This window comes from Rhinolophus hipposideros (assembly GCF_964194185.1).
Source record: "Rhinolophus hipposideros genome assembly, chromosome: X".
Taxonomy (NCBI): Eukaryota; Metazoa; Chordata; class Mammalia; order Chiroptera; family Rhinolophidae; genus Rhinolophus; species Rhinolophus hipposideros.
Genome location: NC_138046.1, coordinates 55,297,500 through 55,364,546, shown reverse-complemented (window position 1 = coordinate 55,364,546; position 67,047 = coordinate 55,297,500). Strand labels below are relative to the sequence as shown.

General features: G+C 44.6%; 1 protein-coding gene and 1 pseudogene across 11 annotated transcripts; both read left to right on the top strand.

Moving 5' to 3' along the window:
- The first annotated feature begins 23,839 nt into the window (after positions 1-23,839).
- LOC308495405 (G-protein coupled receptor-associated sorting protein 2-like) lies at positions 23,840-26,576 on the top strand (annotated as a pseudogene). Its single transcript has one exon. The product of its transcript is annotated as a G-protein coupled receptor-associated sorting protein 2-like (transcript).
- A 3,336-nt stretch (positions 26,577-29,912) lies between these two features.
- Positions 29,913-41,351, top strand: LOC308495409 (G protein-coupled receptor associated sorting protein 3-like). 10 transcript variants are annotated; one of them, XM_081043556.1, is made up of 6 exons: positions 29,913-30,285; positions 31,909-32,077; positions 37,143-37,244; positions 37,643-37,723; positions 38,328-38,406; positions 38,726-41,351. In XM_081043556.1, exon 6 carries the CDS (start codon positions 39,002-39,004, stop codon positions 40,643-40,645), a length of 1,644 nt encoding a protein of 547 aa, XP_080899682.1. In that variant the 5' UTR covers positions 29,913-30,285; positions 31,909-32,077; positions 37,143-37,244; positions 37,643-37,723; positions 38,328-38,406; positions 38,726-39,001; the 3' UTR covers positions 40,646-41,351. The 10 variants fall into 10 exon arrangements, with proteins under 10 accessions (XP_080899682.1, XP_080899683.1, XP_080899678.1 ...); XM_081043557.1 differs by having other exon boundaries at positions 29,915-30,285; positions 31,909-31,977; XM_081043552.1 differs by having other exon boundaries at positions 29,915-30,285; positions 31,909-31,977; positions 37,627-37,723.
- The last annotated feature ends 25,696 nt before the right edge of the window (positions 41,352-67,047 follow it).

The following is a 67,047-nucleotide window of genomic DNA, read 5'->3' as shown; positions in this document are numbered from 1 at the left end:
GTGGTAAGGCAGGCGGGACCTGTGGTTGTTCTGTGTGGGGGATGTGAGGATAAGGCAGACTCCAGTACGGCCCTCAGGCTTTTACTTCAGCCACATGCAGGAACAGTGGTGCTATTTCCTGAAATCAGTACTCTTCAGATCATCTGTCCCAATGGAAACACCTATTCTGCTGACATAGCCCGTGTTGGTACACCACCTTTAAAAACAGTCATTTCATGAGTCCTCATACCGAGGTGTCTTCGTCCCAGGTGGAGGATTTCACTTCACCCACTACCACCACCACCACCATCCTCACCCTCATCACCAAGAGGGGTTGTTGAGTGAGCTCCCACGGGGGAGTGTGACACAAACCGTGTCCACGCCCTGGTCGCCCATCATCTACATAAGAGGTTGATGGGTATATGCAGTGTTAACTCAAACTTTTTTCATTATTTTCCACTTTATGGAGGTCCTTTAGACTATTTCCCCCTCATCTTACCCTTCCTGCCTGGAACGCAAAATTTTAATACCACAGATGAAGTGTAACCTGTTTCTGTACTGTGGTCCTTTGAGTGCGACCAATAATTCCAATGTCTACCTTCGCTTTACCCTCAAAAACTATGTTCCGTTCCAGTTGCAAGGGGGGAGGTGTCATGACATCACCCCTGTTGTGGGATGTTGTGATGAGGGCAAAAGCTGGAGTCCCATTTCTACCCTTACTTGATGTGTGATCACAACTGGAGGCCTTGCTTTGCCTCTTGGTAGCCCGCCCTTACAATCTGTAAGAGGGGACCCACAGAATTATAGGGAGAGGTAAATGGGAAATCCTCTACAGCGGAGAATGCACGTGTTAGGACTTCAGCACGTTAGTCCTGGCCCGCTTTTCTCCTCTGCCAAAGACTGATGACTGTTACCTAAACCAAAGAGCTTCACTGCCATAGAGACCAGCTAGCAATATAGTAGTCACCTACTCAAACTTACATTATGAATGAAGCTTTGCAGCAATTTCTGTGTTGCAGGGTGGCTTTGCTGACTGAGTGATCTGGGGAAACGATCACAAATCTTCCAATATTAGAAAAGCATTTTCCCGTTGTGCCCCAAGTTAAGCCAGAGTGCAAATAAAGACGAGGCAGGTGTCACAGGCCTTTTACCCTGACACCAGACCCATTACCCCCTACAGGAACATGCACCTGGATTTCACCTGCACCACCAGCTTTTTCAAAGAAAGGAGTTGGCGCCTGAGTGCCCATGTGGCCACAAGACTAGAAAGCTGTGAAGCTATAAGTTCTGAAGTCCGAGAAAGTCATCAGTTATCAAGTAGATGGTTGGGTGACCTTTGGGATGGGCAAGAGGTGGAATCACATTCCTCTTCCTTAATGGATGACTGCAGAAAAACACATTTTCCATCAGAGACTCTGACTTTCTCATCTGTCAAATGGGAATAATGATGCTGTCTTCAGTGTGTCGTTGTGAATGAGTAATGCAAAATTTATCATTGCTTGCTTGTTTCTTCTATAAATATGTAAGTGATATCACTGTAAGTGCCTTTTGCAATTTTTTCCCCCTGCAAATAGTGTTTCTGAGATTTCTCTTACTAGGTGACTGTGGGGCTGTGTTGATGTGACTAGTCACACTGCTGTGACAATCCTTGCAACTGTTTTCTGGAGCGCAGGTGTTCCAGATGCTCTGCAGGCCAGAAATAAAAGTGGGGCAGCTGTAGGGGATTTTGCTTTCCTCTCTGATAGAAGTTACCTTATGCCTTTGAAAAGAGTTTGTAACAATTAGTTCCCTTCAGCAGTGCATGGCATTATCATGCCTCCCCTGCAATTTCCATTTAAACAGGATGTACTATAAAAAGAAAGGCACTAAACAGATTTTGTTTTCAAAGTCTACAATTATTCCAGGACATATACTGAGGCATAAAATGGAACCGTTAGCAGGCATTAATGAAATATTTAGAAACGCACATGTGAAATATGCCATTTATGGGGAAATAAGAGAGGGACAAGCAAAGGTTTCCTAATCTAACAACCAGGGAAATCTGTCTCACAGCTGGATGCCCACGACTCAGTGGGCCATACAAGAGCCACTTTAAGTGTTGATAGAGCAGTGCTCTGGTCCTGACTCCTGAAGGGACCTGTATGCCTCCCTTGCTCTCTGCATTCTGCGTCCTCAGAGGCCCTCCCCTGCCCAACAGGCACAAGCAGCCCTGTCTTTTCCTTGAGATTAAGTTTTCACAAAAGACGGAAGAAAACATAGGCTTCAGACGGGTTGTGCTTCCAGCCCTGCCGCAAACCTCCCTTGAGGGCAGAGCAAGGGGCACAAGCCTGGCGCCCTGCTGCAAGGTGAGTAAACCCAGGGAGAGCGGAGATGAACCACCTCAGCAGTATGTGTCCTGATCCCCTTGCTAATGCTCTTCCACCAACAACTACAGGTGCCCGGGCTGCCAGGTTCCATCCCTGGCTCTGGCGGTGGCGTGGGGAGCAAGCAACCTCTTTGCCATCTGTGTGCTCAGGATCACATGCTTTGCAGTCACACACGTCCATGAAGAGAGGATAGCGATCCCTCACCACCAGGGCTGTCTTGCGAATTAAATCCTGCCAGTGACACGAGGAGCCTGGAGTTGGGCCCCTCTAAACATTCTCCCTCATAAGCTGTAGTTGTCTCTCCTCCCTGGAACAAGGAACTCATGGGGCAATGTGACGTACCCCCTCAGCCAGCGCCCTTGAGCCTGGATGCCTGCCAGAATTACCGTAATGGTCTTTTTCTAAACCCTCACGTGAAACTCTCTTGGTGGAAACAGGACTTCTGTATCAAAGGCCATTCACGTTTCTAAGGTTTAATAATGTGGGCCCCAGAAAAAAGATCTGGCCATTTGGCACCAACAGTGTATGCGAGTGTCCATTTCCACTTCATTCCACCAAGCAGATTTGTCTTGATTGCCAGCTTTTCTGTGTTAACACCAGTCTCCATCTTTATTTCTCATCTGATCTGCTCATTTTCCCCGACACACTACATTGGAAGAGTCGTCTGAGGTGGTCCTTAAGCTCACAGATTCGTAAGCTCCTTACTTAGGGTTGCCAGATTTAGCGAGTAAGAATAAAGCGTGCCATCTGAGTTTGAATTTCAGATAAACAAAATTATACTGCATCCAACATACATACACTAAAAAATTATTCATTGTTTACCTGGAATTCAAGTGTAATTGGGTGTCCTGTGTTTTATTTGTCAACCCTACCCATGGCAGGCTACATAGAATAGAACCAAGGTGCTTTGGTCAACAGCCCCAGCTGAGCCCCCATCAGACGCCAGCACCAAGCGACTATGTGAGTGAGCTCTCCTGGATGTCCCAGCCAAGTGGAGCCTCCAGATGACTGTAGCTCCAAGTGACAAATTCCGCATGAAGCAGAAAAACACCCAGCTGAGACCAGTCAACCAACAGGTTCCTGAAAGATAATAAGTGGCTATAGTTTGAGGATGTTGTTAAGTAGAAAGGATATCCAAATTTCGGTTTGGGTGTACTCTCCCTCTTTTTCTGTGGTCTTTTATCATTGGATAAAACAATGGTTCTCTTATCCTTCTAGCCTGGGTACGTCTTTGTTCTAAGTTTGGCTATTATGTATGGGTATCAACTTCTGATCATTTCATCGATTTCTTTGTGAAAGTATTACCAAAGGAATTTTCATGATATATTGTAGTCACACAACAGCCTAGCCAACTGTGCCCCCGAGTCTTTCCTTAAGGAAAGAAGAGTCTGTAAGACTGTGCCTTTCTGGAACTCTGTTCCATCCTTGTGTTTACACCTTCTGTCTCTCTGTCTGGTCCCCAAAAGATGGTTTGCAGCCAAAGACGGGTAAGGTATCTCACGGGGGATACAACCTAAGCCAGGCGGAACCGAGTGGGGACCCCCAATGAGCTGCCTTAGAAAAATATGGGAAGGCGCCCTGCCTCCCCTTCCCCCTGCCTGGGAAAGTCTGTTGCCGGCTCTGGCTTTTCCCTCACACCTGTTTGTGAGAGAAGTCATGAGGACAACAAAGATCAGTTCTCTCCACTTATCTCAACGGAGTGTTACAATATGAGAGACTTGACCCTGAGAAGGTACATACCTTAGGTAAGACATCATGGGACCTTGTGCTTCGGCTGTTTATAGACAAAGGGTGATTGGAATAAACATTTTTTTCTGCTATGATTTATGAGTCTCACAGACCTTGTAAGAAACAATGCTACTTTCTTGTATTTGTATACCTAGCAATAAAAACCTTCAGTCGGCCTTATTCTGGGCTCCAGTCCTCTGAGACTGAGAGACCCCTGGCCTTCTGAGAGATTTAACTACATTAAGTCTCTGTTTGTTTCTTTCTTAAAAACTTAACCCAAACCGCCCCTTCTCGCACCCTCACTGCCCTTGTTGCACAGGACGCGACAATATATGATTTTCACTTTAGTCTTGGGACTTGGAAACTCATCGCAATTCCGCTGATCATGACACGAGCCTCCACTGCAGTCACACATGTTAAGGAATCGAGAGGCCAGTACTACACATGGTTCTGTGAGCCACTTGGAAAGCCGTGTCCTCAGAACGTGGCTTGGTGACTATGCAATCCGAACAGGGAGTAGTTATTCACTTTGAGAGTGTCCCTCAAAGGCGGTGCCCTGAAATATTTTCTGTTGCTCAGGGACGGCCTTGCAAGGAAGACACCTTCCTTGGGCACATGTAGACGGGACTCCTTCACGAGACAGCAGATAGATGGGCATTGCAGTCCTTAGCCTTTGTCACTGTCGTACTCCAGTACTGCTGGGTGAACAAGTCTGTCCTATTCTGGGTTAACTAAGAAGAAGCACCTTGCCTGCCGACCTAAGCCACTTCCTCTGATGTCACAGCTACAAGGAATGGAACAGATGAATTGCATTCCTTATTCTTTTGTCATATTTCTTAGTTGGTTCAGAGCTCAGATGTGGAGAAGGGGTGTATTTGGGGGCCCCTAATGACTCAAGTATTTTGGAGCAAGACCTTAGGAGTAATAGAGGAGCTGGCAAGACACAGAAATGGGGAGAAAGGCTGTAAGCCCATTGTAAGTCCCACCCCTGGCGGTGCAGAGCAGAACATATGCTCCCTGAGCACAGACTGCTACCAAGAGTTTTGAAAGGAGAGGGTCTGGGCTATGCAACCCCTGTTTCTCCTTGCAACCTCACTAATGAGGGAAGTTATTCTAGCAGAAGAGAAACAGTGAGTGTGTAGAGGGGCTGGAAGAGTTTTGGTGATGAATGTCCCTCCACGTGGAAGAAATATCAGGAATGATGGATAAGAATTCCCCAGGGTAAACCACTGTATGTTTGAATCAGTAAGGTTTCTGCCTAGAAAATGACTATAACAGTTTAGGCCCGCCCCCCTCAAATAACTGTGAGAGTTCTCAAATGACACTTTTTGTATATGTACCTACACCATTCAGTCACATGGTTATAGACAGTACTCAGCTCTCTGCCACAGATGGTTGTCTGCTTAGCATTTGTGTGATTTTACATGTTCACCCTCCCAGGCTAGCCCATTTCCAACAAACCTAGGAAACTCTCCTGGGTCTGTGTGTGCTCATAACAGTCCCCTCCCGTCTCTTTAAAGCAAACAGAATTCTTGACAATTTGGACATGATTGGTTGGAAGACCTAGTCAGAGTTCCCACAGTCGCCCGGTTCCTAGTCTAGTGTATTGTATCACTATACTTCCTCATCGGGCAACCGGAAGAACGAAAGTGTTTTGCTTTTAGCAGAGCTCAAGGGGAGTGTGGACTTTGCGGAGGTGGTTCCAGTGTGCAGGATAAACATGCACATTACAGTTGCCATGGAACCCGAACACTAATCTGCGACCTTGAGACTTTTCAGTAGAAAGAGACTTAGACTGGAAGGAGAGCAGGTCTTGCCCACAAGCTTTTGGGACTGAGCTGAGGGTGTGGGTCCCCGTGGTGGGTATGGACTGCCTTGGGGAGAGGGGAGACAAAGGGATCCAGATCCAAGTTGCCTCTTCCTTGCTTTGGGGTTCGGTGCCCTGGAGGTCTGGTAGGTAAAGCCAGTGTGGTCCTGTGCAGCCCTAATGGGTGTGGTATTCTGCTCTAGGGGTGTTCTGGAGGTAGTCTCCTTCTGAAGGCAGGGACATAGCAGGTAAGATGAGCAAGGACTCTCTCTGAGCCCCAGCTTCCCCCTTTGTCAAGTGGGGACAAGAATGCTTAAGCCTGAGAATCGCTGTGGACACTTGCTGAGGACCCATGCGTAAACTCATGGCCTTGAGGTTCTAACGGGATCATAATGCTTGCCTGAATACATGCCTCTTCTTCCTTTTCAACTTTGTTGTTAGGGGACAGCTGAGGAAAGGAGAAGCAAAGGCCCTGATGAGCAGCCAATTGTAACATCTGGTTGTTAGGGTCACTAAGCATTTGTATCAGGGTCCTTGTCACTAACCCAGTGCCTAGCCTGTGGTGCCTGGCACATAGTGACACCAGAAATGCATAGTCATTGCTGGCATGTCTCTCCCTGCGCAGCAATTCATGCCGGTGGCTGAACTCCTATCAGGCGTCTGAAGGAGGCAGGTTTTGAACAGTGTCCTGATGGCAGCTGAGGCTTCTACTACAGGTTCAGGGCAGCCATCCTCAAGAGACCCTAACACATTGCATTCCTGGTGAGATCTCACACCTGGCTCAAGTGAGTTCATAGATGTGAACAAAAGCATGTAGAGCAATCGCTCCTGTGAGGGTCACAAACCAGCTTCAAAATAGAGAAACTACTTTGCTGTCTTCTGGGAGGCGAAGTAGAGATCTAGCAAGTGGAATGTCATTCCATTGGAGGCTACAGGCTTTGTAATAGCTCTGAGGCTCATGTTAGAGAAGGATTTTATTTTTATTTTTTTATTTTTGGAAAGTGGGGTGGGTCAGAAAAGCAATGAATTGTCCAGCTGGAGAGGGAAGTTGGTCTTTAACATGCTGTTGCAGTAAATATACCTGTGGTTTAAGCATTCTGATTCCCATTTGACAGAGAGGGAAGCTGGAGCTCAGAGAGACTCCTTGCCGATCTTAATGCCTGAGTCCCTGCTTTAGAAGGAGAATAGCTCCGGGATACCCCTGGAGCAGGACACCATAGTTACTGGGTTGGGCGGGACCACAACGGCTTACCTACAAGATCAGGTATTGAAACCCAAAGCGGAAAAGAGGCAACTTGGATCTGGATCCCTTTGTCTCTCCACAACCCAGGGTGGGACAGCACCCACTGCTGCGACCCACACCCTCAGCTGAGTCCCAAATATCTGCAGGGGGGACCCAGATCTTGTCAGCAGGCCACAGCTGTCTCTGTTAAAATGTCATCACGGGGCCGGCCCGGTGGCTCAGGCTGTTGGAGCTCTATGCTCCTAACTCTGAAGGCTGCCGGTTCGATTCCCACATGGGCCAGTGGGCTCTCAACCACAAGGTTGCCGGTTCAACTCCTCGAGTCCCACAAGGGATGATGGGCTCTGCCCCCTGCAACTAAGATTGAACAAGGCACCTTGAGCTGAGCTGCCCCCAGATGGCTCAGTTGGTGTGAGGGCGGGCTCTCAGCCACAAGGTTGCCAGTTCGATTCCTCGAGTCCCTCAAGGGAAGGTGGGCTCTGCCCCCTGCAACTAAAATTGAACATGGCACCTTGAGCCGATCTGCCGCTGAGCTCCCGGATGGCTCAGTTGGTTGGAGCACGTCCTCTCAACCACAAGGTTGCCGGTTTGACTCCCACAAGGGATGGTGGGCTGTGCCCTCTGCAACTAGCAAAGGCAACTGGACCTGGAGCTGAGCTGCGCCCTCCACAACTAAGACTGAAAGGACAACAACTTGACTTGGAAAAAAGTCCTGGAAGTACACACTGTTCCCCAATAAAAGCCCTTCTTGGCAGGCATCTTATTTCTCAGGGTCCACAGACTTAACAGTCAGGAAAAATGTCAGAGTTCCCTATCACCACTATCATGTGATGTAAAAACTGTACATTAGACAATGCTTCCAGATAACATACTTAACCGTGGCGGAGTTTGGAACAACATTGTAATTTCAGGTGATTTGATTCCATCCTTGGTAATCCCTTGAGATGAACTGAAAAACAAGTAAGATAGAGCCTACCAAAGTGACCATAAAAGTTTCTTTCTAACATACACTAAACATATTTGCAAAATCCTTTTCAATGAAGCAAAAGTATGAGCTATGTGAAAGAAAAATGTGTGCTCCATTTCAAAGCCCATTATCCCCAAAACAGTCTTAACCGTTATCTGACTGTGTCTGTGGAAGGCATTTTACAACTCTGCATTTAATGTACTGTAATTGATCCTACTGCGATATAATCCTGTCTAGATCCAAGCCATTGAATTCCGTCCTGGGTGAAGGAAATCCTCTTCTCTTGATAAAAGAACTGTTTGTCTCCATTTGAAAAATCAGTTCAACATTCTTGATCTACAAGTGAGACAAAAGGAGGTTGTTGAGTTGCCAAGTGTAATTTCAGTGGAAGTGTGGGGGAACACAACCAAAGGGATGGTGTCGTTGGGGCTAATGTCTGTTAACGAACAAAGGGATGGATGGGTGCATGGATTGATGCAGGAAATGTCAAACATGGGCTGGCAATTCGCGGATTTTTATATCATTTGAATAGCAGCGCTCTCCATGCAGAAGACAGAACCTTTGGTGTTGGGTGGCTGAGAGGATGCAGCTTTTCAGGACTCTGCAAGTGATGACTTTGAGATGGGAGGCGTTTCCGGTTTTGAAAACAGGCCTGAGCTTCGTGATTGCCATAGAATCCTGATGTCAATACAGTGACTGTCGCGACCCACACTATGATGAGAGTTGTGGAGGGGGGGTGAGGAGGGCAGCGCAAGGTTAAAAAAGACAGTAGCCATGAATAGAGTTTAAGCGGGGCCAAGGGACCTGCAGTCTCAAAGACTGGACTCCTAATCGGGCCTACGCATTAGCTTTTATTTGTTAGGTGGGCAAGTAAAGGAGATAAAGCTTGTCAATCTCAAGATCTGTGAATCCTATACATCATAATAGGAAACTGATTCAAGCCAATCACCCTTGCCTGCAGGCAGCTGAACCCTAAGTCTCAGGATGTTTGTACTTCCCCAATGGACAAAACCTACATGCATATGAATAGATGGAGAGCACATCATTGAATCACTTAACTTGCAGGTTGTGGGAAGGAATGCAGCCACAGAGGCAGAGGCTCTCCTTAGCCGGGAGGGGGAGGAAGGTGGGGGGACTGTGCCCACCTCTATGAACCCCGTGGGTTTTCCTGTTGGTCCCCACTCCACTGTGCCTGGCTTGAGTTGCCCCCCCAAGGGGAATCTTCCTTGTCATTGGCTGATCAGCCATTTTACTGGGGCCAAACAGGGAGACATAAGGTGCAAGCACAAAGGTAAAGCAAAGTCCCTGAAAGGATCCGTCTCACAGACTCTCCTTTCTTTAGGGACAGGTACAGGGAGACAGACGGGTAGGCTGCTGTGTGGCAACAGTTGACGACTGTGACAACATTTTAATAGAAACGGACCTGGCCTGTTGACAAGATCTGTGTCCCTCCTGCAGGTGTTTGGGACTCAGCTGACAGTGTGGGTCTCAGCAGTGGGTGCTGAACCACCTGAGGCGTGGGGAGACAAAGGGATCCAGATCCAAATCACCTCTTTCCTGTTTGGGGTTCGAAGCCCCGGCTGTCTTGTAGGCAAAGCAGTGGTGGTCCTGTCTGGCCCCAGTGAGTGTGGTGTCCTGGAGCTTCTCTCCTTCTAAAGGCAGGGACATGGGAGGTAAGACAGGCAACGATTCTCTCTGAACCCCAGCTTGCCCCTCTGTCAAGTGGGGATAAGAATGCTTAAGCCATAGGATTGCTGTGGACACGCGCTGATGACTCATGAATATATGGCACAGCCCTGTAGTTCTCAGACATCATGATGCCTGTGTGAATTCATGCTTCTTCTTCTCCTTCTTCTTCTTCTTCTTCTTCTTCTTCTTCTTCTTCTTCTTCTTCTTCTTCTTCTTCTTCTTCTTCTTCTTCTTCTTCTTTCTTCTCCTCCTCCTCCTCCTCCTCCTCCTCCTCCTCCTCCTCCTCTTCCTCTTCCTCTTCCTCTTCCTCTTCCTCTTCCTCTTCCTCTTCCTCTTCCTCTTCTTCTTCTTCTTCTTCTTCTTCTTCTTCTTCTTCTTCTTCTTCTTCTTCTTCTTCAGTTTTCTTGTTAGGAGACAGCCAAGGAAAGAAGAAAAGGTCCTGGTGAGAAGCCGATTGTATCATCTGGTTGTTAACAACAGTAAATATTTGTGTCAGTGTCATTGTCACTAACCCAGTGCCTAACCTGTGGTGCTGGACACATAGTGACACCAGAAAAGCATAGTGATTGCTGGATCTGTCTCTCCCCGTGCAGCTTCTCATGCCGGTGGATGAGCTCATATCAGGTGTCTGAGGGAGGCAGGTTCTGAGCATCAGTTTCCTGAAGGCAGCTGAGGCTTCTACTACAAGTTCAAGGGCAGCCTTCCTCTGGAAACCCAATATGACACAACCCTGTTGAGATCTGACACTTGGCTCAAGTGACTTCATGGATTTGAACAAAAGCATGTAGTGGAATCGCTCCTGGGAGGGTCACAAACCAGCCTCAAAGTAGAGAAGTTACTTTGATCTCATCCTGGGGGAAGAGGCTTAGCAGCGGAATGTGATTCCATCAGAGGCTACACGCTTTGTAATAGCCCTGGGGCTCATCTTCTTTTTTGTGGTGGAGGGGGTACGAAAAAGCAATGAATTGTCAAGTTGGAGAAGGAAGTTGGTCTTTAACGTGCGTTTGCAAGAAATATACCCAAATCGTTCAAACCGTGTAAGTAATGATCAGCAATCCCCTTGTATCTCGCCTATGGTTTTGCAAATAGGCAGTTATTAGATCTTTCTAGCAATTTGACATTGTAATGTAGATTCCTCCCTGGTGACCTCATTTTCCCCCCGTTATATAATGAAATATTTTAGAGAGGCAGAAATTTTCCAAGTGTCAGTTTAAAATGTCAATTACTATAACTTAATATTAAAAAAAATATTTGTTACCCTCGAGTTTGCCCTATTATGATACTCAGCCACATTTTCCCAAATAACCAGCAACTCCTGTTAAATATCATTATGAATATTTTCCTAGGATATAGTGTTTTTATTTCTGTACTTCAGAAAGACATGGATATCAGCTCTCCTTGAATATTGGGATATATTTCTGGGGTGGCCGGTTTTCCCAGTGGTTAGAGCACAGTGCTCATAACACCCGGGTGGCTGGTTGGATTCCCACATGGGCCAGTGAGATGCACCCTCCATAACTAGACTGAAAACAATGACTTGACCTGGAGCTGATGGGTCCTGGAAAAACACACTGCTCCACATTTTCCCGAATATAAATAAGTAAGTAAATAAATAAATACATAAATAAATAATATTTGGACATATTTAATTGCAAATTATTATAGCTATTTTGGTTATATGTCGTGTGGAGCAATTTGATAAGGCATAGTGGGGATGTGTTAATAATACAAGAGCATAATCGTGGGAATTGTTCACCTGATTAATTTAACTGTATCACAGAATTGTCATTATACAAGTATATTTCCAATACTTTATTCAGGTATGGTTGTTATACAATACATTGTGCATATTTGAAATATGCGTTCTAATAAATTTATACATATATATATATATATATATATATATATATATATTTATAGCTAAGAAATGTGTACATGTTTTAAGAAAGGAAAAAAACTATTAATTTTGACACTCGATATATACTGACAACAAACGATGAATACAAGTCACATTTGACTTCTGCAATTACGAGAAGTACTCAAAGTGGTTATCATCAGCGTCCAGACTATTCTGATTGCAGTGAACTACTGCTTGAGCAACGTTGACCAAAGTGTCCACTTGCATACATTTTTTTCACAGGCCCGGTGTGTGTGTGTGTGTGTGTGTGTGTGTGTGTGTGTGATTCCAATACTACAATCAAGATAATGAACACATCCATCACCTCAAGAATCCTTCTTTGTGTCCCTTTGTAATACCCCCATGTACCTCTCCCGCCTACCCCTCCACGTCATCCTAACCCACTCCCAGGGACCCAGTGATCGTTTGTCATGGTAGCATAGTTTTCTCGACCCATAATTGTATGGGCATGGACACATACCATGTATGTTCTTTTATGCCTGTCTTCTTTATTTCAATCTAATTATTTCTAGATTGATCCATTTGTTGCATGTATGAATAGTTCCTTGTTTTTATTGTTGACTCATATTCCACTTTATGGATATACCACAATTTCTTCTATCCATTCATTTGGCAATGGACATGTGGATTGTTTCCAACTTGGGGCTCTTGTAAAATAAAGCTGCTGTGAACATTTGTGTATAAGATTTTGCTTAGACATGTGCTTTCTTTCTCTCAGGAGAATACTTAGGAGTGCAATGGCTGGGTCATATAGTATTTCTAATATTACTATCATAAGAAACTGATGAACTGTTTTCCAGATATGGCCACACCGTTTTTGTTTGCCACCAGCAGTGTTTGAGAGTTCCATCCTCCACATCCTTGCCAAGACTTGGTATGGTCAGTCTTTGCAATTTTGGCCATTCTCGGAGGGCTGTAGTGGTATTACATGCCCTAATGACTAATGATGTTAAGCATCTTTTCACGTGCTTATTTGAAATTTGTATGTTTTCTTTGGTGAACTCTCTGTTCAAATCTTTGTCCACTTATTTGTTGAAGTGTCTGTTTTCTTCTTACTGACCTACTGGAGACTTTTTATTCTGGATACAAGTCCTTGATCAGATATGATTTGCAGATATTTGCTCTCAGTCAGTGGCGTGTGTTTTCTTTCTTACAACAGAGTCTTTGGAAGAACAGACATTTTTAATGTTGAGGAAGTCTAGTTTATTAGCCTCTTCATTCATGGTTTTGATTTTGCTTTTAGTATCATATCTAAGCAATCTTCATCTAACCTGAGGTCATAAAAATTTTCTCCTGTGTTTTATATATTTCAGAAGTTTACAGTCTTAGCATTCATGTTTAGGTCTCTGATTCATTTTGAGTTGACTTTTGTACTATATGATAATACGATATGACTTTTATACGATATGACTTTTATACGATAGGATATGATAGATAGATCACAGTTTATGTCTGTGCTTATCGATGTTTGTTCCCTTGTCCCAGCACCATTGATAAAAAGACTGTCCTTTCTCCACTGAATTGCCTTTGTAGCCTTGTCAAAAGTCATTTCTCCATATACGTATAGGTCTATTTCTGGACTCTTTGTTTCTTTGATATGCATTTCTACCTTCATCCCAACACCACACTGTCTTATTTACTATAGATTTATAGTCAGTAGGTAGTGCTTATCTTGCAACTTTGTTCGTCTTTTTCAAAGTCGTGTCTCATAGCCTAGGCTCTCTGCATTTCCACATGACTCTTAGAATAAGTCTGTCAAATTCTTTTAAAAAGTGTATGCTAGCAGAAGGCAAGAAGACATATGAAGAAATGCTCAACCTCACTAACCATCAGAGAAATGCAAATAAAAACCACAATGAGATACCACCTCACCCCAGTCAAAATGGCTATCATCAATAAATCAACAAACAACAAATGCTGGCGCAGATGTGGAGAAAAGGGAACGCTAGTGCACTGTTGGTGGGATTGCAGATTAGTGCAGCCACTATGGAAAACAGTATGGAGGTATCTCAGGAATCTGAAAATGGAACTACCCTATGATCCACTAATTCCACTCCTAGGCATCTACCCGGAGAAATCCAAAACTCCAATTCAAAAATCTGTATGCACTCCTATGTTTATTGCAGCACTTTACACAATAGCCAAGATATGGAAACAACCGAAATGCCCATCGGTAGATGACTGGGTTAAGAGGCTTTGGTACATTTATACCATGGAGTATTACGCAGCCATAATGAAGAAAGAAATCTTATCATTTGCAACAACATGGATGGATCTAGAGAACATTATGTTAAGTGAAATAAGTCAGAAAGAGAAAGACAAGTACCATATGATCTCACTTATATGCGGAATCTAAAGAAAAGAATAAGTGAATGAACTAATCGGAAACAGTTTGGGGGACAAAAAGGAAAAAAACTAGAGTTGTTAGATGGGCGGGGGGAGGGGATAAGGGGAAAGGTGAAGGGATTAGGAAACAGCTGGTAACCACAAGATGGCCTCAGGGTTTTTGAAAATTAATTTGGGGAACGTATTCAATAATGTTGTAAAGATTTTGTTGGGTATCCGATGGACATGCGTCCTATTTGGGAGACCACCTCAGGGATACTGTGGATGCCTGATCATGGCATTGTACACCAGAAGGTAAACAATAATGAATGCCAACTATAATTTTATATATATATATAATGTGATGGCTCGGTGCGAGGTCAGAGGGATAGTGGATGGGGGGAGGGGAGTTCACAGTGTGAGGGATATAAATGATGAACGTCTAAGTATTACCTTGTCTTGTACACCTGAAACTAACATTGTTTTTTAAAAAGTGTATGCTAGGATTTTTACTGGGATTGCATTGAGTGTATAGATCAATATGGGGAGAACAAGCATCATCTTAACCATATCGAGTCTTCTGACAAATGAAAGTGAATGTCTCTCCGTTTATTTGGACCTTCTTTAATTTCTCTCTGCAATGTTTTGCAGTGTTCAGAGCACAGCCCTTGTACTTCTGTGGACATACGTGTGCTACATACATTATTACCTCTGTGTAGTTCATACATTTTGATGCATTGTCATTGTGACTAATTTTATTACAATATGCAGGTAGTATATTTTGACTGAAGTGTCAGAAACGAAGTGTTGCTGGGATATCTTTTTGGTCAAAAGCACAGGTTACTCTAGGATGGAAAAGATACTTGATGTTTAATATGTGTATTAGCCAGGGTTCTCCTGAGAAACAGAGCCTAAAGGATATATATTTGTGTATATATATTTGTATGTGTATATATTTGTATATGTATATATATTTGTATATATTTATTTTATTTATTTATTTATTTATTTATTTATTTATTATTTATTGGGGTGACATTGGTCAATAAAACTACACAGACTTCAAGTGTACAATTCTATAATACATCATCTATATATTGCATTGTGTGTTCACCACCCAGAGTCAGTTCTCTTTCCATCACTATACAAGGTCTGACAATTGAATTTGCGAACTCATCCTAGAAAATGTGCTACATACTTCATTGCTGAATATCACTACGGTCACCTTCGAAGTGCCCCTCTTGGGAAGCTATGGACCAAGCCAGCGCCTAGTCCACCGTTCAAAGCAATTTTGCATCTCTTTCTGAATTCGCCATCAGAGCTGTCATTATATTATCCCTGATGTCCTGAATGTCATCAAGATATCTTCCTTTCAATGTTTCCTTTATCTTTGGGTAAAGAAAGACGTCATTGGGAGCCAGATTGGGTGAGTAGGGAGGGTGTTCCAATACAGTTATTTGTTTACTGGCAAAAAACTCCCTCACAGACAGTGCCGTGTGAGCTGGTGCACTGTTGTGTTGCAGGAGCCATGAATTGTTGGAGAAAAGTTCAGGTCATTTTTGTATAACTTTTTTTTTAAGTTTAATTTTCTTTATTTTATATATTTTTTAAGGTATAGACCAATGATAAGAAACAGACTGAGCAAAATGAGCCCAAATCTGGGGGCTGTCTTTATCTTTAAAATCAAAGCCGTTTTCAGAGGAAAAAGGTCCAGAGTGAGCAGTTGAGAGAATAAATGGCTTCTATATCAATTAGGAAATTAATAGGCTTACCACGTCAGGATCACCCACAGTTTTACCCCCTGTGATTGGAACAGCTTGGGAGCCACTGGGAACTTCAGGCACAACAGTGATGACAGCCATTGGGGGGGAGGGAGCTGGCCCTTGCTCCCTTCAGAACAAGGGGTACTCTCTCCTGTAGTGCCCTTTAGTCTGTATAGAGAGCATGGCTGTTTTGGAGGATTAGGAATCCAGTGATCTGGGCTTGTATATCCAGAGTAGGCTCTTTTATCTGGCGCTTTCTCTCTGGGGCATTTGGGGTGTCCTGAGGTGGCTTCAGCCCTGGGTTGTCTGTAACTGTGGCCAAAAGTCTGGCCTGTCTCTGGTCTTATGCTCTGGTCTCACTGTTCCCTTATTCCTCGTTCTTCTGTCTTGATTGTTAAAGACATTTAAACAAATTCCTGGCCTTTTTTTAGGATCTGAGCCTCTTAATCAGGGATAACAGTGAGTCAGAACCATTAGAATTCCTCGCCAGTTAGGGAAAAACATTAGGCTAAGTTTCCTTATATTGGCCTATAGCTGATACTGAGGAAAGCACATGAACTTTAGCAGTTTTACAATATAAAAGTTTACTTAACTATTAGCAAAACTTAGTTTCTAGATTTAATTTTTGAGTAACCAAGGACCTGATTGAGAAACTATAAAACAGAGAAAATTATTCTGGTGACGTATATACTGACAACCAAAAGCAAGCAATTAGCACTTCCACTGGCAAACCCAGGAATATATTTGGCAACCTTTAAAAGCAAAGACTTTAGTAATAAAATATAAGATATATTTATTAACAGATCTTAATTTGTCTCTTAACATTTGTGTGACAAGAAGTTAGAAATACATGAATTTATGATGTACCTAATAATTAACATCTCAGTATTTTGTTATTTTGAAATACCTAGATATTTAAGCTATTTTGTTGACAGATTCTGTGACAGAGATATTATGACTTTAGTATTTTGGGACTCCAATCTAAAGGCTATTTCCCTTATAATGAATCTCACTGTGGGTGGTCGCTGTAGGACTTAGAGTAGAGGCTTAAGGGCACTGGCTTGAGAATTAGCCCTTTGGCTTTCAAAAGCGCCATTTTTTTCCCTTCATTTACCTCAGCCTCATGTATTCCTGTTTATAGGTGGATTAGGAGATGGGTGTTTGTTGAAGGGTCCTCCTCAAGAGAGGAGGATACCGCTGGAGTTCTCTTGGAGGAGTGCCTTTAGGAGGGGGTCTCCCTAGGGAGAGTCTCCTTAGAAGGAGTTCCCTTAAGAGGAGTCCCCTTAAAAAGGGACTCATTAGGGGAAGAGAGGCAAGAGATCACAGCCAAAAGAGCCGGTCAACTTTACATTTTTTACAGATATCTGGGTTGTCCCTCAGGGCAAAAAAAGCCTGAACATATGGAACTTCTAACCATTTGCCCTCCTGTCTGCACAACAGGTCTAGTTGCATGATAGCATTATAATTAATACTTCCCTCAGAAGTCCAAGTCTCCCCGTCTTCTAATGGGTATTTAGGCTAAACCTCTGAACAAAATAAAATCAGGTGCTGTTTCTTCAAAGTCTGAGGGTCAAATTTGTCCCAATATTTCAAGATGCAGTTCAGGGGGATGTATGCGCCTGAGGGCTGATTGCCCATCTGAAAGGGAGGAAGAAGAGAAAGGCATACCTTCACAATTCTTCTCCCACAATCTGCTCTGAGGCGTCCCCCAGACGCGTGGGCCACGGACACTGAGCGACCGGTTCCGAGGCGGGTGGGGAGACACGGCGTGCCAGAATTATTCGCACTTACCTGGGCGGCCTGGCCCATGCCTCTGGGTGGGTGCCTACCCTGGCCCCCCACCTGAATGTTCAGCGTTGGCCTACAGGCCTATAAAATCTGTGGCCTACGATGGGATACTTTAGAGTAGCGGGTGTATACTGCGACTCTGGGCATCACAGAAATTGATTGCACGATTAATATAATAGTAGCCTTCTAAATAAAGGCATTTAAGGACAGAGTACATACTCAAGGCTTGTAGCTTGGGTATGTAGCCTGTGCAAAAAGGCAAGAGGACATTTTGATTCCCAATGGGTAAGAGAGTGCAAAAAGAGGAAACAGAAGCCCCAAAAGGCTTCAGATAAAGTTTCCTCCTTAAGGTAAAGTGAGTCTGGAATATGTTAGTCCTCCTTAAGAACTCTGCCTGACAGTGGCTGAGGTGGCCTGGTGGGTGGTGCTCCGCAGGAGCTGAGCTTTTGTGGCCTTTCCTCCTCTGGGCTGTTGCTGCAGCCCTGCTGAGCTGGGGGCGGAACCAGGCTGCAGAGAAGCTGCTGGCAGTCCCCAGAATATAGTGAGATCACGGAAAAACTGGGGATGATTTGAGAGGGAACTTTAAATGCCAGTAAATCATATCCTGAGTGACAAGAGAAGTCCTATAGAGGCAGAGGTTCATGTTCTTACCTTAAGAGGTCTTGAGGTCGGCAGGGAGTGTTGAGAAGGTCCCGCAGGGAAGAGAACCTAGACCAGCATCTCAAAAGTTGAGGTGAGACAGTGACGGGATGAAAGAACAGCAAAGATAAAGGAGTCGTCTTGCTGGCACCCTTACGGGCAGTCGGGCTGGGAGAGAAATTTGCCGTAGAGTGGCCAGGGACAAAATTCCCTCAGTTGTCCGCAAAGGCCCACAGTCCTGGCGACGGGCCAGTATTCAGTCTCCTCGTGGAAAGAGAGCTGAGAAAGAGTAGGGAGGCGGAGTGAGCCTCCAAACGGCCTCCTTACGGGCAGCTGGGCTGAGGGAAGACTCATGGAGCCTCTGCCCGCAAACGCTGCCAAGGGCCATTCACCTCAACTGTGAGCCTTTGGGCTTTACTCCATCCAAGAGAGAAAGCAAGAGAGAAGGCGGTTAGACTGTGGCCGACATTCCGCCGGCTCAGTGCGGGAAGGGATCAACCAGAGCCCTCCTGCAAGATCTGCCCTCCGAGTCTTGAGAGTAGCAGCCGCGCTTTTTGCATTTAAATGGCTGACCAATGGAGGCCTACTGTTTTCATGATAGAGTAAAGGAGACAAAAAAAAATGATGAAGGCCCATAGAGTGGGCAAGTAGAATGGCACAGATAATATTTACCTCTCCTTCAATCCCAAGCAAGCCCCCAAATGATGTAGGTGATGTTGGATCTGTCAACAGTTTCTGGGTGTGGGCCTGGATCTTGTCTCCTGAAACCCAAGAATAGAAACACGGACCAGGGAGAGGCAAAAAGTTTTAAAAGGAGGATAGTTTATTAGAGGCAGGAGATGAGGTTGCAGCTCCTGAGCTGGCGGGGGGGTCCCGAATGACTGGTGCCCCTGTATAACTTTTTCATGCAGCCTTTTCAGCACTTCCAAATAGTAAACTTGGTTAACGGTGTGTCCACTTGGTGCAAATTCATAATGCATCATCCCTCTGATATCAAAAAAGGTTAACAACATCGTTTTGACTCTTGATTTGGACTGACGGAACTTTTTCGGTTGTGGAGAATTGGCTGACTTCCATTGTACACTTTGATGCTTTGCTTCAGGTTTGAGTTTGTACACCCATGTTTCATCACCAGTGACAACATGGCCCAATACATTGTCTTGCCTCTCCGAAAAATCTTGGCTAACTTTGACTCTCCTTTGCTTTCGTTCATCAGTGAACTCCTTCGGGACCATTTTTGCACACACCTTTCTCATGCCTACATTTTCAGTTAAGATTTTCCTGTTTTTTCTATCAATGTTTCCTTGGTCTGCTATACTTCTCACAGTCAGCTGATGAGTTTTTCACACAATTCTATGAATTTTTGAAATATTTTCATCAGTTCTGCTCATTGCTGGCTGCCCTGACCTCTCTTCATCAGTGACACGTTCTCTCCCCTCAGAAAAACGTTTAATCTATTTGTACACCGCCGTTTTCTTCATGGCATTATCCCCATAAACTTGGACTAACATATCCCTGATTTCACTTCCATTCTTGCGAAGTTTAACAAGAAATTTAATGTTTGTTCGTTGCTCTAATTTAAGCTCAGACATTCTCGCGACAGCACACAAAGACACGCGACAACAATAATAAATGCCACTCAGCAAGACACCGCCACACGTCGGCAGGAACACAGCTGTGAGACACTGAGATATCAAGGCTGTGAAACCTTACCGAGCTGCTAGTACAGTGCTGCCAATGTAAGCGCACAGTGGCAAGTTCATGAACTTAATTGTCACACCTAGTATATTTGACCCCCCTTTACCCTCTTCTACATGTTTATATATAGATAGAGATTTATGTTAGTGAATTGACTCGTGAGATTATGGAGGCTTGGTTAGTCCAAAATTTGATGGTGGAGGCCTACAGGCAGGAGACTCAGGAAAGAGTTACCTTTGGAGTCTGAAGGCAGTCTGCTGATGACCCACAAAGGGCTGATGCTTTAGATAAAGTCCAAAATGCTGTCTCCTGGCAGAATTCCCTGAGGCTCAGGGGAGTCCAGCACTTTGTTCTATTCAGGCCTTCAACTATTTAGATGAGGCCCACCCACATTATGGGAGGATGAGGCTTTATTCAGTCCACCATTTAAATGTATATCTCATTCAAAAGCAGTCTCACAGAAACATCCACAGTAATGTTTGATCAAATATCTGGGCACTGTGGCTCTGCCATGTGGACAAAATCTACCAACACGATATTCATTTTGCTTAGATTTCCATATCAGCTTTTAGATATTACTGGCCAGGTACTGAAACCAAGGAGAAAAATGTTCCAGAGAAACTTTGACAGGTCATCTCTAGAAAATCAGTCTCTGAAATGAAATAATTTAGTAGCATTTAACTTTATTAGTGTGGCTTTAATTGAATTGTGGAATTTTTTTCTTTATGCTCAAACACAACCGCCTCGATGATCCTGGTTTCTTGGATGGCAAGGAAAAGAGGGAGACAGTGTGTATGAATATACGTGTGTGTGTGTGTGTGTGTGTGTGTGTGTGTGTCTGTCTGTCTGTCTGTCTGTGAGGTAAATCTGTGAGGAATATTTATCATGAGGGATATTTGAGGTTAACTACTGTGTGTTTCGTCAGCTCTGCTTATTTCCTAGCACACATTAGAAAACTATTCAGGATGGTTGCTCTTTGCTTTTTCCCAGCTTTCCTTGGCCAGCATGGGTACCGTGGTGACTCGGTGACTGCTGTGGGGTTTTGGTACAGACTGAAAATTCGTTCATGATTCTTGCCTGAATAACTCATTACTATGATACTTGTTAACTGTTGCTTTTGTAAATCTGTCATTCCATCTAGATTTATAAATTGACGTTCCCGCTCTCCTCATCAATTATTAATGTAGTCATGTATTTATTGATATTAGCATGCTCATAGATTCCTGCTTCTCTCAAAGGGTTACCGTCTGGCAGCATGATTACTGATGCTCACATTGTCACAGAATTGGCCAGTATGAGCCCCATCAAGTTGGCTTCTGTGCCCATTTGACGCCTCCCTGGAATTCTCTGAGTGTGTACTCTACTCTGTGAGCCTTAGTATCTTCCCATGAGTAGAAAGGAAGTAATGATGTCCACCTTCCAGTATTGCTTTGAAAACTTAAAGAGAAAATACTTGTGAAAAAAGGCAAGCTACAGCATGTGGCATCCAATAGGCCCTCAAAATGGTAGTTGCCCATTCTTATTTTTCCTCCTGCATTCTGTCAAAGTGATGCCTGAGAAATTAAAATATTAATAATAGCATGACTTGGAATCCTTGTGAGGAGCTCAGAGAGTCGGGAAGGCGGACCGCCTGGGCCCGGAGACTGGAAAGGCAAGTGGGGGTGTTGTGGGGGCGGGAGATGCCCCACCCCCCACCCCGACCAGCTTACAACCGGCGCCCAGCGCCTGTCAGCCTGGCAGCCTGGCGAGGAGGCCAATGCAGCCACCAGGTCGGAGCCGGTCCCCGAGAGAGGTGCGCAGTGCCGCGGGTCGCCTGGGAGGAGGCTGCGCGGGAGGAGGTGGAACCGCTGCGCGGAGGCCGCCAGGGCACTTGCGCGGAGGGTGTGGCTGCGACTGGCGCCAGCCGGGCCCAGGGCCCAGGGCCCAGGGGTGGCCTCACATGCCCCCTGGGCTCCTGGGGAAGCGATGCACGCAGGCCTCTCCACAGCCAGCTTTCCCGGAGATGACTGTGGGGGAGGCTGCTGCTGCGGGAGAAACGGGGGAGACGGAACTGGGCTGGGGGGCGCCGGGGCGGGGGCGTTGGCTACTCCGGGCCCTGATTCTGGAAAGGGCCTGCTGGTCCCCGAGGCCTGGGGGCTGTCCCTTCCCACAGGGGCTTCCTTGATGCCAAGGTCTCTGCTGTGTGCCCAGTGGGCTGGGGGGCATCTATCTGCTGCGGAGCTGCTTGAGAGAAAGTTGGAGCAGGGAAATAGCGTGCGTTTCTGGAGGTGTGTGGGGGTGGGGGGTGGGCAGCCGCCAGTGACCGGAGACCCCAATTGGGGTGGGTGACTGTGACCAGAGAGGGTCAGGCATCCAGGAATAAATCCCAAAAGTTCCATCTGTTCCAGTTCCAGGTACTAGGCACTTCCCTTGGCTTCCGCCCTTACCTCCAGCCTTAACTGGGGGTAGGAAAAGGGGCTCGGAGGCGAGGGTGAGACGGAAGTCACAGTTACAAGTACCACTGCACAACCTGTTTTCTAGAATATGCGGGCGCCCTTCCCCAGATTTATGCCGCCCAAGGCAAAGGGGTGTGGTGCACCTAGTGGTGAATCCTCAGAATTGAAGACGGGAGCGATGGGACAACTGTGATGTCAAGAAAAGATGTCGTTATCTGGAACCCTGAAACAGAGGGCCGTAGTAAAACGAGAACGTTCTACCTAGAAGACCTTAAATGTTGAAAGACAGATCACATGTGGACTCCCATCATTGGTGTTGGTCTGTCCACCAAGTGCTCAGTTGCTACCATGGTCTCCTGACTGTGTTTTCTTTTCGTCCATTTGTCCCTAAGCTTACTTTAAGACCGGTCACTTCTGCAAGGAAGGAAAGGAGGAAGAGACAGGCTCAATTCTCTGGAGTCTGATGCGAAAGGGGAAATGCAGGGGATGGCGACAGAGTAAGTGGCAGGTCTTTGATCCACCTCTCCTGCTCTCTGCCAGATTTACACACTGCCCCAGCATCCCTTGTCCATTTCCTGCAGGAGATATTAGGAATATTGGGGTAGGTGTGGATTGGGCTGTGAATGGGAGGAGAAGACCTGAGATCAGACACCAGGAGACAGGAAACGTTAGACAAATTGGACCCTTAAACAGAGAGATGTTTGCGTCAGGGGTCAGGGTGTCTGCCTGTCAACCAAGCACTCAGACTGTATTTTCTCCTGTATGTTTGTCCATGGGACAGCCTGCTGTCTGCTCTAGGGCATAATTGGTACCACTGGAACAAAGCAAGGAGTGGGAAATTGCACCACATCAGAGCAGGTTGGTATGACAGTGGATACAACTTCGGGTGTGGTAGTGGTGACCGACGCAGGCCCAAGAGTGACTGGGGTCTAGTCTCAGGACTCCTCAGCCTCTCTCATTGCCACCAGATTTTCCCACCGACCTCACACCTGTGTGGTGGCAGGCCAAATAGTGTGGTAGCTGTGGGCAAAACGAATGTAACAGAGGGACTTTCTAATAGCCCAACAGCTCCACCAAGAATTCAAGGTCCAGTCTGTGTGTGTGTCCCTGCACGGACCGACACAATTCAAAGAGACTCAAAGCCCCGTGTCCTTCTCTCTCCCGAGATCCACCTCCAGTGGCATCTCTGGCCGTGTTGGAATTGCTGCTGAGCAACACCCTCAATAGATGTGCACCACCTGGGAACCATCCATCCTCCCCCTGCTTGGTTGTGCCTCTTCGGCACTCTGTCTGTGATATTGGCTGAGGCTGGTCTTGGGAAGGAAGCTGGTTGAATGGTATACTGGTGATTGACTCTAACTCTTATTTCCAACTGTATGGCCTGAATCACCGAAAATCGGTAGTATGAAGATACAGAATTGTGAGAGATCTGTGGTAGAGGCAGGGACTGTGGTACTGGTATTATATTTAACTATGTTCCCTGTAACTGGTACTATGACTGGGGCTGAGATTGAGCCTGGGGCCCAGGCCAAGCCTGAAAAGAAGGCTGGAGAAGAGGCTGGGGGTGGGGCTGAGACAGAGAACAAAGTTCCGATGGTGGTCAGACCCAAGGTTAGGACCCAGGCCCAGGTAATGCCTGGGGTAAGGCAGAACTCCATCCAAGGTTATGAATGGTGCAAAGCCCAAAACTGTGTCCTTGTCTATGAATGGGGTAAGGCCCAAAACTGAGTCCCAGGCAATGGCTGGGGCAAGGTTTAGAAGTGAAGTCCAGACAATATCTGAGGCAAGGCCCAAAACCAAGACCGGGGCAGTAGGTAGGGCATGTCCTAAAAGAGGCCAAGGCAATCCCTGGGCCAAGGCATAAGGAAGAAGCCCAGGCTTGGGCCCAGACTGAGTTTAGGGCTGAGGCAATGCCCCAAAAAGAGGGCATGCCCCAGACCAATGCAGTAGCCTGGCCACTGCTCAGTAGTGAGTGTGGCTCAGGTGCTAAACCTGTGGCCCTGTTTCTGGATAGGGAACTGCTCACGGTGGACACTGAGACCTTTCCTGGCTCCCAGGGTCAGACAGGAATCCAACCCTGGTTTGGATCAGGGGAGGAAACTAATACCAGGTCTTGGTGCTATCCCAGGCCCAGGGCCAGAGCGGAGGGCTATAATGAATCTGGATTCTGGTCAGCAGATGACACCTCTACGATGTCTTCCTTCTGGGCTGGAGAAGAGGCCAGTATCAGATCACGGCCCAGGGAAGAGGCCAATACCAGGTCCAGGCACAGGGCTAAACATGAACCTAACGCCAGGTCTCGTCCCAGATCCAAGCAAGATTCCTATATTGATTCCTAGTCTGGGTCTGAGGAGGAGTCCGGCAACCCATTCTGCTCCTGGGTTGGAGAAAATACCAATAACTTGTTCAGACCCAGAGTCAGAGATGAAGCAAATGTTAGGTCCAAGCTCAGGACAAAGATAGAGGATGCTTCTGAGTCTGCAGAGGAGTACTTTAAGGAGTCCTGGTTTGTGCCTGGAGAACAGGCCGATAGTAGATTCAGGCCCAGAGATAAGGAAGAGCCCAGTACCGTCTTGAAGCCCAGGGCCCAGAAAGATGTTGATGACAGTGATAGGGTCAAACAGGAGTCCAGGTTTGAGGAGGAAGTCATCACTGAGTCCTGGTTCTGGGCAGAGAAAGAGGCCAGTATGGAGGCCGGGGCTTCTGCCATCTGTGAGTCCATACCAGGGGCTGAGGAGGGGGCCATCAGTGGATCCTCGTTCAGGACTGAGGAAAAGTTCAGTTTGGGGGCTGTGGCCAGAGAAGAGACCAGGCCAGAGTCTGAAGAAGAGGCCATATTTGGGTCGTGATTCTGGGACAGGGATGAGGCCCGCTTTGACCTAAATCTCAATCTGGTGGACGAGGCTAGTCCCAGGTTCCGCGATTCAGCTGAGGAAATAAATACATCATCCAGGCCCCAAACTTGGGAAGAGGTCACCGTTGAGTTCAAACCTGGTCCTTGTTATTTCGTTGGTTTCCCATCCCCAAGCCCCTTTAGAATTTCTGAAGAAGCAGCAGCAGCTGCGTTCGCTGAACTGTCTGAGGGAAAGCCCCAGGATGCAGAATGTACCCCAGAAGGGGAAGAGCAGGAATCTGTGCTTCAGCCCGATCAGCCTGATCCTGAATTCCCATTTCAGTAGGAACCATCCTACAGGTCAGTCAGGGAAATTCGGGAGCACGTTAGGACCAGGGAGAGTGCAGAGCCTGAGAGTTGGTCCTGCAGCTGCATCCAGTGTGAACTTAAAATTGGTTCTGGAGAGTTTGAAGAACTCCTGTTAATGGACAAAATCCGAGATCCTTTTTTTCAGGAACTATTTAAAATCATAATAGGTATGAGAAGTGCTCCTCAATTTACCCGACATTTCATTCAGGATTCGGGTGTCGTCTCACTTATTGAAACCTTGTTCAATTATCCCTCCTCCCGAGTTAGGACACAGTTTTTGGAAAGTATGATCCTCATGGCTCCACCATATCCAAATCTAAACATGATTGAGACATATGTATGTCAAGTGTGTGAGGAAACCCTTGCACAAACCGTGGATTCCCCCGAGCAGCTGCTTGGATTAGGGCTGCTTAGATACCTCACTACAACTACTGACTATCACACACTGGTTGCCAATTTTATGTCTGGGTTTCTCTCCCTATTGGTGACAGGAGACGCAACAACAAAGTTTCACGTTCTGAAAATGCTGTTGAATTTGTCTGAAAATGCCGTAGTGGCCAAAAAACTATACAGTGCCAAAGCTCTATCGATATTTGTGGGTCTTATTTTTTTAACATACTAGAAGAGTCAAATGATAACAGTCAAATTGTTATTAAAATGTTTTGGAATATCAGTAATACTATAAGGAACGGAACAATGGCCTTAATTGATGATGATTTCAGTCTTGAGCCACTTATTGCTGCATTCCATGAATTTGAGAACTTAGCCAAGGACCTACAAACCTAGATAGACAATCAACATGATCCTGACCCTGAGGGGGGACAACAAAGCTAATATGATTAACCACCTGCCTCTGATCGGCCTGCTGTTCCCAAAGAGCCCTGAGTAGTGGCTTTCGTTTTCACAGCCTGGTTTTATGTTGTAACTTATGTTTTTAAAGCTGATGTTAACTTGGTCCAATTCTTGGTTTGAGCTGGCTCATTTTGTGGATGCCAAATGAACATCAGAGCTGAAAACACATGTGGTGATATTTGTCTTGCCATCCATATTGCGGTATATTTCAAGTATTGAGCTTCCAATGAACGGAGTCGTTTATGTAAGCTACCCTGCTATTTGTTGTTTAAACAAATGGTTCCTTATTTGAGTCTGTGTTTTCAATAAAGTTCTGTGTGAAAACTGGCAGAAGTGGCCCTCCTTCAGTGTAAAATCCAGATGCGGGTACTTTGTGCACACTGACAAACATAGATAATCAGTAGCATGACAAACATAATCTCATTGGAAAATTCCATTCCTGGAGCTTAAGAAGGAAAAGACTACTGTGGGCCGTGGTACTTGAGGATTGCTTCCGAGAAGAGGGACCCACTTAAATTGGTCGCCGAGGGCTAGGGTAAGACAAACCATTAGGTCATTCTTGGGAGTGAGAAGTGGTGGTATGAAGAAAAAAAGTGTGTAACTTGAAAATCTGCTCCGGAAGCGAGGACGTACCCTGTCTGCCTGAATTAGGTGAGACAAGTTTAGTTAGGGATGCAGTTGGAATGAGGCCGGTTTAGAGACCTAAGTCAGCCAAATCTGCACATTTTACAACTCAAAAGTGCAGGTGTTGCTTCAGTACCACCTAAAGAATTAAGGAGTAGAATAGCACACCAACTAAATGGAGTCAGGAGTTAAGATTCTCTTTGTGCTCCCAGTCCAAAGAAAGTATTAAGGAAATCTCATTGAGCTATTAAAAATGGTCTGTTCGTTGGCATGAAATGACAATCATGCTTTTATGTCCAGTGAAATAGAGAAGAGTGTGAGTGACATCTATGGGAAATTAGATCCCATTTTAAATCCGTGTGTGAATAAACACAAATTCTATGAAATTTCAGTATGATTTTCTAAGAAACTTCATATATTCCATAGCCTAGAATAAAATCACTCATGTGTGGGATATAAAACTGAAGGCAATGGAGGAACAAGACAGACAAAGAAACAAAAACTCATAGACACAGACAATAGTTTAGTGGGTACCAGCGGGTCGGGTAGGGGGGAGGGGTGGTGGAAGAGGGTAAAGGGGGTCAAATATATCGTGATGCAAGGAGAACTGACTCTGGGAGGTGAGCACACAATGTGACACATAGGTGATGTATTACAGAATTGCACACTTGAAACCTATGTGATTTTACTAACCATTGTCACCCCCAATAAATTTAATTTAAAAAAAACATTAAAAAAACCTACCATGCTAAAAACAGTTGTCAGAGATAAACATTAGGGAGATTGAAAAATTAATATGACAGGACTTTTTCTTTTAATATGCTTACAGTTAGTGCCTCAAGTTATAGGCAGACATGTTAGAAAGGATACAGTTATATAAGTGAATAAACTGTATGCGTTAGAAATAATTTTTAGAGAATAAACCACTTAGAAAAGACAGAAATGAATAAGACTTAAGGAAAACTAGCTTTTTAAATGAAATGTTTAAAGAAAAATAAATTATCCAAGTTATGTTTATATTCATCTCTCGACTGTACAAAGATGCCAAATTTTTTTACATGACTATTTCATTTAAAAAAATCCTAACATTTCTGTTTGCAGTGACAACAGGGTTATGGAAGCACACAGACAGTGGCGATGGTTGCACAACATTGTGAATGTACTTAATGCCACTGAATCGTACACTTTAAAATGATACCTTTTATGTTATATCTTCCATATTACTAAGTGAAAAGGTCACGCCATACTTTCAGATAGAAACCACAGAACTCAGGGATAGACTTGGTTTGGAGAGGGAATCCAGACTTGTGCAAAATAGGTTTTATTATTTTTTAGGCACAGTGAAAATGTTATTTCTGTTTTGTCTGAGGATGCTGTTAATTGTTGAGAAGGTAAAATTATGACTCATAAGTTAGAAATGAACATTTGAAAGATTTTCCAACACAATGAAGAACTGCCGAGATTACAAAAGGGGCTGAAGGAGATATGTGTGCATAATCACAATAAAAACAAAATAACGTTAAATTTTATATACACATAGAAGATTCATAAATGTTAGGATAACATTGCTGGCTTAAATAAAAAACTAGTTAATATCTTAAGTGCAATCAGTTGTAACCATGGATGTTATGCGTTCCACTGGACATAAGCCATTTCCAGTATCGGACAAAATATCTACCAGTTAACACCAGCCTCTCAATGTAGAAAACATGCTGTGTCAATTCCTCAAAAAAATTACGAATAGAATTACCGTATGACACAGCAATCCTTCTCCTGGGTATCCACCCAAAAAATCTGAAAACATTTATACATAAAGACACGTGTGCTCCAATGTTCTTTGCAGCTTTATTTACGGTGGCCAAGACATGTAAACAACCAAAATGTCCTTCAATAGATGAATGGATAAAGAAGTTGTGGTATATATACACAATGGAATACTATTCATCAGTAAGAAAAGATGAAATAGGACCATTTGTGACAACATGGATGGATCTTGAGATTATAATGCTAAGTGAAGTAAGTCACACAGAAAAAGCAGAGAACCGTATGATTTCACTGACATGTGGTACATAAACGAAAAACAACAAAGGAACAAGACAAACAAATGAGAAACAAAAACTCATAGACACAAACAATAGTTTAGTGGTTACCAGAGGGTAAGGGGGGTGGGGGGTGGGAGATGAGGGTAAGGGGGATCAAATATATGGTGATGGAAGGAGAACTGTCTCTGGGTGGTGAACACACAATGTGATTTATAAAAGATGTAATACAGAATTGTACACCTGAAATCTATGTAACTTTACTAACAATTGTCACCCCAATAAACTGAAAAAAAGGAAAAAGAAAAAAAAAGAGAGTGAAGCGGAGCACTGCACTGAAATGATATCCAGTAACCTGTGCTGTCATTACCCAAGTTTTGTGTAACTTTTCTGGCAGAGCAGCATGCTTTTTTTTCTCCCTTTCTAGTACGCGAGATTTATGGAAATAGGGTAAAGGAGCAGTTTTGCCTCCCTTCACAAACCACAAGTGTTAACAGGGATCATCCCCGTGCTGGAAATTGGAATTTCAGCGTTATTTTGCCTATCAAGATTTTTCAGGACAGATCCTGTGTGTGTGCTTTAAGATGTCGCCCCGAGTTTTAGACAGAACATTCAAAGTCAGATCGTCTCCAAACCCCTCATCGAATGTTCCCCCGCCATCGCTGGGCTCCTACAGGGCAAAGGCCAGGCCTCGGGCTGGAGCGCGGGCTCCCTACCCCGCCTTCCTCCAGCTCCCGGTCTTCGCCACGGTCAGGAGCTGCTGTCCCCGGTGCTGCAGGGCTGTGGCAGACAGGCCGCCCGCGAGGTCACGTGGGCCGACGGTGGGTCACGTGGGCACGCCCTCCGTTGGGCGGGCCTCGAGGTGTGTCGCACGCAAAAGAGTGGGGAAGGACGCGCGCGTGAGGACCGGCCGACTGCCGCGGGAGGAGTGGCGGGACGCTAGGGTGGGGGCGTGCGGGGTGTTTCGCCACGCCGCACTAGCCTGGAAACTACTCTCTCGAGCGACCCGAGCGGCAGCATTTGTAGGTAGAGGAAACAATCCCGCGGCCGGTCGCGAGCGTCTTAGCAGGGCTGTCTGTTGTCGCAGAGCTCAAGAGGCAGGAAGTCATCCTGCGGGAGGCACACGCGGAGAGAAGCGGCGATCGCTCGCTGGCGGACCGGGTGGGTGCGAGGCCCCGAAATGGCATCCGCGGGACGCGGTGGCTGAGCCTAGATCCGGTGCAGTAAGTGCCTGGGACCCTCCCGCCCCCTCCGGCCTTCTGAACGCCCCGCCCCCGCCCCCGCCCCCGCCCGCGCTCCCCGCACCCCGCACCCCGCACCCCGCACCGCGGTCTTTCAGTCTGCGTTTCTCGGTGTGGGTGGGGGAGGTGGACGACACATGGAGGCAGTTGGCTTCAGGGGAAGCCGAGAGACAGGAAGCGGTGAAGTGACCTTCGTGGCCACCCAATTCGTGTAAACCGGTGCTGCCACTGGCTCTGGAAAAGCAGGTGTGAGGATGGGGACCTTGCGCAACACCCCTGTCCTCCCATCTGTTCGCCACTCACGCTCTACGCGGTCTGTCTGTTCCTGACGATGGGGATGGATGGCTGAGACCGGCTCAGATTTGGGGTAGGGTGGGGGAGAAGAAGGGCGGTTTACGTCTGCATTTTGCTCCCAGGCTCCAGCTGCCTGGAGATGCGAGAGAAGAACGAACCCCAATCTGGGCAGCTCTAGGGAAGAGGGAGGCGGACGGACTCAGGAGGAGGGAACCTAGATGCGGTGGGCCCCTCACGGAGGATTTCTCATTGGGATACTGCCAGGCTTCTCAGCCCCCAAGAGGATCTCTGGATCTCAGCCCCAGGCAGCAGCTTCCTCCCATCTGGGGCAACTACGTCTGAGGCTCCCTCCCTTTTCATTCCTGGGTCGCAGGGCAGGCTCTTTCTGGGAAACACCTGCAGAAACTGCTGTATGCCTGGTCTCATAGGTTCCCCTCTGCAGACACTTGGCTCTCTTCAGTGTGTTTTGCTCTCTGCCCGATTCATAGGGCTTGCCCCCCACCCCCATTCTCATCCTAGGTAGCAGCCCTTCCTAAGTCCTTGTCCTCTCTCTCTAACAGAATATTACCCCCCTGATGCCCCAAGGCTGGCTACTAAGGCACTTTAGGAAAGTGTCCCTAGGAAGTAGTTCCTTCCCCTAACCTACAGTCAACGAAAAAACACCCAGTCTAAGAGAAAGCTTATAAGAGTTTATCTGAGCCAAACTGACGACAATTGCTAGGAAGCAAAGTCTCAAGGGACTGAGAAAATGCTCCGGAAGATGGCCGTTTTGCAACTTATTTTATACACTAGAATCAAAGGAGGAATGTTACATGAAATCCATTGGTTGTAGATTAAGAGGGTGAGAGAAAGCAAAGTGGGGAAATCTCTGGGATTGGATAAAAAGCAAAATGGAGAGACACATGCTTTTTTCACATTGGTGGGTACAGGATAGTTAATAGCATTTTACAGCACCTAGAGATGGTATTTGGGGAACGAGATAGCAGTGAGGGATTTTGTAGTTTCCTGCTCTGGTGTGCTGGATTGTGCCCCCTGGAGGGTCCAGAAAAAGGGATTACTCTGACATTCCAAGGGTATGTTGTCTTAGATGCAAAAAGACCACAGATAGGCTCACTTAAGGTAAAGACTGACCTTTGTCAAGGAAGCTACAGGCCAAGGATGTAACTTCCCGCCATGGCCCACCTTAGTGAGGATGTTTATGTTCACGCCATCCTATGTGGTTATTTTCAGTTCTCCTGAGCTTGTCAGGTTTAACATGTGGCCCCTTTTCCGTCCACACTACTCATATCCTTATTTTTATCCTCACTATAGGCTGAAACGCTGCTGTAATACGACTTCAGGCCCTCCTGTTTACATTGAAAAGCTAGCATTGAACAGTGGGTAAGTGGGGTAAAATTACAGACTGAGGCCTAGGACTACCTCCTCCTCTCTTACCCCTGCCTCCTTGGTTATCGTCTTTCCTCCACGCTCCAGAATTAAGGTAATCTAAGTGTGGTGGCCAACGTTGAGGTTGTGGTCTTTCCACTCAAGCTCTGTTGTCTCTGGTCTGTGTCTGTGTGTTTTTAGAGTTTGACATAGGAGAATAAATACCTCAAACGTGGTGTTGTATAGAAAGAATAGATCTAGCCTTTCTCCCTGGTTCCTGGCACAGTTTCAAAAAACCTTGGGAATCCTTGAGTGATAGGATTGTCTTTGTTATGCTAATGAACCGATATCTGGCCTGCCCTTAGGTGGCCTCATGATGGGGCCTGGTCACCAGAAGGACCAACCAGGTGATTAGAGTTGGAACTTTGGCCACTGCAGGAAAGAGGGCTGGATTTGGGATTCAGTCAGGTGACCACTGATTTAATTGTGCTTACATATGAAATCCCCAGGAAAAAAAAAAACAACCCTGGACTTTGTGGAGCTCCCTGGTTCGTAAACACACTGATATCCGGGCAGGGGGATATATGCCCGGAACCCGTGGGAAGAGGGCATGGCAGCTGTGTGTCTAAGACCCTTCCAGACTTTGTCCTATGTGTAACCTTTATAATAAAACTATAATTCGAAGAATAGCACTTTTAGTGAATTCTGTGAATTGTTCTAGGAAATTATCACATCTGAGGGGGTCATGGGAACCGCTGAATTTATAACTGGTCAGTCAGAAGTATGGGTGGCTCCCCAAGACTTGTAACTGGCATATTATCTGAAGGGGGACAGTATTGCTGGGGACTGTCCCTTTAAATCTGTGGAGTCTGATGCTACCTTCAGGTGGTTGGTGTCAAAGAACTGATGTCCCAACAATGGTGTCATGCATCCCTATTTTTAGCAGCCACCCTTAGATTAATATCTGTGCATCATACATCAACAACAAAGTGAAGGAGGAAGAGCCCACCCGTATATTATGGGTGAAAAAGTAGCCTGTGTGACATAGCCCTGCATTTAGATGATTTTTAAATCCTCTATCATTTTTTTCTTTTCTTATCGGAGCTCCCTCAGGTTAGAAGTCCTGCTGGGGGTTCTGCATTCATATTTGGGGACCTTCACATTGCGGCCTAGCCAGATACCTCTAAGTCCCATGGGCATCCCAAAGCAGACCTGTGGGTTTTTAACGTCTCAGCCAGAGGGCGGGGTGACTGGTGTGTGTGTCCGTCCAAGAATGAAGGTTGTGATCACTGGGTTCTGATCACTCCTTGGCCACGATCATCCCTCATGTTTTTCGGGAGTGTAGATGAAGTAAAGACCTCATCACTCATATGGCTCTTTTGTTTCTGTCCCCTTTCTGGATAAATATTACGGGCTAGCTCATGGAATAAATATCACGGTCCATTCACATGTCATTTGACCTAAAATGTTGCTGCCTCGGGATAAAGTTTGAGTGAAATTGTCATCTCTTCAGTCATAAATGAAGGCAAGGTATGTTCTTACAGCCTTGCCGGACGATTAGCACCCACTGACACTCTCTGCCCCCAGTTTCCAAAGAGCAGCCTTCAGTGGGATCTCCTCTATAGGAGACCACCAGGTTCCCTATGCAGGGTTTCAAGGCCCGGCACCCTTCCATACAAGTCCACCTTTCTGTCTCCACCTCCCAACGCATCCTTCCAAGTCAGTGTAGGGGCTGGAATGAGATAAGGACACACACAGTTTCAGGAGGCACTCCCTCTCAGGTGCCTCACCCTTGTCCAAGCCCTGCTCCACTTTGCCTGCACTCAGGCCACACTGGACTCTCCTGCTGTTTCCCAACCCAACTATCCCCTCTGCTTGACTACTTCTGTGCCTTTCCCCACACTGTTCACTCAATCTTCAGTGCTCTCACAATCGTTCTCTGCCTACGGGAACCATACTCATCCTTTTAGGCTCCGCTCAAATGCTAGGTGTGTTTGAAGTCTTTCTGACACCCTCACCCTTACTCTTTGCCCCTTGGTAGGAAGTAATTCCTCCCTTCTGTATACTTACACAGTATTTTATTATTTCCGATTTTAGCATTTGTTTGTTTATACCATGTACTAGAGTCAGGTTTTTTTGTTCTTTGTTTTTTGTGGGGATTTTTTGTTTGTTTTTTTTGTTTTGTTTTGTTTTGTTTTCATGAAATAGACAGAACTAGTTTTGAGGGACAGGTAGCACAGAGGGAGAAACTTGGACTTTGGAAGTGTAAAGTCCAAAGGAGTACAGTTTCCAGGCTCTCAGCCTCATGTGGAAAGGTGCTGGCTCAGGTAGTAAATGGCCATCAACTGTGATTGGATGGCCATCAGCTGTGGCTCGTTGGCCGTCAGCTGTAACCAGTGAGCCACTGGCCACTAATATAACTGCTGTGGCCACGGTAGCAGAAAATGGGGGCTAGCAAGAAGATGGTGGCTGAGCCAGCAAGAGCGGATTGCAGTTAGGACAGCGGGTTGCAGATAGTGTGGCTCCTGCTTCCTGTGTCTCCAACCCAGCTGCCAGCAAGACCATAGTGGTCTGACTCCCCTACCTATGGCTCCGTGGGTGTTCCTTTTTGGCCTCACCACAGCCTGCGTTCTCATGTGGGGAGTGAGAGCAGAGACCCCGCAGGCCTCCCCGCGCGACAAATGGAGCAGCGAGCAGGACACTGTGCCAAAGACAAAAACAGGCACAGCTCGAGGATAGAGAGTAAGCATCAGAACCAGACTGAGATGTAATGCAGATTTTGTGATTATCAGGGAATTTACAACATGTATGATTACTGTGTTGACAGCTCTAATGGATAAGCTGCACAGGGACTGTGTATGGCAAATGGCCGAGACCTAAACTGCTTCTAATTAATCCCTGCCACATTTGCACACTGGCAAAGATCATGAGAGCTTGGATGGGACTGCAAGACAAGACAGAGGACAGGAAGAGGAACCAGGACGGTCCCTACCTGGTACCTGACACTTGGCTGTGGGGTCACAGACAGACAGTGGGGTCCTGACAGGGAAAGGTCCTCTTTCTTGGGCAACTGTGGGGACGGCAAAATGGCAATAACATGTGCTAGGATTTCGAATGATCAAAAAGCAGTGTGGCAGCAAGAATGAATCTGGGCGCATAGCAGTGGATTCTCTCCCAGGGTTAGAGGTCTCGGTCTGCCTTTAGGAGGGGGGCAGTGGTGAGGCCTCCGTGGCAGCCCCCTCTCCACTTTCCTCCCTAGGCCCCCAAACAATGAAAGAACTGGGGGGGGGGCACCTCAGGACCTCAGGGTCGGTCTGGCCTTCGATGGCCAGTCGGTTCCCAGCCAGCATTCTCCCAGCCCCCCTCCCATCAGCGTCCTGGAAGGATGACGGCCAGGAAGGGGGACGGGGCGTTGGAGGAGGAGGGGGCCAGACACACCTAGGGGCGCTTTGTATCCACGCGCTGCTGCTCCCGACCTGCCCGGGGTCCCAGAGGTTATAGGGCCGGAAACGTCGTGGGGGCTCCCGGCAGGGGGCCGCGGAGGTCCACTGAGGCGGGCTGGCGTTACCTGCCCCTCAGGCTGGGGCTGCTCCCGGCCCCGCCCCCTCCGGGTCGGAACTGGGGGGCGCCGAGCGGAGGCGGGTGCGTTGAGCCCATTGGTGCGACCTCCCTCCGCCCCGCTTTCCCGACACCCTCGCGGCCAGCGCTTCTTGCCGCATCCTGCGCAGCCCCTGCCGGGTTTGGCGCAGCGGCGCGGGGGCCGGACGCCTCTTTGCAATTCGGTGCGCACGCGAGGCAGGGAGGATCCGAGTGAGGAGGTCCGAGGGGAGGGGAGGCAGGCCACGCGGGCCCGAGCCTGGAAAGGCAAGTGCGGGTGCTCTGGACGCGGGCGGTGGCCCCCCACTCTCGGCAGCTTACGACCCGCGCCCAGCCCCTGGCATCCTGGCGAGGAGGCGGAGGCGGCGAACGGGTCCGAGCCGGTTTTGGAGAGAGGTGCGCAGCTCCGGGGTCGCCCGCGCGGAGGCGCGGAGGCGCGGAGGCGACGGGCTGGGGCCCGGCCCAGGGTCCGGGAGGGGCCTGAGAGGCTCCCTGGGCTCCTGGGGAAGCGACCCACGCGGCCTCCCCCCAGCCTGCTTTCCGGGAGAGGCCGGTGGGGGAGGCTGCTGCTGCGGGAGAAATGGCGGAGCCCTGAGCCGGAGCTGGGATGGAGGGCGGCGGGGCGGGGGTGTTGGCTACTCCGGGCCCTGATTCTGGAAAGGGGCCTGTTGGGCCCCGCGTCCTTGGTGCTATCCCTTCCCACAGGTGCCTCGTTGGTGCAAAGTCTGCCGTCTGCGCGGCAGCGAAAGGGGTACTGACTGGGTAGATTAAGAAGACACCAAAATGAGGGGCGGCCCGGTGGGTCAGGCGGTTGGAGCGCTGTGCTCCTATCGGCCAGGTCGTGGGTTCGATTCCCACATGGGCCAGGGCGCTGAGTCCTACACAGCTAGACTGAGAAACAACAGCTGGAACCGGAGTGGGGGTGGGGAGGGGTGGGGGGGGAGGGGTGGGGAGGGGTGGGGGGGAGGGAAAAAGGGAGGGGGGAGACACGAAAATGAAATGTGTGCCTTTCTCTTAAGACAGCAGTTTTATTGCCTTGCATATTTAGATTTTACACCCTATACATGCAAGGAAATGGCGGGGTGAGGAACCCATCAACTCTGACAGGAAGGGTCCATGGAAATAAAGAGTGCGCTGTTAGTCCACCTTTGTCCTTGGGGAATCTGTCTTCTCGACATCCCAGCCCACTTTAATATGTTGAGATACTGGGGGGCGGTGGTTTAGAATAGAGGGGAGGTTTTGGAACAAGCAATTTAGAACGCATGAAGTCATTCTGCTTCTTTACTTGCTGGTTCCGGAAACCTAAGCATCATCTCCATCCTCCCGGCCCAGTCCCTGTCATTTCGGGGCAGAGGTAGTCCCACAGATGTTGTGGAGTTCCTGAGGGTGGATACCTGAGGAACCATGGGAGTTGGAAGACATTTTTTTGTTTCTTTGTTTTTTTGCTTATTTCCTGATCCTTGAAAAGGAGATGTTAGGACCTGAATTCTGAGTATCTGCCCATTAATTAACCTGATGTCTTTTCTACCATTATCAACATAATTTCCTGGTGGTTGGCTGAATGCCCCTACCTCTTTCTGTAGGGCGTGACTCTTCTGCAGCTAGAGGACTGTTCTTTGGGGGGAAGGATCGCATCTCCAGAGGTCCCCTGCTGCGAGGACTGGCTGGCATAGGTGCTGAATGAGGTAGGATCTATGCATGCATGGAGAAGAGGAAAAGGCAGGGTCATGCAGGGGTGCTGTGGAAATAACCGTCCCCATTATCATTACTGCCTGCTTTCTAAATACAGTTGCGTATTTTCCACTACCCACTCTGGCACCTCATTTTTGTTCAGGGAGAGAGGTGTGGCCTCTGCTGGGAAAATGACTGACTTCAGAGTTGGGAGGTGTAATAGACAAGCTGCAGGTCTTAGTGGAATGCAGGGGGAGTCATTTGGGAGGAGCAGACAGGTGGGAGACATTTAACATGACCTTGAACTTACGAAAGCATGTTATAACACTTGTCATGAGTGTTGGGCCCACTCAGTCTCCTCTGTTTTCCTTCCTTGGCCTTTTTGTCTATCTATAGGCTTGTTCCTTTGTAGGTTCCTGTTGAAATCTGTAGGTAGCTGTTCGCTTTGAACGTATTTAAGAAAGAGGCCGAAAACTATTCACTTGGATCCAAGGTGAGTGTGAGCGTGAGCACCCCTCTTGAGTGGGGATGGGAATTGGATGTTGGCACGTCAGTAAGTCCAGATCATATCTTGGAGCCACTGTCTTCCAATCTTCTAGACACCTCTGCCCTCACATTTGCGTATAGGAAATGGGTGTGGGGTGTGCCAGGATCGTGCCTATGGGGTAATCGATAGATACCCAGGAAATGGGGAGGGAAGCCCTGAGGAAGACCAGGGAGGCCAGAGTCGTTCCACAGTTGACCCTTGAACGACACGTGTTTGAACTGCCCGGGTCCACTTACACGTGGATTTTTTATCATGTGACCACAGTTCACTGGACCCACGCAGTTGTACTGACTGCAGTTCAAACCCTCATTGTTCAAGGTTCAGCTCTGTGGTTGGGAATCCACATGTGCTGAGGGCCGACTTTAGTTGTCTGTGGGTTTTCTGTTGCACGCGAGGTCAGCATCTCTAACCCGCGTGTCGTCCCCCAAGGGTCAACTGTATAACCAGAGCTGTAGATTTGAAAAAGGGCAGGCATTGGGTTTGGAAAGCAGAGTGGATGTCTGCCCAGCAAAACTCAGAATTCCAATCCCTCCTGTGTTTTTGTCCTTAGGTCTGCCTGTGATTTCAGCTGTAGGGCTTATCAACACTGGAAGCAAGGAAGGAGGAGGAAATTGCACCAGATCAGTCAGGTTGGTGTGCGGCCTACCTGGATAGACCTGTAGAGTGTAGTGGTGTATACCAAGGGGGCTGGGCATTCCTTAGCCTCTCTCCCTTTCAGCAAGCTTTCCCACCATCCCTGCTACTATTCAGTGCAGAGAAAAGAGTGTAGCAATGCCAGGGCAGGACACTGTTGGGCATTCGTGGGAGTGTGGAAGGGATAAAACGAGGTAACAGTTTTCTACGATTCCACTTCTCCGACCACACAGTCCCTGTCTACTCTGTTATGTCCTGTGTGGCTGCCTGCATAGATGGAAGAGATTCAAAGCCCATTTCCTTCTTCCCCCTCAGGTCCGATTCCAGCGGTGGCTGTGGAGGCCTTGGCGTGGCGGAAGATTACCCATCACCTTCCCTCGGCCTGAGTGCCTCTGCCCTCTGTCCGTATCATTGACAGAGGCTGTGTGTTTGGCAAGGGGACTGCGTGCCTGCTGAACCGACAGTGGACTGTAACTGTTGCTACAAAGTTTCTCTCTGATCCAGTGAAAGAGTGTCAAGACATCGGCCTGGGACAGGTTGAGAGCCAAGGCCAAGACTGTATAGGGCTACCTATATAACTGGGCTTCAGCCATGACTCGGAGTAGAAACAAGGCCAAAACTGCAAAAAAGGCTGTTGTGGAGGCCGAGGCAAAGAGAGAGGCTGCTGGTGTAGTCAGGCCTGGAGCCAAGACTCCGGCCAAAGCAGTAGCCAAGGCAGGGTCTCAGGCAGATTCAGTACCAGAGACGAAGGCAGTGTCTAAGAACAAGGTTGTAATTGAGATGAAAGAAAGATCCCTGGCAAATTTCAGTCCCAAAGCTGAAGATGCGGCCACAGGAGTATCTCGGTTTCGTTGTGTGGCTGAGGCTAGTGCAGAGTCCAGGTCCATGCGTAAAGATAAGGCTGGTATTGGTGCCTGCTCCTGGGCTGGGGAGGAGACCAGTGTTGGTTCCGGGTTCTGGACGGGAGAAGAGACTGGTAATCGTTCCAGGGCTAAGGATGAAGAGAGAGCTGATCCTGGTCCCCCGTCCTGTGCTGGGAAGCTGGAGCCTGTGGTGGCCGGGGCTAGCTGCAAGGCTAGGCCAGGGGCTGGGGAGGAGGAGGAAGAGAACGTTGTTGGGAACTGGTTTTGGGATGGAGACGAAACTAGTTTTGACCCTAATCCGAGACCCGTGAGTAAGATAGTTAGGCCGCAGCCTGTGGATGAAATTAATGAAAAGAATAGGCCGAAGGACTGGTCTGAGGTCACTATCTGGCCCAAAGCCCCTGCTGTAACCCCAGCAGTGCTAGGATTTAGATCCCAAGTCCCATCTGAGACAAGGCCTCCTTCATATATTGTCCTGGCCTCAGCTGAGGAGAATGTTCCTTCTTTGTCTTTGGCAGCAGTGTGCTCTTCCATGAGCACTCCTCCATGCTCACAGCCTATCCCTGAGTGCCCATTTGGTTCTGAGCCTTGCATTCAGACCATAGAGGAGATTAGACGCCAAATCAGGTTCAGGGAGGCGAATGGGATTAAGCCATTTGCTTGCCCTTGCAAAATGGAATGCTACATGAATTCTGAGGAATTTGAAAAACTTATTACCTTACTTAAGTCAACTACTGATCCTCTCATTCATAAAGTAGCTCAAATTGCAATGGGGGTCATTCATGTTCATCCATTTGCCCAAGAGTTCATCAATGAGGTGGGTGTGGTGACGCTTATTGAAAGCTTGCTCAGTTTTCCTTCCTCTGAAATGAGGAAAAAGGCCGTAATTACTCTGAATCCTCCTTCTGGGGATGAAAGACAGCGCAAGGTTGAATTACATGTCAAGCATATGTGTGAGGAAACGGCGTGTTTTCCCTTGAACTCACCCGGACAGCAGTCTGGATTAAAGATACTAGGGCAACTGACTGCTGACTCTAACCATCACCGTATTGTTGCCAATTACTTTTCAGAGCTCTTTCGTGTGCTGTCCCTGGGAAATCGTAAAACCAGAAATCTTGTTCTGAAAGTACTGTTGAATTTGTCTGAGAACCCAGCTGCAGCCAGAGACATGATCAATACAAAGGCATTAGCAGCATTAAAACTCATCTTCAACCAGAAAGAAGCAAAAGCCAATCTGGTTAGTGCCGTGGCCATATTTATTAACATAAAAGAGCATATCAGAAAGGGCTCGATTGTAGTTGTCGATCACTTGAGTTATAACACACTCATGGCCATCTTCCGTGAAGTTAAAGTGATTATTGAGACAATGTAAAATGAGACAGAAATAAAAGGGAACACTTTGAACAATCTCCAAACTCTTAATAACAGGCTGTCTGTTCTGAAAGAGCCTTGCAAAATGTTTTGTTCATTACAGTGTGCATATTGTGAGTTACATCTTTATCACAGTATTGTGGCCGTCTCCAGCTTTGAGCTAGACGTTTTGGGGGTATCAAATGACTATTCCATCGTGAGCTGAAAACGCCTGTTGATTTTTACCTTGTGTCGATGGGACGCTTATTAACATTTCACTTAAGAAGTTAGTGAACCAGTTCATCCTAAGTAAGCTAACTTGTTCATTAGTATCTGCTTAGATCCATTTGTGGCTTCAAACGACATAAAAGATAATATCCTTGGACTTATAATCTAGTTGCGGAAATGCGCACACAAGATAGCAGTACGTGCAATCACGCATACACACACCCTCACTCTCTCTGTGAAATGTGCACTCCCAGTACGTAAAGGAGGCAAGGGTTGCTATAAGCTGTTTAGTGTAAGGAATTACTCTTTTATTCTACTTACGTCAGATAACTCATTTCTCAGTGTGTGAAAGTACTGGGTTATATGCTTTGAGGTTTTTAAGCCGTTAAGAAACTAAAAGAAGATCATACTGTTAATAGTGTGTGTAACTTGCTCCCCTCCCCGACTGACTGTGTATCGTGAATGTCTTTCCATGTCAATAAATACGCTTCTGCAACATGTTTTTGAATCACTCAGTGTTTTTGTGTATGTGTGTTCACAGTTGGTGCATAGTGCCTAATCTTTCATTGCATATCCTCTTAATAAACAACGTGCACAAATGTCTTCTCTTGCAAAAATAGCACTAAAGTATTCTGCCACTTGTCTTTCCAATCTAATATTTACATGCTTTCTATTTAATAGCTTTCTTGAGATGTAATTGACATACGTTAAAGTGTATTTAAAATATACGATACGATAAGTTTTGACGTGTACACACGTGAAACCATCGCCACAGTGGAGATAGTGACCGTGTCCATCAAACCCAAAAGTTTCTTCACACCCCTTTGTAATCCTTCCCTCCTACCCCTCCCTATGTCTCCGCACCCCCAGACAACCACTGACTGCTTTACGACAATATGGAATCATTATCATTTTCTGTAGTTTTATAGAAATGGAATCATACAACATGGATGTGGGGGGGGTCTGTCTTCTTTCACTCACCATGATTATTTGAGATACATCCATGTTATGTGTATCAATAGTGATTACTTTTTATTGCCAAGTAGTATTCCACGATATGGCTATACCACAGTTTGCTTATGCATTCGCCTGTTGGACATTTGGGTTGTTTCCAGATTTGGGCTATTAGAAATAAAGCTGCTGTCAGGATTCGTGTACAACTGTTTCTATGGTCATATGCTTTGCTTTTTGGTAAATACCTGGGAGTAGGATGACTGGATCATATGGTAGGTATATGTTTAACTTTTATGTTTTCCAAAGTGTACCATTTTACATTGCTGCAGCTGTGTATGAGAGTTCTGATTTCTCCACATCCTTGCTAACACTTGGTATGGTCAGTCTTTAATTTTAGCCACATGTCTGACTGTGGGTGGTGAACACACAATGTGACATACAGAGGATGTATCGCAGAACTGTACACCTGAAAACTGTGTAACTTTACTAATATATGTCACCCCAATAAACTTTAATAAAAAAAAATTAGCCACATGTTCTTGTAGACAGAATATGCATTTCCCTAGTGACTAATGGTGTGGAACATCTTTTCACATGCATATTTGCCATCCATATAGCTTGGATGAAGTATGTGTAAATCTTACGGCCCCCTTTATTTTTTTTTAATTGGGGGTGTGCATTTGGTTGATTTTTAAGAGATTTTTATATATACTGGATACAAGTCTATTATCAGATACGGTTTACAAATATTTTGTCAGTCTGTGGATTGCCTTTTTATTCTCTTAAAGATGTCTTTTGAAGAGCAGAAGTTTTCAGTTTTAATGAAGAATAATTCTTTTAACCAGTTGTGTTTCAGTGCTACATATAAAAAACAAAAATCGTTCCCTAACCCAGGTCACAAAGATTTTAGAATATGTTCTAAACGTCTTACAGTTTTAGGTGTCACATTTCGGTCTATGATCCATTTTGAGTCCTTTTTATATGGTACAAGTCATAGGTTGAAGTTCATCTTTTGGCATAGAGGTAACCAACTTTTTTGCAGCATCACTTTCTTAAAAGACTTCTTTCTCCACTGAGTTGCCTTTGCATCTTTGTCAAAAATCCGTTGTCCCTGTATGTATGGGTCTGTTTCCGGGCTCTTTATTGTGTTCCTTTGATCTACTTGTGATGCCACACTGTCTTGATTACAGTAGCCTTATAATGTCTTGATGTCAGGCAGTGTGAGTCCTCTGACTGTATTATTCTTCAAAGTTATTTTGGTTATTCTTTCTTTTACACATGAATTTTAGAATCAGCTTGTTGATTTCTACAGAAACTCCAGCTGGGATTTTGAACACGATAGCTTTGAATTAGTGGATCAATCTGGGGAGAACTGACATCTTAACAATGTTGAATGTTCTGACCCATGAACAAAATATATCTCTACTTATTTAGGTCTCCCCTTTAATTTATCTCAGCAGCATTTTGTGGTTTCCGTGCAACATACTCTTTAGTATATTCTTTCATATTCTTTAGCATGTTCTTACATTCTTTTTCCTGTGGAAATCGATGCATCCTTGTTTATATCTGTATGCCTGTTTGAATATTTCTGTATGATAAATTCCTTGAAGTGGAACCGCTTTGTCTTAATCATCAGTGTCAGTGCCCTCCAGCTAAATACCACCAGGAACATGCCTGTATTTGAACAAGTTGAGTTGCAGAGGGAGAGAGAACACACGCCGTGGGGAATCATGGGGTGCGTCAATAAGAGGGTTTAGAAACGACGTATTATAGGATTGAGACTTGTGTTAGGTGATAGGGGGAGGGTTTAAGGAAGTGAGGCTTTGCTGTAGATGGAAAGCTGTCAGGAAGCATGAGTAATTCTATGATTCGGCATCTAAATCAACCTTACTCTATGAATGGGGAAGACTAGGGCAAGGCTACAGTGATAGGGAAAGAAGTAGCAGTCCCTCGTAATAGCCAGATTGGAGGTATATTGGTCAGTTTTGTGATTGGGACTATGCTTCTCTGTGTTCATACATGATTACAGAGTGGTCTTGTTTTTGTCTTGATACATCGCAGTCACAGAGTGGCCTTATCTGATATTAATGGTATGTGAAATTGTTTATATTCAAGAAGAGAACACCAAGGCCTAGCTGTGAGTGCCAGGCCAGCACCTGAATGTCAGGGGTTGCTTTTCTTCTCATGGATATTTACAAATTTTGATATGTATTAGCTAACTGACCTTTACAACATATCCCCTCAACTCATGGAACGTGAATGTCTCTGTCACGCAGGGGATCCTGCTCGCTGTGCCATTTGTCACGCGGGGCGTCTGGCGGGGCGGTCTCTGATGGTCTCTGCTCCCGCTTCCCACATAAGAACGCAGGACGTGGTAAGGCCAAAAAGGAACACCCACGGAGCCATAGATAGGGGAGTCAAACCAATATATTCTCGCTGGCGGCTGGGCTGGAGACACAGGAAGCAGGATGTACATAAGCTGCAACCCGCTCGTCCTAACAGCAGTCCGCGCTTGCCAGCCACCATCTTCTTGCTAGCCGCCATTCTTTCTGCTAGCGTAGCCACAGCCGTTATATTAGTGGCCAATGGCTTGCAGGTTACAGCTGACGGCCAACTAGCCACAGCTGCTGGCCCCCTGATCACAGTTGATGGCCATTTACTATCCGAGCCAGCACCTTTCTATTGTGAGGCCGAGAGCCTGGAAACTGCTTTTTTGGGGCTTTGTCCCCACAGTCTCTTTCTTCATATACTGGCCAACACGTGGTATCAATGTTTTCAATCTTTGCTACTCTGAGAGGCAATAAATAAATAAATAAATAAATAAATAAATAAATAAATAAGTAATAAATAAACAATACAAATTCAGCTCTGCCTTGTTTTTTATAACATTTTAACGCTTACATAACGTTCTGTACTATGGATGTGGCACTTGAAGCACAACCATCCTGTCGATTTCTTTAAAAAAGTGTCTCCTAGGATTTTTATTAGGATTCCACTGAATCTATAGTTCAGTTTGGTGAGAATGGGCAACATCTTAACAATACAGAGTCTTGCAAACAACGAAGACTGTATGTCCCTCTATTGAGGTCTTTTTTAATTCCGTGAAGTATCATTTTTGTAGTATTTGATGTACAGGCCTCGCACATCCGTGGACAGATCATTCCTAAGTATCTCCCGCTTCTTGTTGCTATTGTAAATGGTAGTATTTTTAATTAAAATCTCTGTATTTTATTTTCATTGAACCGCCAGCAGCCAAATGTTCCACAGAAGCTGTTAAGGAACCTCTGAGTGAGAGCACAGGTTATTCCAGGATGGAAAAGGTATTTGATGCATAACATGCATTTGCCTGTATTTCCAAGTCAGCGTTTATCTGTTATTGTCATTCTACTGAAACTAGCAAGAAAAATGTCCCAGACACAATTCAACACATCATCTCCAAAAAACTCCCTCACTCAAACAGCTCAGTAGCTTTGAAATTTATGTGTATGGTCAGAAATTCAACATTGTGAATTGTGGGGATATTTTTCTTTACACTGCGTAAATCTACCTCAGTGAGTTCCTGGGATCTTGGGTGGTGAGACAAAGTGGTGGGTGGGAGAACAGGGACAGAGGGGAGAGAGAGAGAGAGAGAGAGAGAGAGAGAGAGAGAGAGAGAGAGAGAGGGACAGAGAGACAGAGAGACAGAGAGACAGAGAGAGACAGAGAACAACCAAGGAGGAAGGAGGGGAGGATATATGTGTATATTGCTGAAGCTGCCAGGAATGTTTATTGTGAAGAACACTTCAGGTTAATTACTGTGTATTATGCCAGTCCTGTCAATTCCTAGCACATACTGGAACCCAGTCACGGTGGATATTGTTTGTTTTTCTCCAGCTACTTGGCCAGCATGGTTACCATGGTGACTCAGTGACTGCAGTGGGACTTGATGTGGTCTGAGCATCCAGTGATGATTCTTGCCTGAGTCACTTGTTACTATGGTTTCTGTCAAGTATTGCTTTTATAATTCTGTCATTTCTTGTAGAATTGTTGGTTAGAATTTAGTGAAATGCTAGGGTTGAGCTTTCCCTATCCCCTATGTTAATTAATTATATCATTAACTAATTAATTGATTTCGTGTATATAAGTATGACCCCGAGATTCCTATTTTCTCTCAAGGGATTTGCTATCTTTATATATTTTGATGCTCAAATTGTCTCAGAATTGGTCAGTGTTAGCCCTTCAAGTTGTCCTCTGTGACCATTTGACACCTCCCTCAGCTTCTTTGAGCATGTATGTTCTTCTCTGAGCCTGACTATCCCCCATGTGTGGAAAGGAATGATGCCACGTCGGAGCATTGCTTTGAAGATTTGACTAGAAAAGTCTGAAAATAACAACCTACAGTGTGTGGTATGTAATATATTCTCACCAAACTTTATTTGTCCATTTCCACTTTACCTCCTTCATTCTGTTCACGCGATACCTCTGGCATTAGCATCGGAGAATGACTGTCCAAGACAGAATACTTGGACAGGTAACCGCAAGGAGGGATAAGCCTACATTTCCATGATGTGAGCTTCAGTGTCACTGCTGTGAGGGCAGGGGGTTGTGTGATGGAGCCGGAGGAGGGGCAAAGAGCCGTTGAGCAGCTTCCAGTGACCTGAGTGGGGACAGGCAAGTACATCCTCACCCCTTCCCCTGCACGTCATGTGCTTCTTCCATCCTCTCATGTTCCTGTTTTGTTTGTTCATTCATTTCGTTCTTTAGATTTCACATATAAGTGAGATCATATGGTACTTGTCTTTCTCAGTCTGACTTATTTCACTTAGGGTAACACCTAAGATCCATCTATGTCCATCTATGTTGTCACAAATGATAAGAGATTTCATTTTTATGGCCGAGTAATGTTCCGCTGTATAAATGTACCACCTCTTCTTTATCCAGTCATCTTCTGATGGAGCGTTTGGGTTGCTTCCATATCTTGGCTATTGTAAATAGTCCTGCAATGAACATAAGTGACCATATCTGTTTTTGAAGTAGTGTTTTGGGTTTCTTCTGGTAAATACCCAGAGGTGGGATTACTGGGTCCTTCTTTGTCTTTTGTTATAGCCTTTAAAAAAAAAAAGTCTATTTTGTCTGGTGTAAGTATTGCTACCCCAGCTTTTTTTTTTCATGACAGGGCTGTCCCTTATCACCTCTGCTTTTCAACATGCTTTTGGAAGTCCTCGCCAGAGCAATCAGGCAAGAGAAAGAAATAAAAGGCATCCAAATTGGGAATGAAGAAGTTAATTATCTAAAGAAATAGAACAAAAAAAAATCATTGGATGTTTTTGGACCCACTAAAGACCCCGAATAGACAAAGCAATCTTAAGAAAAAAGAACAATACTGGAGGTATCGCACTCCCTGACTTTAGCTTGTACTACAGGGCTACACTAATCAAAACAGCATGGTATTGGCAGAAAAACAGACACATAGACCAATGGAATAGAATTGAGAACCCAGAAATAAAGCCACATAAATATGGACAGGTAATTTTTGACAAAGAAGCTAAAAACACACAACGGAGGAAACACAGCCTCTTCAATTAATGCTGCTGGGAGAATGGGATAGCCACATGCAAAAGAATGAAACTGGACTGCTATCTGTCACCATGCACCAAAATTAATTCAAAATGGATCAAAGACTTAAGCATAAGACCTGACACAATAAACTGCATAGAAGAAAACATAGGTACTAAATATATGGACCTTGGGTTCAAAGAGCATTTTATGAATTTCACTCCAAAGGTAATGGAAGTAAAACTAAAATAAATGAATGGGACTGTATGAAACTTAAAAGCTTCTGCACAGCAAAAGAAACCATCGACAAAATAAAGAGGCAATCAACTGAATGGGAGAAGATTTCTGCAAACAGTGCCTCCGATAAGGGGCTAATATCCAAAATATGCAAGGAACTCATGCCCCTCAACAACAGAAAAACAACCCAATTGAAAAATGGGCAGAGGACCTAAAGAGACATTTCTCCAAACATTTCCATACAAATGGAAAATAGACATATGAAAAAATGCTCAACATCACTAATCATCAGAAAAATGCAAATAAAAACCACAATGAGATATCACCTCACCCCATTCAGAATGGCTATCATCAACAAGACAAATAGTAACAAGTATTGGAGAGGCTGTGGAGTAAAAGGAACCCTCATACACTGTTGGTGGGATTGCAAAATGGTGCAGCCAGTACGGAAGTCAGTGTGGTGGTTTCTCAAAAAATTACACATAGAATTAACGTATTTCCCAGCAATCCCTTTTCTGGGTATCTACCCAAAAATATCTGAAAGAAGGAGAGGACAGGAGAGGACCGGAGAGGAGAGGACAGGACAGGACAGGACAGGACAGGACAGGAGAGGAGAGCAGACCAGTGGAGGTCTTACATGAGGCAGAAACTATGTCACCTCAGACGGACCTCTTAGACGATGAAATGGGAGTAACCACCCTCCTGGTGATAAGACTGACAGGATACCAGTTTCAAAATCTACTCTTATGACCTCGTGAAGAGCTAAAAGGAAAGTAAGACCTTCGGTTCCTGTCCATGAGAACCGGGACTGAAAACGCACGAAGGTTGCCTTGTCTTTCTCTCTGTGAATGAGGTCCTGTCAGGAGGAGGTAGTATATCGTTAGTGCTATGCAAGAGGACTCAGATGTGGGTTACAGGTGCCTCACATCCCTGTAGTTGTGCCCACTCAACTGCGTCTTTTTCGGTTTAGATGCTGGGTTTCCAGGACTCAAAGGTCGGCTTGGACCAAACTTGCATAGAATAGAGACTGTTTGAATCATTCACCACGTTGCTTCTTATGGGCATTCCCACTTCTGAAGGTCTAGAGATCAGGAGAGGGAAGATGTGAGATGCAGATATCGAATTGGACTGACAGTGCCTGGATTCAGTAAACACCTAATACACAGTAATGTATTAAAGAAATGTAGATGCAGGGATAAGCAGGAAAGGAAACTATGTACACATCCTCTCAGTCTTTCTAAAAACATGTGAATTTATAAACAGAGTCGTGATTACTCAGCAATTTTCTTTTTCATAATTTGCTTTGAGAAAAAATTTTTGTTTCTGTTTATAAATGTACAGGGTACCTTTTCATTGGGGAAAAATAACCTGTAGCAAACGGAGAAAACTGCCACCTGGTGATCAGAGTCAGACCTGCAGGTGTGAAAGTCAATTAGGGGGTTTTGCCAAGGGTAGGAGGCTTGGGGATAGTGAAAGAGGTGCACGGGTGCATAGATTCCATTGTATAGACCAAAGGTTTCTGGGATGTCCCATGCCCTGTTGGCAATCCTGCTAAATTCATTCCTATCCTGGGATGGTCAAGCCCCGGGCCTGAAAGTCCAGCTCCTTTGTGAACTGAGTGGAAAGCTGCATGAGTTGGTTTGTGAATAATTGTGATGAAGAAGGTTGAGACATAGAAAAAAAACCACACACAGAGAAGTAATGTCAGTGTTTCTGCAGTTCATATAATCACTCAGAACTTCCTGTACCCTGTTGTAAAAGATGCTTTTAATAATACACGTAGGCTGCTCAAATAAAAGTTAAGATTAAAGGAGATAATTTAGAGTACCACATGCATACATGAGTTTTGTCAACATTGATATCCTACCCCTTCATTTCATCTGTCCCAGAGGAAACACCTATTCTTCTGATTTGGATCCTGGCTGTCTATCACCTTAGAAAACAGTAGTTTCACATAGTGCTCATACCCAGGTGTCTTGGTCCCAGGTGGAGGATTTCACTTCACCCACTGCCACCACCACCACCATCCTCATCCTCATCACCAAGAGGGGTTGTTGAGTGAGCACCCATGGGGGAGTGTGACACAAACCATGTCCACGCCCTGGTCGCCCATCTTCTACATTAGAAGTTGATGGGTATATGCAGTGTTAACTCAAACTCTTTTCATTATTGTCTCGTTTATAGAGGTACTTTAGACTCTTTCCCCCGTCATCTTACCTTTCCTGCCTGAGACATAAAATTTTAATACCACAGATAAAGTGTTAACTCTCTCCATACTACTGAGTGCCTTCTGTTCGGTCCTTTGAGTGTGACCAATAATTCTAATGTCTACCATTGCTTTACCCTCAAAAACTATGTTCAGCCCCTTAGTGGGAAGCGGGGGAGATGTCATGACATCACACCTGTTGTGGGATGTTGTGATGAGGGCAAAAGCTGGAGTCCCATATCTACCCTTACTTGATGTGTGGGTCCAAGGACATCTGGAGTCTTTGCTTTGCCTCTTGGTAGCCTGCCCTTGCCATTTGTAAGAGGGAACCCACAGAATTCTACCTTACAGAATTATAGGGAGAGATAAATGGGAAACCCTCTACAGAGGAGATGGCACGTGTTAGTATTTCAGTACGTTAGTCCTGGCCCACCTTTCTCCTCTCCCAGAGACGAATGACTATTACCTAAACTAAAGAGCATCATTGCCATAGAGACCAGCTAGTAATATGGTAGTCACCTACTCAAATTTACATTGTGAATGAAGCTTTTCAGCCATTTCTGTGTTGCAGGGTAGCTTTGCTGACTGAGTGATCTGGGGAAACGATCATCAAATCTTCCAATATTGGAAAAGCATTTTCCCGTTGTGCCCCAAGTTAAGCCAGAGTGCAAATAAAGACGAGGCAGGTGTCACAGGCCCTTTACCCTGACACCAGACCCATTACCCCCTACAGGACCGTGCACTTGGATTTCACCTGCACAGCCAGCTTCTTCAAAGAAAGGAGTTGGCACCTGAGTGCCCATGTGGCCACAAGACTACAAATGTGTGAAGCTATAAGTTCTGAAGTCTTAGAAAGTCATCAGTTATCAAGTAGATGGTTGGGTGACCTTTGGGAAGGGTGAGAGGTGGAATCCCATACCTGTTCCTTAATGGATGACTGAGGAAAAACAGATTTTCCATCAGCGAGTCTGACTTTGTCATCTGTCAAATGGGAATAATGATGCTGTCTTCAGTGAGTTGTTGTGAATGAATGACATAAAACTGATCATTGTTTGCATGTTTCATCTATAAATAAATGATATCATAGTATAAGTGCCTTTTGCAAATTTTTTTCTCTGTAAATAGAGTTTCTGAGATCTCTCTAGGTGACTGTGGGGCTGTGTTGATGTAACTAGTCACACTGCTGTGACAATCCTTGCAACTGTTTCCTGGAGCGCAGGTGTTCCAGATGCTCTGCAGGCCAGAAATAACAGTGGGGCAGCTGTAGGCGGTTTTGCTTTCCTCTCTAATAGGAGTTACCTAATGTCTCTGAAAAGAGATTGTAACAATTAGTTCCCTTCAGCAGTGCATGGCATTATCATGGCCCCTCCCCCCATTTTTATTTAAATAGGACGTATTATCAAAAGAAAGGCACTAAACAGATTTTGTTTTGAAAGTCTACAATTATTCCAGGACATATACTGAGGCATAAAATGGAACCATTAGCAGGCATTAATGAAATATTTAGAAACGCACATGTGAAATACGCCATTTATGGGGAAATAAGAGAGGGACAAGCAAAGGTTTCCTAATCTAACAACCAGGGAAATCTGTCTCACAGCTGGATGCCCACGACTCAGTGGGCCATCCAAGAGCCACTTTAAGTGTTGATGGAGCAGTGCTCAGGTCTGGACTCCTGAAGGGACCTGTATGCCTCCCTTGCACTCTGCATTCTGCGTCCTCAGAGGCCCTCCCCTGCCCAACAGGCACAAGCAGCCCTGTCTTTTCCGTGAGATTAAGTTTTCACAAAAGACGGAAGAAAACATAGGCTTCAGACGGGTTGTGCTTCCAGCCCTGCCGCAAACCTCCCTTGAGGGCAGAGCAAGGGGCACCAAGCCTGGCGCCCTGCTGCAAGGTGAGTAAACCCAGGGAGAGCGGAGATGAACCACCTCAGCAGTATGTGTCCTGATCCCCTTGCTAATGCTCTTCCACCAGCAACTACAGGTGCCCGGGCTGCCAGGTTCCATCCCTGGCTCTGGCAGTGGCGTGGGGAGCAAGCAACCTTTTTGCCATCTGTGTGCTCAGGATCACTTGCTTTGCAGTCACACACGTCCATGAAGAGAGGATAGCGATCCCTCACCACCAGGGCTGTCTTGCGGATTAAATCCTGCCAGTGACACGAGGAGCCTGGAGTTGGGCCCCTCTAAACATTCTCCCTCATAAGCTGTAGTTGTCTCTCCTCCCTGGAACAAGGACCTCATGGGGCAACGTGACGTGCCCCCTCAGCCAGCGCCCTTGAGCCTGGATGCCAGCCAGAATTAACGTAATGGTCTTTTTCTAAACACTCACGTGAAACTCTCTTGTTGGTGGAAACAGGACTTCTGTATCAAAGGCCATTCACGTTTTTAAGGTTTAATAATGTGGGCCCCAGAAAACAGATCTGGCCATTTGGCACCAACAGTGTATGCGAGTGTCCATTTCCACTTCATTCCACCAAGCAGATTTGTCTTGATTGCCAGCTTCTCTGTGTTAACACCAGTCTCCATCTTTATTTCTCATCTGATCTGCTCATTTTCCCCGACACACTACATTGGAAGAGTCGTCTGAGGTGGTCCTTAAGCTCACAGATTCTTAAGCTCCTTACTTAGGGTTGCCAGATTTAGCGAGTAAGAATAAAGCGTGCCAGCTGAGTTTGAATTTCAGATAAACAAAATTATACTGCATCCAACATACATACACTAAAAAATTATTCATTGTTTACCTGGAATTCAAGTGTAATTGGGTGTCCTGTGTTTTATTCGTCAACCCCACCCATGGCAGGCTACATAGAATAGAACCAAGGTGCTCTGGTCAACAGCCCCAGCTGAGCCCCCATCAGACGCCAGCACCAAGCGCCTATGTGAGTGAGCTCTCCTGGATATCCCAGCCAAGTGGAGCCTCCAGATGACTGTAGCTCCAGGTGACAAATTCCGCATGAAGCAGAAAAACACCCAGCTGAGACCAGTCAACCAACAGGTTCCTGAAAGATAATAAGTGGCTATCGTTTGAGGATGTTGTTAAGTAGAAAGGATATCCAGATTTCGGTTTGGGTGTACTCTCCCTCTTTTTCTGTGGTCTTTTATCATTGAATAAAACAATGGTTCTCTTATCCCTCTAGACTGGGTAAGTCTTTGTTACATGTTTGGCTATTATGTATGGGTATCAACTTCTGAACATTTCATCGATTTCTTCTTGAACGTATTACCAAGGGAATTTACATGGTACATGATTTTTCACCCTACTCTTGGAACTTGGAAACTCATCCCAATTCTGCTGATCATGACACGAGCCTCCACTGCAGTCACACATGTTAAGGAATTGAGAGGCCAGTACTACACATGGTTCTGTGAGCAACATGGAAAGCCGTGTCCTCAGAATGTGGCTTGGTGACTATGCAATCTGAACAGGGGGTAGTTATTCATTTTAGGACGTGTCCCTCTAAGATGGTGTCCTGAAACTTTTTCTGTTGCTCAGGGACAGCCTTGCAAGGAAGACACCTTCCTTCGGCACATGTAGACGGGACTCCTTCACGAGGTAGTAGCTAGATGGGCATTGCAGTCCTTAGCATTTGCTACTGTCTTACTCCACTACTGCTGGGTGAACAAGTCTGTCCTATGCTGGGTTAATTAAGAAGAAGCAGATTTCATGCCTACCTAAACCACTTCCTCCGATGTCACATTTACAAGGAATGGAACAGATGAATTACATTCCTTATTCTTTTGTCATATATCTTTTTTTTAATTTATTGGGGGTGACAATTGTTAGTGAAATTACATAGATTTCAGGTGTACAATTCTGTATTATATCATCTACAAATTCCATTGTGTGTTCACCACCCAGAGTCAGTTCTCCTTCCATCACCATATATTTGATCCCCCATACACTCATCTCCCTCCCCCCACCCCCTTTACCCTCTGGTTACCACTAAACTATTGTCTGTGTCTAGGAGTTTTTGTTTCTCATTTGCTTGTCTTGTTCTTTTGTTGTTTTTGGTTTATATACCTCATATCATTGAAATCATATGGTTATCTGCTTTTTCTGTCTGACTTATTTCGCTTAGCATTATACTCTCAAGATCCATCCATGTTGTCACAAATGTTCCTATATCATTTTTTCTTACCACCGAATAGTATTCCATTGTGTATATATGCCACAACTTCTTTATCCATTCATCTATCGAAGGAAGTTTTGGTTGTTTCCATGTCTTACCCACTCTAAAAAAAGCTGCAATGAACATTGGAGCACACGTGTCTTTATGGATAAATGTTTTCAAATTTTTGTGGTAGATACCCAGGAGAGGGATTCCTGGGTCATATGGTGATTCTATATATAATTTTTTGAGTAACCTCCACACTGACTTCCAAAATGGATGCACCAGTTTGCATTCCCACCAACAGTGTATTTCTCCACAGCCTGTCCAACATTTGTTACTATTTGTCTTGTTGATGACAGCTATTCTGAATGGGGTGAGGTGATATCTCATTGTGGTTTTTATTTGCATTTCTCTGATGATTAGTGATGTTGAGCATTTTTTCATATGTCTATTTGCCATTTGTATGTCCTCTTTGGCGAAATGTCTCTTCAGGTCCTCTGCCCATTTTTCAATTGGGTTGTTTTTCTGTTGTTGAGGGGCATGAGTTCCTTGCATATTTTGGATATTAGCCCCTTATCGGAGGCACTGTTTGCAGAAATCTTCTCCCATTCAGTTGATTGCCTCTTTATTTTGTCGATGGTTTCTTTTGCTGTGCAGAAGCTTTTAAGTTTCATACAGTCCCATTCATTTATTTTAGTTTTACTTCCATTACCTTTGGAGTGAAATTCATAAAATGCTCTTTGAACCCAAGGTCCATATATTTAGTACCTATGTTTTCTTCTATGCAGTTTATTGTGTCAGGTCTTATGCTTAAGTCTTTGATCCATTTTGAATTAATTTTGGTGCATGGTGACAGATAGCAGTCCAGTTTCATTCTTTTGCATGTGGCTATCCCATTCTCCCAGCAGCATTAATTGAAGAGGCTGTGTTTCCTCCGTTGTGTGTTTTTAGCTTCTTTGTCAAAAATTACCTGTCCATATTTATGTGGCTTTATTTCTGGGTTCTCAATTCTATTCCATTGGTCTATGTGTCTGTTTTTCTGCCAATACCATGCTGTTTTGATTAGTGTAGCCCTGTAGTACAAGCTAAAGTCAGGGAGTGCGATACCTCCAGTATTGTTCTTTTTTCTTAAGATTGCTTTGTCTATTCGGGATCTTTAGTGGTTCCAAAAACATCCGATGATTTTTTTTTTGTTCTATTTCTTTAGATAATTAACTTCTTCATTCCCAATTTGGATGCCTTTTATTTCTTTCTCTTGCCTGATTGCTCTGGCGAGGACTTCCAAAAGTATGTTGAAAAGCAGAGGTGATAAGGGACAGCCCTGTCATGATCCTGAACATAGAGCAAAGGGCTTCAGTTTTTCGCCATTAATTATGAGATTAGCTGAGGACTTGTCAAATATGGCCTTTATTATGTTCAGGTATTTTCCTTCTATACCTATTTTATTAAGTGTTTTAATCATAAATGGGTGTTGTATCTTGTCAAATGCTTTTTCTGCATCAATCGATAAAATCATATGATTTTTGTCCTTTATTTTATTTACCTGATGTATCACATGGATGGATTTGCGGATGTGGAACCATCCTTGTGCCCCGGGGATGAACCCCACTTGGTCGTGATGAATAATCTTCTTAATGCATTGTTGTATTCGATTTGCTAGAATTTTGTTTAGGATTTCTGCATCTGTATTCATCAGAGATATAGGTCTGTAGTTTTCTTTTTTTGTGTTGTCCTTACCAGGTTTTGGTATCAGGGTATTGTTGGCCTCATATGAGTTAGGGAGTACTGTCTCTTCTTCAATTTTTTGGAAGAGTTTGAGCAGGACTGGTATTAGATCCTCTTTGAAGCTTTGGTAGAATTCACTGGTGAAGCCATCTGGTCCTGGAGTTTTGCTTTTGGGAAGGTTTTGGATGACTGATTCAATTTTGTTACTTGTGATCGGTCTGTTTGGATTTTTCAGTTCTTCATGGTTCAGCCTTGGAAGGCTATATGTTTCTAAGAACTTGTCCATTTCTTCTAGGTTATTGAATTTGGTGGCATATAGTCCTTCATAGTATTCTTGGATGATCCTCTGCATTTCTGTGGTGTCCGTGATAACTTCCCCTTTTTCATTTCTGATTTTGTTAATTAGTGTCTTCTCTCTTTTTATCTTAGTGAGCCTAGACAAGGGTTTGTCGATTTTGTTAATCTTTTCAAAGAACCAGCTCTTTGTCACATTAATTTTTTCCATTGTCTTTTTGTTCTCTGTTTCATTTAGTTCTGCTCTGATTTTTGTTATTTCCTTTCTTCTGCTGACCTTGGTTTTCACTTGTTCTTTTTCTAGTTCTTTAAGGTGTAACATGAGGTTATTTATTTGGGATTGTTCTTGTTTCTTGAGATAGGCCTGTAACGATATAAATTTCCTTCTTAAAACTGCTTTCGCTGCATCCCAAAAATTTTGGTAGGATGTATTTTCATTGTCATTTGTTTCTATGTATCTTTTGATCTCTCCTCTCTTCTTTGAACCAGTCATTCTTCAAAAGTATGTTGTTTAATCTGCATGTGCTTGTGTTTTTTCCTGCTTTCTTTTTGCAGTTGATATCCAATTTCAAAGCCTTGTGATCAGAGAATATGCTTGGTATGATTTCAATCTTCTTAACTTTGCTAAGGCTGATTTTATGTCCCAATATATGGTCTATCCTTGAGAATGTTCTGTGTACACTAGAAAAGAATGTATAGTCTGATGTTTTAGGATGAAATGCTCTATATATGTCAATTATGTCCATTTCATCTAATGTGTCATTTAGGGCTGCTATTTCATTATTTATTTTCTGTTTGGATGATCTATCCATAGCGGTCAATGATGTATTTAAGTACCCTAGTATAATTGTGTTTTGGTCAATTTCTCCCTTTAGTTCTGTTAGTAGTTGCTTGGTATATTTCGGTGCTCCCTGATTGGGGGCATAAATATTGATGACTGTTATGTCTTCTTGTCGTATAGTCCCCTTTACCATTGTGAAATGTCCATCTTTGTCTCTTGTTATCTTTTTCACCCTGAAGTCTGTTTCATCTGATATCATTATGGCTACACCTGATTTTCTCTGCGTACCGTTTGCTTGGAGTGTCAATTTCCACCCTTTCACTTTGAGTCTACGCTTGTCCTTGTAGCTGAGATGTGTCTCTTGGAGACAGCATATGGTTGGGTTTATTTTTTTGATGCAATCTGCTACTCTGTGCCTTTTTATTGGTGAGTTCTGTCCATTTACATTTAGGGTGATTATTGATATGTGAGGATTTCCTCTCATTCTATCTTTAGTTTTCTGGTAAGGCTGTGTCTCCATTGTTTCTTTGCTTTTTTGTTGTTGTATATTATTTCTGTGTGGTGGTATTCTACGATGTTTCCCTCTGTTTCTTCTTTTATTACAGTATATATTTCAGTTCTGGATTTTCTTTTTGAGTGGTTACCCTTAAGTTTATGTAAAAGAAAGTTTGATATTTAGAGTATTCCATTTTCTTCAGCATGCTTACTTTCTCCATTCCCATATTCCAGTTCAGGTCTTTAGTCTCCCCCTTTTTATGTTTTGGTTGCCACAAATTGTCCCTGTTGATGGTGGTCGAATAGCCTACTTTAGTATTTCTTGTAGTACAGGTCATGCGTTGGAAAATTCCCTCAGCTTTATTTCTCCTTCACATCTAAAGGATATCTTTGCTGGATATGTCATTCTTGGCTCATAATTTCTCTGTTTCAATAGTTTGAATATTTGGTTCCACTCCCTCCTGGCTTGTAGAGTTTCTGCTGAAAAATCTGATGATAATCTAATGGGCTTTCCTTTGTAGGTTACCGTCTCCTTTTCCCTGGCTGCCTTGATGATTCTTTTTTTGTCCAATTAATTTTTTTGTCCATGATTTTAGACAGCTTCAATACAATGTGCCTTGGAGAAGGCCTGTTGGGATTGAGTTAATTAGGTGTTCTATTTGCTTCTTGGATTCGAGGATCCACTTCTGTCTGCAAGTTTGGGAAGTTCTCACAGACAATTTGCATGGATATATTCTCAGTTTCCTTCTCTCTTTCTGCTCCTTGTGATATGCCCATTATTCTTATATTGCTTCTTCTGATGGAGTCAGAAAGTTCTTGTAGAGTTCTTTCATTTCTTTTAAGTCTCAAGTCTCTTTCTTCTTCCATCTGTGTAATTGCCAGGTGTCTATCTTTGATGTCACAGATTCTTTCCTCCATCTGGTCATCTCTGCTACCTAAGCTGGCTAGTTCATTCTTAATTTCTTCTATTGAGTTCTTAATCTCCAGAAATTTTCTTTGGTTCTTTTTTAAAATTTCAATCTCTTTCGTAAAATGCTCATGTTGTTCTTTGATTGTGTTTCTGAGTTCATTAAACTGCCTTTCTGCGTTTTCTTGCGTCTCGTTGAGTTTTTTTCAGAACTGCAATCTTGAATTCTCTGTCATTTAAGTCACATATTTCCATATCTCTAAGTTCCTTTTCTGGAGACTTTTCACTTTCTTTCTGAGCTGTCTTGTTTCCTTGGTTATTCATGGCAATTACTGATTGATTATTTCTCTTCCTAGACATCTACAGGAGTGGCTTCTGCAACAGGTTGATAGGAAGAGGTCTTTCTTTTGTTTTCCAGTACTTGTTGGTAGAATGTTGTATTCTCTCTCTGACTGCAGCCTTTTTTTCCTCTCTCTCACACGGTAGCACTGTTTTCTCTGCACTATTCCAGCTTCTCACACAGTGGGGGGATTCCGTAGGAGACGGGCTTCTCCTCGGTTAATAGTTCGCCTGGTTCACAGGGTGCAGTGTCCATGTGTGCATGCGGAGAGCTTTTGAAGTTCCAAAGCTCTTCCTGTACCAGATTCCGAGCCTGTATGTTTCAGCAGTTCTGTTTACTCTTGTACGGATCCGCCCAGATAGGTGGTGCCATGGGCGTGGTGAGTTGAGAGAGGTGGCCCAGAGCAATGGCAGCGAACCCACCACAGCTGGTCCTGTTTCCATAGCTCCCTCCTTTTTGCCAGAACTAGTTGGGCTGCGAATCTGTGTCTGCGGTCCACAGTTCTCAGAACAGCAAATATTTCTTTTGATCTGAAACTGCTAGTGTTCTGCTTCTAGCACCGGGCAGGTGGGGGCGGGGCGAGCTCTTGGAGGGTAGGTAGGGGGCGGCTAGTCTCAGTGCCTAAGGCTTCCGTTCTCTGCTGGGCAGTGAGGGCTTAAACCACCGTTTTCAGCCTTCTTCCCTCAGTCTTTTCTCCGAGGTCTCTGCCGTGAGCGTTGGGTTCAGCCGTGTTGTATGCTGCCCCCTCAGCTCTGTGGGCCATAAGCTGAGCCCTAGCAGTCCGAGTTCTTCCCTCTCCCGTAGCCCCGGTAGTTCCGGGCTGTGGCGAGCTCGGAGCACTGAGCTAGGTCTGTGTCCTGCGCCTGCTTGGCTCCGACTCCGCACTTCTCCTTTCCCTCCTCCCCTGCTGGCGTGCGCTATTCGCCCACCTTTAGGTGAATTCAGTAGTGGGCCTCTTCGTCTTGCCTGTGTGCTGTGCAGGGAGTCCTTTGTGGAGTTATTGTTGTTCGATTACTTGTAAAATTCCAGGGGAGCTTTACAGAGGCTCACCTCACGCTGCCATTTTGATGACATCTCTTTTTCAGTTATTTTTTTAATTAAAGCATAAATGGGTGTTATGCTGTTCAATACCTTTCTGCCTATGGAGGTGCTCATAAAATTGTTGCCTTGTCTTTTGTCATACTAGATTATATTAATAGATTTCCTGATATTGAAACACCTTTGTGTTCTTCGAATAAGCTCCATAAGGTCGTGATTTATTTTTTATTTACTGTTCAACGGAGTTTGACAATCTTTTATCTAAGAACGTTCCTTCATATTCTTATGTGATATTAGTGTGTACTTTTATTTTTGGTGCCCTTTTAGCCATTTTAAAATAAATTTTATACTTGCTTCATCATTTTACATATTTTCTATGCTCTTGGAGTAGTTTAAATAGCATTGGGATTACGTTACCTTTAAAGGTTTGCTGGAATTCTCTCCTTGCAAGATTTGAGCTGTTGCTTTTTCATGGAAATTTACTCTACCTAATTCACTGTTTCTTCTATGTGATTGGCCTATTTAGACTTTCTTGTCTCTATTGGAGTCCATGTGTGTAAATTGTAATTTTCTAAACATTTATCCATTTTGTCTATGTTTTCAAATGTATTTAAACTCAGTTCTGCAAACTTTTTCACTCGAGAGAGTTGAAACTTTTCTCTCTGAAAGACCATGTCACCCGTGTCATTTGAAATTTTTTGTGCAGTCATGGGTCACTTAAGGACTTGGATACATTCTGAGGAATGCATCATTAGGCGATTTCATCATTGTGAGAATGTCATAGAGTGCACTTACACAAACCTGGATGGCATAGCCTACTGTAATTGTGCATTCTGTACTTTTATATGCCTGTCAGTGTAGTAGGGTTGTTTATACCAGCATCACCACAAACATGTGAGTAATGCGCTGTGCTATGACTTTATAAGGTCACTAGGTGATGGGAATTTTTCAGTTCCATTATAATCTGATGGGACCACCACTATATGTGTGGTCCTTCATTGACCAAAACGTTGTTACATGGTACATGCTTGTAGATAAAAAAAAAATGAGTTGACTCTGTGTATGTGTTTGTGTGATTCTATGTTCCCTCTAGCTCTATCCCCTTAAATACACGCTCACGGCTGCAACTTTACCCTCAGTTCAGAGTGAAGTTGGACTTCCAGTCTTGTTTAGATATCCCAGAAAATATGCTTTTATATCCTAGACAAGTGATAGACACACAGGGACTGCTCCAGTTAAGTGTAAATCCAGCCATCACTGGCTAATCCCATTAAATCAGCTCTCAACTTCTATTGCTCCCTCCCCAGTGCCCAGCCCCCTGGTCTGAGACTCTCAGGGCTGCAATCCTGGATATGCTACCAGGTGACATCACATCTATCTCCATTTTTCTTGTTCTTTTTTCATGAAAAGGAAAACATTTTGAGAAGACTAAACAAATGTGATATAGTTTGTAACTATAATACCAATTCTGTTTGAAAACTTTATATGTATATTAAAGTTGTTCCATCTGCTTTTGACCCCAATTTACATCGTGTTCATTGGTGGATCTCTTCCCGTCTCAGTGTAGGTTATTGTACAGTGTGGACTGCACAGACGGTTCTTACCAGAGAGAGAGAGACGTTCACCCTCAATTACCCTATCCCTTTATAGGCTGCCTGGTGCTTGTCCCACCACCTGTCTGTCATGCCGTGTTCATGACACTGGACACAGATGTCGAGACCCCTCCAATCCTCTGTTGTCTCTCAGTCACATCCCACCTGCCTTCGGCCGCTTTTCTCCTGCCCACCACTCACAGTGGAGAAATTTGAGAATGGAGGTTCCGTGGTGCCACCTCGTGGCAGGAGCTTGAACTGCAGTTGAAATCCTGGAGCAGGAAAGTGGGAGGGAGGGGCTGTGGTCCAAACCCACCAGACAGTTTTTTGGGTGTCTGGGTGAAAAGGGGGAAATTCTTTGGGTACAGCCATACTGATGTCCTCTGTCTGGCCATACAATGGAATCATACAACATGTGGTCTTTTCAATATTTAGCTTCTTTCACTGGCATGTTTTCAAGATTCCACCATGTTGTAGCATATAGCAGTACTTCATTCCTTTTCATCGCCAAATAATTTACCACATTTTATTTATCCACTCATTCATTGGTGGACGTTTGATTGGCTCCACATTTGGTTATTATTAATAATGATGCTACATACTTTCATCTATTAGTTTCTATGTAGACATGTGTTTTCATCTCTCTTGGCTGTGTTGCACCTTGGAGTAGAATTGCTGGGTCATATGATAACTCTCTGTTTAACTTTGAGTAATGGTCAAATTGTTTACATGACCCTGACAGCCTTGAGGAGGTGAGGCAGTTTGTTATTTTCCAGTATTACAAGAAATGCTATGGGTACTTGAGGACAAAGAAGGAGGAGGGGAAGAGGAGGAGGAAGAGGAAGAGGAAGAAGAAGAAGGTCAAAAATATGAATAATAAAATGGAAATAACTACGTATCTATCAAAATTACTTTCATTGTTAATGGATTAAATGCTCTAATCAAAAAATAGGGTGGCTGAATGGATAAGAACACAAGACTCTTACATATGCTGCCTACAAGACACTCAATTCGGATCGAAAGACACACACAGACTGAAAGTAAAGGGATGGAAAAAGATATGTCACGAAAATGAAAAAAAAAACCTGGGGTAGCAATACTTATACCAGACAAAATAGGCTTTTTTTTTTAAAGGCTATAACGAAAGACAAAGAAGGACCCAGTAATCCCACCTCTGGGTATTTACCAGAAGAAACCCAAAACACTACTTCAAAAACAGATATGGTCCCTTATGTTCATTGCAGGACTATTTACAATAGCCAAGATATGGAAGCAACCCAAACGCTCCATCAGAAGATGACTGGATAAAGAAGAGGTGGTACATTTATACAGCGGAATATTACTCGGCCATAAAAATGAAATCTCTTATCATTTGTGACAACATAGATGGACATAGATGGATCTTAGGTGTTACCCTAAGTGAAATAAGTCAGACTGAGAAAGACGAGTACCATATGATCTCACTTATACGTGAAATCTAAAGAACAAAATGAATGAACAAACAAAACAGAAACATGAGAGGATGGAAGAAGCACATGACGTGCAGGGGAAGGGGTGAGGATGTGCTTGCCTGTCCCCACTCAGGTCACTGGAAGCTGCTCAACGGCTTTTTGCCCCTCCTCCGGCTCCATCACACAACCCCCTGACCTCACAGCAGTGACACTGAAGCTCACATCATGGAAATGTAGGCTTATCCCTCCTTGCAGTTGCCTGTCCAAGTATTCTGTCTTGGACAGTCATTCTCTGATGCTAATGACAGAGGTATCGCGTGAACAGAATGAAGGAGGTAAAGTGGAAATGGACAAATAAAGTTTGGTGAGAATATATTACATACCACACACTGTAGGTTGTTATTTTCAGACTTTTCTCCTCAAATCTTCAAAGCAATGCTCCGACGTGGCATCATTCCTTTCCACACATGGGAGACAGTCAGGCTCAGAGAAGAACATACGTGCTCAAAGAAGCTGAGGGAGGTGTCAAATGGTCACAGAGGACAACTTGAAGGGCTAACACTGACCAATTCTGAGACAATTTGAGCATCAAAATATATAAAGATAACAAATCCCTTGAGAGAAAATAGGAATCTCGGGGTCATACTTATATACACGAAATCAATTAATTAGTTAATGATATAATTAATTAACATAGGGGATAGGGAAAGCTCAACCCTAGCATTTCACTAAATTCTAACCAACAATTCTACAAGAAATGACAGAATTATAAAAGCAATACTTGACAGAAACCATAGTAACAAGTGACTCAGGCAAGAATCATCACTGGATGCTCAGACCACATCAAGTCCCACTGCAGTCACTGAGTCACCATGGTAACCATGCTGGCCAAGTAGCTGGAGAAAAACAAACAATATCCACCGTGACTGGGTTCCAGTATGTGCTAGGAATTGACAGGACTGGCATAATACACAGTAATTAACCTGAAGTGTTCTTCACAATAAACATTCCTGGCAGCTTCAGCAATATACACATATATCCTCCCCTCCTTCCTCCTTGGTTGTTCTCTGTCTCTCTCTGTCTCTCTGTCTCTCTGTCTCTCTGTCTCTCTGTCTCTCTCTCTCTCTCTCTCTCCCCTCTGTCCCTGTTCTCCCACCCACCACTTTGTCTCACCACCCAAGATCCCAGGAACTCACTGAGGTAGATTTACGCAGTGTAAAGAAAAATATCCCCACAATTCACAATGTTGAATTTCTGACCATACACATAAATTTCAAAGCTACTGAGTTGTTTGAGTGAGGGAGTTTTTTGGAGATGATGTGTTGAATTGTGTCTGGGACATTTTTCTTGCTAGTTTCAGTAGAATGACAATAACAGATAAACGCTGACTTGGAAATACAGGCAAATGCATGTTATGCATCAAATACCTTTTCCATCCTGGAATAACCTGTGCTCTCACTCAGAGGTTCCTTAACAGCTTCTGTGGAACATTTGGCTGCTGGCGGTTCAATGAAAATAAAATACAGAGATTTTAATTAAAAATACTACCATTTACAATAGCAACAAGAAGCGGGAGATACTTAGGAATGATCTGTCCACGGATGTGCGAGGCCTGTACATCAAATACTACAAAAATGATACTTCACGGAATTAAAAAAGACCTCAATAGAGGGACATACAGTCCTCGTTGTTTGCAAGACTCTGTATTGTTAAGATGTTGCCTATTCTCACCAAACTGAACTATAGATTCAGTGGAATCCTAATAAAAATCCTAGGAGACACTTTTTTAAAGAAATCGACAGGATGGTTGTGCTTCAAGTGCCACATCCATAGTACAGAACGTTATGTAAGCGTTAAAATGTTATAAAAAACAAGGCAGAGCTGAATTTTTATTGTTTATTTATTTCTTATTTATTTATTTATTCATTTATTGCCTCTCAGAGTAGCAAAGATTGAAAACATTGATACCACGTGTTGGCCAGTATATGAAGAAAGAGACTGTGGGGACAAAGCCCCAAAAAACAGTTTCCAGGCTCTCGGCCTCACAATAGAAAGGTGCTGGCTCGGATAGTGAATGGCCATCAACTGTGATCAGATGGCCAGCAGCTGTGGCTAGTTGGCCGTCAGCTGTAACCTGCAAGCCATTGGCCACTAATATAACGGCTGTGGCTACGCTAGCAGAAAGAATGGCGGCTAGCAATAAGATGGTGGCTGGCAAGCACGGACTGCTGTTAGGACGAGCGGGTTGCAGCTTATGTACATCCTGCTTCCTGTGTCTCCAGCCCAGCCGCCAGCGAGAATATATTGGTTTGACTCCCCTATCTATGGCTCCGTGGGTGTTCCTTTTTGGCCTTACCACGTCCTGCGTTCTTATGTGGGAAGCGGGAGCAGAGACCATCAGAGACCGCCCCGCCAGACGCCCCGCGTGACAAATGGCACAGCGAGCAGGATCCCCTGCATGACAGAGACATTCACGTTCCATGAGTTGAGGGGATATGTTGTAAAGGTCAGTTAGCTAATACATATCAAAATTTGTAAATATCCATGAGAAGAAAAGCAACCCCTGACATTCAGGTGCTGGCCTGGCACTCACAGCTAGGCCTTGGTGTTCTCTTCTTGAACATAAACAACAATTTCACATACCATTAATATCAGATAAGGCCACTCTGTGACTGCAATGTATCAAGACAAAAACAAGACCACTCTGTAATCATGTATGAACACAGAGAAACATAGTCCCAATCACAAAACTGACCAATATACCTCCAATCTGGCTATTACGAGGGACTGCTACTTCTTTCCCTATCACTGTAGCCTTGCCCTAGTCTTCCCCATTCATAGAGTAAGGTTGATTTAGATGCCGAATCATAGAATTACTCATGCTTCCTGACAGCTTTCCATCTACAGCAAAGCCTCACTTCCTTAAACCCTCCCCCTATCACCTAACACAAGTCTCAATCCTATAATACGTCGTTTCTAAACCCTCTTATTGACGCACCCCATGATTCCCCACGGCGTGTGTTCTCTCTCCCTCTGCAACTCAACTTGTTCAAATACAGGCATGTTCCTGGTGGTATTTAGCTGGAGGGCACTGACACTGATGATTAAGACAAAGCGGTTCCACTTCAAGGAATTTATCATACAGAAATATTCAAACAGGCATACAGATATAAACAAGGATGCATCGATTTCCACAGGAAAAAGAATGTAAGAACATGCTAAAGAATATGAAAGAATATACTAAAGAGTATGTTGCACGGAAACCACAAAATGCTGCTGAGATAAATTAAAGGGGAGACCTAAATAAGTAGAGATATATTTTGTTCATGGGTCAGAACATTCAACATTGTTAAGATGTCAGTTCTCCCCAGATTGATCCACTAATTCAAAGCTATCGTGTTCAAAATCCCAGCTGGAGTTTCTGTAGAAATCAACAAGCTGATTCTAAAATTCATGTGTAAAAGAAAGAATAACCAAAATAACTTTGAAGAATAATACAGTCAGAGGACTCACACTGCCTGACATCAAGACATTATAAGGCTACTGTAATCAAGACAGTGTGGCATCACAAGTAGATCAAAGGAACACAATAAAGAGCCCGGAAACAGACCCATACATACAGGGACAACGGATTTTTGACAAAGATGCAAAGGCAACTCAGTGGAGAAAGAAGTCTTTTAAGAAAGTGATGCTGCAAAAAAGTTGGTTACCTCTATGCCAAAAGATGAACTTCAACCTATGACTTGTACCATATAAAAAGGACTCAAAATGGATCATAGACCGAAATGTGACACCTAAAACTGTAAGACGTTTAGAACATATTCTAAAATCTTTGTGACCTGGGTTAGGGAACGATTTTTGTTTTTTATATGTAGCACTGAAACACAACTGGTTAAAAGAATTATTCTTCATTAAAACTGAAAACTTCTGCTCTTCAAAAGACATCTTTAAGAGAATAAAAAGGCAATCCACAGACTGACAAAATATTTGTAAACCGTATCTGATAATAGACTTGTATCCAGTATATATAAAAATCTCTTAAAAATCAACCAAATGCACACCCCCAACTAAAAAAAAAATAAAGGGGGCCGTAAGATTTACACATACTTCATCCAAGCTATATGGATGGCAAATATGCATGTGAAAAGATGTTCCACACCATTAGTCACTAGGGAAATGCATATTCTGTCTACAAAAACATGTGGCTAATTTTTTTTTATTAAAGTTTATTGGGGTGACATATATTAGTAAAGTTACACAGTTTTCAGGTGTACAGTTCTGCGATACATCCTCTGTATGTCACATTGTGTGTTCACCACCCACAGTCAGACATGTGGCTAAAATTAAAGACTGACCATACCAAGTGTTAGCAAGGATGTGGAGAAATCAGAACTCTCATACACAGCTGCAGCAATGTAAAATGGTACACTTTGGAAAACATAAAAGTTAAACATATACCTACCATATGATCCAGTCATCCCACTCCCAGGTATTTACCAAAAAGCAAAGCATATGACCATAGAAACAGTT

Bases quoted from the DNA above. Each gene is read 5' to 3' on its own strand.
- LOC308495409 (XM_081043556.1), top strand. From the start codon at position 39,002: ATGACTCGGAGTAGAAACAAGGCCAAAACTGCAAAAAAGGCTGTTGTG.